Genomic DNA, 65111 nt, shown 5'->3' with positions numbered 1-65111 from the left:
AGAACCAGCACTTAGAAGACTTGCATTGGAAACCTGGCTCCAGCACAAAATGCGTAAGCCTCTGTCTTCCACAGTTCTATCAGTATAATTGTGTAGGGTACATTTAATATAGATAAGTGTACCCCTGGAGAAGCCTGGCAGGCTGTTCAAAAGGCCCCACAGAATGACAGTCACAACCCTGGTATATTAATTTTAGTCTAGAATCTGCCCTCAGCCCTGCAAGCTTGCAAATCTAATTTTGTCTGCAGAGGAAATCATTCTTTTGGGAATGGATTTCACAATAATCAAGCTCAGCAAGCTGATGCACAGGAGCAGAATGCTAGTTTTTAAATTACAACAAATGCAGGACACTTGAAGGTACTGTCAGTCTTCCGATTCAGTCAGGTTACATGGGAGATAGATCCACAACCAGAAGGCCAATATATTAATTTAAAAGAGAACTGAGTTTGTCCCCAGAACTTGCATAATGCAGTCCACATGACTCATTCTTTCCCTGTAGAAAGGCTGAGTGTGAAGCCAAGTAAGTACAATCCATTAAGTTGGAAAATGGAACAAAGTGAAAAAAATCAGCTATGCTCGTCCTCCCCTTCATTTTATTTTAATTACAATTTAAATGGCATTTTAATTTATGTTTGTTATTACAGTAGATAAAATAGCATAGTAGAAGACAAAATGTTAATTAGATACATATTTACATTAAGTATCATGGAATGACTATTGAGTCACATAGTGTCCTCTTTCTGGGCCTCAATTAAAAATGGTGAATTGATCAAATAAACTTGATGTCTATTTTCAGCTCTAAGACATCCTGTTAACAGGAATAGCTAATATTTACTGAGTGGTATCTCATTCCTTTTTATTAAACAATTAGGTTCTTTTAGTTTTCCTTTTTGATGATAGAAAATGTCAAGTCATTCTAATAGCTAAATTATTATTCATACTTTTTCCTTAAAATTTGTTCACAGAAAAGTAGTTTCTGGGTCAATAATAAGAATATTTTACAAACTTTTGCTATATATCGCATTTCAGAAAGATTATACCAAATTAAATGTCCTCTAGTAGTTATATAAGTAAATGAATACACCTTCACATATATTGACGAAAATTGTACAGGAATATATTATTATGGTTATTTCTAAGGGGTGTGCTATTTGTCTTTATTCTATGCTTGCATGTTTTATATTTGTTTATAACAAATGTATATTCTTATACATAAATGTATATTACTTATATAGTCATTGCTAATTTATATTTTCTATATGAAACATAATTTCCCAAGCACTTGTGCATTTAATTTGGATTATAACAATATAACAGACTGGTCTCCAAACTGTCTACCTAATGCTGCACAATTAGCAAGATTTAGTTATCTAAATGATAAAACTGTCCATCTTGAACTGAGGCAGCAGGCTGGCTGCATCAGGTAAAAACTGTGCACTTAGCTTGCTACATTAATTGCTACATTAATTGCCCTGGGGGTGGGGCCACCCCCAGGGTACATGCATGTGCCCTGAGGTAGGAAGAGGGTGTGAAGAACAGTGATCTCAGTTGGGTTGCAGGTTTCTTCCAAGCCTCCTGGCAATGCCACCACTGCCTCAGTTTAGTGCTGAAAAAAAAATGAGTGGTGGCCAACTGCTAGAGAAATTTCCAGCCGACACAAGCCTAACACTGAAGAAACCATGAGAGGCCCTACAGTGGAGAAAAAGAAAATATGCTCTATAGGATATGGGCAAGAGAGACAAGCCTTAACCAGGACAAAACCTGTTTCTCTTTAGGTGTCCTTCCAGTGGCCTGTATTGACAACACATAGCACGTTGCCCAAGGGCAGAGAAGAACTATTTTACAAGGCTCAGCTTCATTATTACACAGCCTGCAAAAAGGATGAATTTAGAAATGAGAGATGAAAGATAAAAAACGGACAGAGGAAACATTCAGTGTTTTACCACTAAGCATAATGTTAGCCATCAATCTTAGTAGATGCCTTTTACAGGTTGAGGAAGTGCTCCTCTATTCTGAATTTCCTGAGAGTTTTTATTGGGAACGCACATAGGTTTTTCTATTTTGTCTTGTTTATTGGGGAATTACACTGATTGACTTTCGAATGTTAAATGAATCTTACATTTCCATTATTAACCCTAGTTTATAATCATAAATGAAGGAGTGTGTGTGTGTGTGTGTGTGTAAAGGGGTTGGCAGGGGACATTGGTGTATATTTCTTTAGATAAGAGAGCTGGGGAAGGAAACAAAGCCAGAGCTCACTCCTAAGCTGTGCATGTGTGGAACAGACCCAAGGAAGTATCACAAAGGCTTTAAAAACTGAACGACAATTTGAAACACCACCCAGATCTCAGACTGACCTCTGAGTGGCAAAATCTCATACTAACTTCTGAGCAGCACATTTGAAGGACAAACACAATGCGGCATATTAAAGGCTTTGAGAACTGAACTGACATTGGAAACATTGCCCATGGAAGGCAAGAGGAACTACTTGTCTGATGCTCTGGATTAACAATGTGTTAAACAAACAAAGAAGCAAACAAAAATCAATATTCTCCAGGGAATTTTAACAGGATCTAGAGTCTAAATAGCATAACATGAAAAGTGTCCAGAATGAAATCTGAAATTATTTAGCGTACAAAAAATCAAGAAAATGTAACCAATTCTCAACAGAAGAGATGATCAACAAATACCAACCCTGAGATCACCCAGACATTAGAATTATCAAAAATATTAAAGCATCTGTTATGACTGTGCTCCATAAGGTATAAATAAACAAATTTAAAATAAATGGAAGAATAGAAGTTCTCAGTAGACAAATATAAACTCTAAAAACTAAAGCAGAGAGAACTGAACCTAAAATGAAAGTTAAAAATACATACATTTAGCAAGATAATAAGAAAAATATGATGAAGGGGAGAGTATCTTAATAGTATAAGTGTAGAAGTATTCTCTGTGGTTTGAGCATTAAAGACCAGAATGAAGTGAGGGAGTAAGCTAAAAAAAATTCTTAAAAATACAAAAAATATTATAATTACCAAGTTTTTGGAGTCCCTACATTAAGTCAGATGAGTATTTTGCTTTTGTGTCATTCAATCTTTACAACAGCAATGCAAGAAAGGTATTACTATTTCCATGTTGCAAGGGAAGAAAACGAGACTCACAATGTGAGACAGTATATATATATTTATATTTATATATACATATACACACACATATATATATGAATTTCTTCTTACTAAGCTCGCTGCTTATTAAGGGTGCTTAGTAAGCAATGATGACTTAAAGTTCTCTTAATGAAGATTTCCTCACCCCAACAACTTATTTTCTTTTGGGCCAAACTTTTAAGTAACTAGGAGAAGGAAGGATTAAACAGAGGGTCTTGATATCCTCAGTATCTATTGAATGTGTGCATTCGTTCACTTACTACATTTTGGTCTTTGGTGCTCTATTTTCCTGCCTTCCTCTCTGTTTTGTGCTTTGCCTAAATGACAGCTCCATAAATATTTTTTGAACAAATACACAATATGACTACCATCATGTTTCCTCATTTGATAAAAGCTCTTTAAAAGACAAGGACTGTGACTATCACTGAAGTTTTTCCCCAAAAGCTAGAAGAAGAATATGCTATCAGTACTCTGGAGATGCTTTGTGGGTACACAAAAACTGACAGATATGAGAAGACTGAAACTCTGCTTCACTAACCACAACAAAAAAATCATCTGGGATTCAGACCTACATTTGCTCAACAAATGAGCTGTTACTTCTGTATTGTCCATCCCCAACTGGCCCTTTTTTGTCCTCACCCTCCCTGAACCTACCTGACTTTTGCTTTTGGAAAATGCTTGGCCAAAACATATTCTGACACAATGGAGTGATGACATTGTCAAGTCTGATTCAAAACATAGAAAAGTGAGGACTCTGACCCTGCTTGAGATAAAGTTTTTGCATGGTAAATGGTATTTGAACTGGGCGTTGAATGTTGAGAATGAGTTTGTCCAGCTGAAGACTTGAAAGAGCACTGCAGGTGGAGAGAATAAAAGGCACGGAGCTTAAGAAAAGTGAGCAGGAAAAAGTGCGCTCCCTTCAAAAGCATGGATCTGCTCACCACCCTCATATGAGGTCCAAACAAATGTTGTATCTGATTCAATCTAGCAGATTCCTTGACTGAACTCAGCAGATTCCTTGACTGACCTCAGATCCTGAAGAGAGTCAAAAGGAAGGGAGACTTGCCTCTGCCTTTCCCTCCTCGGCACCCCCTTTTCTTCCCATAGTCCCCTTCTTTCCCATCACCATCTTCTCACTGCTCTTCTTCCCATCAAATTGCGGTCTGAATTGTAATAGCACATTTCTTATGTTAAGCTCACTAGGAAGAACAAAGACATATAGGTGGGAGAAAACTAAAGTCAAAGCCTTTGTGTAAACTGCGTATCCAAAACTATAAAACAGCAGCTTGGACTTTGCAATGCCCCATGTCTGTGCTGGGGATTACACAGCCAAACTCAAATTTTCTAATACTAAAAAACAACAGAACAAGTTACCCCTCACAGACTCTTTTTTATCTACCCTCTCCACATTGTCTTTCATCTACTGTTTCAGCACCAGGCCAAGACTTGCTTATAGGTCTAAGACCAACAGACAGGCTTTATAGGTGACAGAGTGCACTAGTGCCTTGGATTCATCCATAAGAGACCTGCCTTACATCCCATCCAGAAGTTCTTTTATTTTATACAACTTCTTTATGCTTGAGAAGTTGCAGGATACCACCTCCATGTAGTTGAACCTCTTCCATTTTTCTGCAACTTCTAGACTATCAAAGGAGGGTTTATTTAATCAGTGCTGACATTTAATGGGTCAATTAGAAAAAACATGCCAGTGAAGACGAGTGCTAGAGTAAGGAGAAAGAGGAGAGAAGGAGAAGATGTAAGGGCAGAAAAATAGAAGAGACAATTGAAGAGAAGGTCCAGAATAACTTGCCAAGCAGGAAGAGATAATTTTTCCCAGACAGGATAATTTATTAGTTACCTCACCTTGAGTCATTCACTTTATGTCTTCAAGTCTTCACTTTTTCACCTGTAAAAGGGGGCTGTGGTAATATCTGTGCTCCTTATTGCACAAAAGGAAATACCTTTTGTAACTATTGTGGTGTTATTAGTGTTAAGCTACGGATCCTTCTCTATCACCTCCCAGGAAGGAAAGCTACTGGCTGCAGAACCTTTCTCAGAGAATATTTAACTTCCTTATTTCTCAGACTATAGATCAAAGGATTCAGCATGGGGGTGACCAAGTTATTCAGGATTTGAACTGTTGCATTAAGCCAGGGATTGAGGGTGGGCTGCAGGTAGATGAGAACCACTGGCATAAAGGAGAGAAGGATGGCAGTGAGGTGGGCGCTGCAGGTGGAGAAGGCACAGCGTCGGCCCTCAGCAGAGCGGATCTGCAGGATGGAGCAAATAATGCAGCTGTAGGAGGTGAGGATGAGAAGGAAACAGCTGAGGGGCATGAGGCCCACACTGATGAACCCCACCATCTCCAGGGCTGAGGTATCTGCACAAGCCAGCTTCAGCATGACTGGGATATCACAGAAATAATAGTCCACCTCATTGGGGCCACAGTAAGGCAATTGGAAGGTGAGAGTGGTCAGAAAGATGGCCTGAATGCAGCCAAAGAATGAGGTCCCCATGGCTAGGATGATACACGCTCTGTGGCTCATGATTATGGTGTAGCGTAGAGGGTGACAAATGGCAACAAAGCGGTCGTAGGCCATCACCGTGTACAGGAAACATTCAGTGCAGCCCAGGAAATGGTAGAAGAAGAGCTGGGATGCACAGCCTGCATAGGAGATGGCTCGGCTGTTCCCTGAAAGATAGCACAGCATCTTAGGGGAACTCACAGAAGGGAAAAATATGTCAAAAACAGACAGCTTGCACAGGAAGAAGTACATGGGTGTGTGAAGCTGAGCAGAGGAGACAATAGCCAGCAAGATGAGCAGGTTCCCCATAAGGGTGAAGATGTAGAAGGACAAAAACAGGACCAAGAGCATAGTCTCCAGACCCTCCGTGTGAGGGATGCCCAGCAGGATGAATTCAGTCACCACAGAGAGATTCCTCATCTTTGTCAGAGTGTTGGACTTCAAAAAAGAACACAGGTCTGCAAAGTATGAATACTGACATCAAATCAAGAAGCTGTCTGATAGATGTGCTGGCTTCGTGTTTTAACATTCCACAATCAACCTTCTTACGTAGGGGCAGATCTACATAAAAACATAAGGATGATAAAAATTCTTGACTGTAGTCTTTAACTTTTGGTTTTGGCCAAGCTGGACTGAGGTCACCATAGCCTCTTTCTCACAGAATACAATTAAAACTCTATTTAAAATCACAAAAGTTATTTGCCTAAGAACTCTGAAAAGCAAACAGAAGAGGCAGATGGGCAAGAGGAGACAAAACCTAGAGGAGAAACCCCTACAAATATGAATTTCTACTACATTTCTCCTCTAATCTTGTAGTTTTGAACGGAGGGTGGCCAAAGTTACAGAACTGAGTAGGGGCTGCTCAGGATGCTGAAACCCCAATAGATGACCCATGTTTTTCACTAGGAAGCCTGATAAAAGAGGCCTCTGTGATCAAAGCATGTGAGGGAATTCCTGCATTGTCTCTCTCTCTTTTTAATTCCAGCTGTGTCACAAGTCTTCTCAATTTTGAAACTATGAGGCAATAGCATGAGAAACAAAAACTTGGAGATAAACTCCACTTTCTGAATAGAAGATGCCTGCATGGAGGAGTGTGTGTGTGTGTGTGTGTGTGTGTGTGTGTGTGTGTGTGTGTAAAGGGATCGACAGGGGAGACTGGTGCATATTTCTTTAGATAAGAGAGCTGGGGAAGGAAACAAAGCCAGAGCTCACTCCTAAGCTGTGCATGTGTGGAACAGACCCAAGGAAGTATCACAAAGGCTTTAAAAACTGAATGACAATTTGAAACACCACCCAGGTCTTAGACTGACCTCTGCGTGGCAAAATCTCATACTAACTTCTGAGCGGTACATTTGAAAGACAAACACGATGCGGCATATTAAAGGCTTTGAAAATTGTACTGACATTGGAAACATTGCCCATGGAAGGCAAGAGGAGCTACCTGTCTGATGCTATGGATTGACAATGTGTTAAAACAAACAAAGAAGCAAACAAAAATCAATATTCTCCAGAGAATTTTAACAGGATCTGGAGTCTAAATAGCATAACATGAAAAGTGTCCAGAATGAAATCTGAAATTATTTAGCATACAAAAAATCAAGAAAATGTAACCAATTCTCAACAGAAGAGATGATCAACAAATATCAACCCTGCAATTACCCAGATATTAGAATTATCAAAAATATTAAAGCATCTGTTATGACTGTGTTCCATAAGGTATAAATAAACAAATTTAAAATATATGCAGGAATAGAAGTCCTCAGCAGACAAATGTAAACTATAAAAAAAGGAACAAAGAAACCATTTAGAACTGAAATATAGAATTAATGCTTAAGAAATTAGAAATATTTAACATCATACTGGGAGTTCTAACTAGTGTGACATAAGAGAAAAAAGGCAAGAGGATACAAAGTAAAAAATGAAACTTTTTCTATCTACATACAATATGTTTATCTCCATAATAAATCCCAAGGAATCTACAATAAAAGCTTCTAGAACTAATAAGGGAATTTAGCAAAGTCACTGTATGCAAAGTCAATATACAAAAATATGTTATGTTTCCATATATTGGCAATTAAAAATAGTAAAGCAAAAGTAAAATGAATAGTATCATTTATAACATCACCAAAGTACACAGTTTTGAGTCTAGTAAAATATGTGCAGGATCAGTATATTGAAAATAAAACATTAATGGAAGCAATCAAAGAAGACACATATAAATGGAGAAACAAACTGTGTTTATGGATTGGAAGACTCAGTATCGTTAAGAAATCAATTCTACCTAAACTGTATCATCAATGCACTCTCGATCTGAATTCCAACAGAATATTTTTTTTAGATATTAAGAAGACAATTCTGAAGTTTATATGTAAAGAATAATTATAATAGACAGACGCTTTTGAAAAACAACAAAGTTTGAGGGCTCATACTACTAGATTTTAAAACTTACTATAATGCATAATGCTATGTTAAATCAAGACCATGTGGTATTGATGGTATTGATGAAGGGACTCATAGCTCAATAGAACAGAACAGAGATCCTGAGAACAGAACCACACATATATGGTCAATTGATTTTTGAAAAATTGTGCAAAGGCAAGTAAATAGAGAAAAATGGTCTTTTCAACAAATACCAAATAATTCTGAAACAATTAGCCATTCATATAGTAAAACAAAACAAAACAAAACAAAAACCAGTGATCCCAGACCCATGCCTAACACCTCATACAAAAATACACTTAAATGAATCATACATTTAAATACAAAATCTGAAACTTTAATACCTTTGAACACTCGTGCAGTCCACATAGACCATTGTGGAATTTTCTGCAGTATTGTAAAAGAGAAACCAAGTCACATTCTCTGGTTTCCAGAAGAGTGTGGTATCTCAGCCTCAGGAACTCAAATTTGGTGTTTATAGAAGGAGGTCCCAAGGGGGTATACTATCAAGACGTGAACACACTCATTCTCCCTGGATTATTTTCTTCACATACCGTTGGGCATTTCTCATGATGTAGTCATTGGTAGCTATGAGGGAGCAATTAAAGTTAACCACATTTGCCACCCAAAATAAAATAGCAATAGTGAGATGCTTTGAAAGAGAAAATATATACACCTCTTCCCAGTGTGTTTGCCTAGAGAATGGACTCCAATCCTGACCTCAAGGGTTCATGGTTCTTTTTGTGCCTGTCTCTTACATGTTTATGTCTTTGCCTGTGGTGACATTTAAACACCTGTAATTTAATTGCATCAAAATTTCTGGGAATTTGTAGATATCTACAATTAGCATCACCATTTAAGACAGAATTTAATAAATAATTAACAATTGTTTAGTTGTTATGTATGTGTTCTTCCAGCAAATGCATCTTAAAAGTAATATTAATAAACTAAATACATTCAAAGAAAGATTATAAATTGATAAAGTGGCTCATCGCATATGAAAATGATTTAAAATACCTAACAGTTAATATTGATTGAATATTTCTAAGTACTGTGATTTTTTTTTCAAGTTTAGTGTTTTTTTCTTATTTAAGTCACAAAACAAACTTATTAAGTAGGAGAGAAAGACTAAAGCACAGAGAGATTTAATACCTTGATCACACAGCTGGAAAGTGATTGAGCTAAGAATTAAACCCAGATCTGATTCCAAAGCCAACACTTCTCCCCTTCTACTGTGAGAGCTCCCAAGGGATATTTTGTTTAGAGAAGTAGAGACATGACACTTGACTTCAAATACTTACAAAAACTGCTATGTAGATTTGTCGTGTGGTTTTCCATGGTGAAAAGCCAGTAAAAAGATGTGAAACTAATAAAAACTTAGATTTCATTTCGGTATAAGGAGAAAAACAATGGTGAGATATGTTGCCTTGTGAAGGAGTGAGTTTACTACCACTGTAAAGAGTGTAAGCATGGATCAAAAAGCATTCTTTCAGAGAGGTGATAAGGGACATTCCTAATCAGAATGCAAGATTATCCTACATGTGCCCTTTATATTGCTTATAATTTTGAGATCATTTGATTTTATTACATAGTCCATCTTTTCATATATATGTATATTTATACATACATATCATATATGTATATGTGTATATATACATATCATATATGTATATATAGATACATATTATGTATATGTATATATAGATACATATTATGTATATGTATCTATAGATACATATTATATATATGCATCTATAGATACATATTACATAATATGTATATATACATATTATATATGTGTATCTATACATATTATATAATATGTATCTATAGATACATATTATATATATATGTATCTGAGTAGGCACAATAAAGCTTAACAAATGGTTCTCTTTGTAAGCAGGTGATTTTCATTCAAATGTGATAGATCTATTCACCTTTAAAACATTACCCTTAGCAAACTAATGCAGGAACAGAAAACAAAATACTGCATGTTCTCTCTTGTAAGTGGGAGCTAAATGATAAGAACTTATGAACACAAAGAAGGAAATGGTCACTGGGGTCTACTTGAGGGTTGAAGGTGGAAGGGGGAAGAGAAGCAGAAAAGAAACCTGTTGGATACTGGGCTTAAGTACCTGAGTGATTAAATAATCCATACAACAAACCCCCATGACATGAGTTTACCTAGGTAACAAACCTTCACATGTACTCCTGGACACTAAAAGTTTAAAACCCCCCAAAACAACAAACAGAAAAACCAATAAGAACTATGAATATATGTATAGCAGTTACCATGGTAACAAATTAACACCATTTTTAATGCATCTTAGAAGAAAAGAAGCACATGCCATGGGGAAAGCCAGAATTCCACTGAAGAAGAGTCCCTTGGGATGGTAGATGCTCATTGGGATACTTTTGTGTATGGTATGTAGCTTAAAAAAAACCCAAAAAATTTCAATTATGTTAAAAATGAATACATACAAGCATTGTACTGATTATTTTATGCATACTAACTCTCTTAGTCTTTACCAAAACTCTGTAAAACAGGTAGTGTTAATTCCCATTTTACATCAGAAAGCCGAGGCACAAAGAATGTAAGTGAATTGAACAAGTATCTACATCTATTGGTGGGTAGATTTGGGTCTCACACGCAGAACAGTAGGAATGCTTTGCTGAGTAGTTACTAATTCTGACTTCCTAATACTCACTCAAAGACAATAATTCTAAATAATCTTATTTCGTATTCCTTTATTTTTACAATGTAATTTTATTTTCTCTTAATTAATTCTCAGAAAAGCCTTGCAAGATTGTTGTAATTTCCAGATAAGGACATTGAAATTCAGAGACTTAAAAACTTTTCTGAAACTAAAAAGTGAAGAGTAACTTATACCCAAATCTTCGACTCCATGTTTAGTCTTATTTCTATTACACCTTCACTGTCTCCAAAAATACTTGATGCGGAGAGAAATTGCCCCTGTGTAAGGGAAAAAATATCACTCACAGATTCATGCTTCCAAGTTTGGAGAAGTTTTCCTGGCACCCTTGCAGCCATTAACTATCTTTATATATTATTATTTTAATAGTTTATGGCACCAGCTTATAGCTCAGGAGAGGAACACGAGTCTTTCAAGATTATATTATACTAAGTTAATAGGTTGTAGAGCTACAGAGAAGTTTTAGTGCCTAATGATAATCCCCAAGAACATACTTCAGATTATGGTGTAACAAAGATAAATTTGCATCATATTCATTTCATTCAGAAATAACAGCCTATCTCCTTGTTTTACTTCTACTTATGAGTTCAAATATTCAGTAAGCTTGAAGACTTTTTCCCGGACATAAGTGAAATGACCTCACCCACAGAGGTAGATCCCATCCTTTAAATGAAAGGTTTTACCGTTTTTTGTTCATGTATTTATAGTAACCCCCAATTACTCTAATAAAAATAACTATTCACATACTATCTGTCCATTTGTTGGTGGCGGCGGGATACTGTCTCAAAGAAACCAAAGTGGAAATAATCAAGCATGGTTCCTTGGATCCTAATACCCCAAAGATTGGTGAATTGAATTGAAGTCAGGAGAGAAAAGAACTTTTATGTGATTCAGGATATACATATGGAAACATGTCCAACAAGGGTTTGGAAAGGAAGATTTAGGGTTTACTCTAGATATCATGGCTAAGTCATCCTGCAAAAAGGTAAGTCCTCAACCTCTGAAAGAGCATAATGTTCACTTATACCATAGTTCTCCTTCACTTGGGTTTATGGATATGAAGAATTCCTAAGTAACAAAAAGGCAGCTGACACTGATCTGGCTTGATCCTCTTAAGAGATATTATTTTATTATGATTCAAACCAGCACCATAAAGCAGTTAAGTGTAGTGTTTACTGCATGATTCAGAAAAATATTTAACAAAACTTTAAGTGTAAAACTCTATTACTTATTACAATATCCATCTTTCTTAACCCATTTACACCTGAAGTTGCAATTTTTTGAATTTTTGCAATCAGACCTTGGCGATGACCTTCAGCAGTAGGATATAAATAACTCCCACATGCTTAGTGTTCCAATAATGGAACACTGGGCATAAGTGGCTAAATGCCTCCCATTTTGTCATAACAACAAATATGTATCTAATAATAATCTAATTTTGTTGACAAAAAGGGATTCAGAGAAAACTGCTGGTGTTTACCCCTTGAAAACCGTCTTCTAGAGTACCTCAAATTTACCAACACCTGCAATAATTTCAGACATATCAGAGTTCCATAATAATTTGTCTTAGGATGCTGATCTAATAGTACAACTTTTTTTAAACAAATATCATAAATTATATTAGTTTTATATATCAATTAGAGAGCAATCAGTTGTGTTTTTTTGTTGTTGTTGTTTTTGTTTGTTTTTTTAGACAAAGTCACACTCTGTCGCCTAGGCTGGAGTGCAGTGGCACAATCCCGGCTCACTAGAACCTCTGCCTCCCAGGTTCAAGCGATTCTTGGGCCTCAGCCTCCCAAGTAGCTAGGATGACCGGTGCCTGCCACCACGCCTGGCTAATATTTGTATTTTTAGTAGAGATGGGGTTTCACCATGTTGGTCTCAAACTCCTGACCTCAGGTGATCTACCCGCCTTGGCCTCCCAAAGTGCTGGGATTACAAGCATGAGCCACCATGCCTGGCTGCAATTAGATTATTTTCAAGAGGCTATTAATATGTATTCTAAACAACTTTGACCATCACGGAATAAAGATTTGAGAAGGAATATGATTGACCTAACACACAAACTTCTTCCTAGACTATGAGAAAGCTGGAAGAAATGTTCAAAGCCTTCTGCTCCCCAACACATTTCAGTCCAATTATATCAGAATATTAAGTCTTGGTCTGGGTCATATTAAATCTCTAGAACCCCTTCAGTGGTTTTGGATACCCTTGAGTTTTTCGTGTGTTAGCTTTCAAATTCTTGACTTACTGGAACCCATGATGATTTATGCATCGTAAGAACAGGAAATAAACACCTCACACCAAGCATCAAGAAATAAACTTTCACAAATAATTTATTCTAGTTAAACCTGTTCATGTATCAAAACAACATTCAAAATTCTGTTGCAGTTCAGTTATTTCTCATTAATATAAATAACTGACCGTGAAAAGCAATTGGCAACTTCTGGTTTCTGGTCCAGCATGTAAGAGCTTCAGGGTAACCCTTTATCCTACCAACAGGTAAAAAGCTGAAGCTCGCTAAACTAAAAAATCATCAACTCTTCTTTGCTCTATCAGAGGAGTGAGGCCACAGGAAAAACCACTGTCCCAAAAATTGGAGAAAGAGGTGAATACAGAGAATCATATCTTACTGGAACAGAAACCCATGAATGGAAACCTCCATCAGAACCAGTGCCTGGGGTAGAAAAACCTAAACAGTAATTGATGAATGGTTGCAGACTCAGTGTGGACAAGTATGAGATTCGAAAACTTAGCGGTATCCAGTTATAGGATACTCTCCACCCTTTTGCTTCCAGAAGTTTGGCCAGGTTTTCTTTTTTTTTTTTTATTATTATACTTTAAGTTTTGGGGTACATGTGCACAACGTAGTGAATATTGGAGAAAAGTTCCTTAACGCTTCTGGCAGGGGGAGTGGAAAAGGAACCACTTTAAAGCATTCTGAAGAATTCTGTTTTTCTTAGTCTGACCTCAGGAGAAACTATTAAATCAGCACCTAACCTGCTGGAGTTTTATCAGCGCCTAAATGACCTGGGGGAAAGAAAACACCCAACTCCAACCAGCTCTGGCCTTCTATGTGGCAGAAAAACAATCTCACCTCTAACCCACTCTAGCCATTCTGTCCCAATTCAGGACAGGGGAGGAATTGAGAAGCACTTGTGAACTTCAAAATCTAAAGGCAGAATCTCACTAAAGACTGAGACCCAACCATAGGAATATAGAAAGCTTTTCCTTCCCCCACACATTACCACCACACGACTAAAGTCCTATTTCTAATAGTTTCTTTTACTCAGTACCTCATGTCCAGCTATCAAGAAAAAAACTGCCAGACATACCAAAAGGCAAAAAGCACAGATGAAGAGACAGAGTAAGTGTATGAACCACATTCAGATATGGCAGGGATCCTGGATAATTAGACTGAGAATTTAAAATGTGCTTTTATGCTAGGGGCTCTAAGTGGATAAAGTAGACAGCATGCAATAACAGACGAGCAATGATAGCGAAGAGAGTGACATTTGAAGAAAGAACCCCTCCCTCAGTAAAAGCCAGAGATCAAAAATACTGTAACAAAAATGAAGAATGCCTTTGATGGACTTAGTAGTAGTTTGGACAAAACATAATTTAAACCAACAAAGATAAAAAAACACAAAGAAGAATATTACATAATGGCGAAGGGCCCAATTCACAAGAAGACCTAACTATTCTAAATATATACATACTCAGCACAGGAGCAACCAGATTCATACAGCAATTCTTAAAGACCTACAAAGGGATTAGATAACCACACAATAATAGTGGAAGACTTCAACACCCCACTAGGTATTAGACAGATCATTGTGACAGAAAATTAACAAAGATATTTGGGACCTGAACTCAACACTTGATGAAATAAACTTAATAGACATCTACAAAATTCTCCACCCCAAAACAACAGAATATACATTCTTCTCATCTGTACATGACACATATTCTAAAATTGGTTCAACATACAGAAATCAATAAATGTGGTTCATCACACAAATAGAACTAAAGACAAGAACCACATGATCACCTCAATAAATGCAGAAAAGGCTTTTGATAAAATTCAACATCACTTAATGTGAAAACCCTCAACAAACTAGGCATTGAAGGAACATACTACAAAATAATAAGAGCCATTTATGAAAAACCCACAGCCAACATCATGCTGAACGGGCAAAAGCTAGAAGCATTCCTGTTAAAGACTGGAACAAGACAAGGATGCCCTCTCTTGCCACTCGTATTCAACATAGTACTGTAATTCCTAGCCAGAGCAATCAGGAAGAAGAAAGAAATAAAATGAAGAGAGCTAGTCAACTTATCCCTGTTTGCAGATTACATAATTCTATATCTGGAAAACTCCATAGTCTGTGTGCAACAGATCCTAGATATGATAAACAACCTCAGCAAAGTTTCAAGATACAAAATCAATGCACAAAAATCAGTAGCATTTCTCTACTGCAACAACGTCCAAGCTGAGGGCCAACTCAAGAATGCAATCCCATTCACAATAGCCACAAAAAGAATAAAATACCTAGGAATACAGCTAACCAGAGAGGAAAAAGATCTCTACAATGAGATTTACAAAACACTACACAAAGACACAAATGAATGGAAAAACATTCCATGCTCATGGATAGGGAGAATCAATATTGTTAAGGTGGACATAATGTCCAAAGCAGTTTAGGGATTCAATTCTATTCCTATCAAACTACCAATGACATTCCACGCAGAATTATAAAAAGGTATTTAAAAATTCATATGGAACCAATAACAGCCTGAATAGCCAAGATAATCCTAAACAAAAAGAACAAAGCTAAAGGCATCACATTACCCAACTTCAAACTATACTACAAAGCTGCAGTAACCAAAATAGCATGGTACTGGTACAAAAACAGACAAATAGACCACAGGAACAGAATACAGAGTCCAGAAATAATTCCATACATCTAAAACCATCTGATCTTCAACAAAAATTGACAAAAACAAACAATGGGGGAAAGGACTCCCTATTCAATAAATGGTGCTGGGATAACTGAACCCCTTCCTTATGCCATACACAAAAATAAACTCAAAATGGATTAAATACAATGTAAAACCGAAACTCTAAAAACCCTGTAAGATAACCTAGGAAATACTATTTTGGACACAGGACCTGGAAAAGATTTCTTGATGAAGATGCCAAAAGCAAATGCAACAAAAACAAAAATCAACAAATGGGGCCTAATTAAACAATAGAGCTTCTGCATGGAAAACAAACACAACAACAACAACAAAAAACAACGAATAAACAGACAAATTACAAAATCAGAGAAGATATTTGCAAACTATGCATCCAACAAAGGTATAATATCCAGAATCTATAAGGAACTTAAACAAATTTAATTTACAAGCAAAAAACAAACCCATTAAAAAGTGGGCAAAAGACATAAACAGACACTTTTCAAAATAAGACATACAAGTGGCTCAAAAGCATATGAGAAAATGCTCAACATCACTAATCACTAGAGAAATGCAAATTAAAACCACGACAAGATACCATTTCACACCAGTCGTAATGACTACTATTAGAAAGTCAAAAAGTAACAGATCCTGGTGAAGTTGTAGAGAAAAGGGAATGTTTTATACACTGCTGGTGGGAATAAAAATTCGTTCAGTCATTGTGGAAAGCAGTGTGTCAATTTCTCAAAAAACTTATAACAGAATTACCATTTGACCCAGTAAACCCATTATTGGGTATATACCCAAAGGGATAAAAATTGTTCTACCATAAAGGCACATATATGCATATGTTTATCATAGTGCTATTCACAATAGGAAAGACATGGTATCAACCTAAATATCCATCAACAGTAGGTTGGGTAAAGAAAATATAGTATAGATACACATCATGGAATACTATGCAGCCACAAAAAGAATGAGATCATGTCCTTTGTAGCAACATGGATAGAGCTGGAGGTCATTATCCTTAGGAAACTAGCACAGGAACAGAAAAAAAAACCACACATTCTCACTTGTAAGTGGGAGCTAAACACTGAGTACATATTGACACAAAGAAGGGAACAACAGACACTGAGGCCTACTACAGGGTGCAGGGTAGGGGAAGGGTGATAATTGAAAAACTACCTATCAGATACTATGCTTATTACTTGGATGACGAAATAATTTGTACACCAAACCCTGCAGCACACAATTTATACACATAGCAAATCTGCACACATACCCCTGAACCTAAGATAAAAGTTAAAAAAAGAAGTAATTATAACAAGTACCTAAAAATATTAATATGTGAAGAAATTTAATTGTAAATACTCCCTGAAATAGCATATTTGCTATAATAAATAATTTCAACAGCAACAAAAAAGAAAGGTAGCTGGAAAATTCTAAAATATTGGAGATTAAACAACCTACTTCTAAACAATACAAGAAAGGGTCAAAGAAGGAAACACAAGAAAAATTTTAAAATAATATAACTAAATGAAAATGAAACATTAACTTATCAAAATTTTGGGGAAACAGCAAAAGCAGTACTTAGAGGACAATTTGTAGCATTAAATACACATATTAGAAAAGAAGAAAAATCTGATATCATTCGTTTAAGCATCAATCTTAGGAAACTAGAAAAGAAAGAGCAAATTAAATCCAAATCATGAAGAATAAAATAGATAATAAGGCCAAATATAGTGGTTCATACCTGTAATCACAGCACTTTGGAAGGCTGAGGCAGGATTGCTTGAGTCCAGTTTGAGACCATCCTGGGGAACACAGTGCGATCTTGTTTCTACAAATTAAAAAAAAACAGAGAGATTGCTGGGCATGCTGGTATGTGCCTGTGGTCCCAGCTATTCAGAAGGCTAAGGTGGAAGGATCACTTGAGCCTGGAAGCTCAAGGCCACAGTGAGCCATGATCACTCCACTGCATGCCAGCCTAGGAAACAGAGTGAGATCCCCTCACAAAAAGAAAGAAAAGGAAAGAGAGGCGAGGAGAGGAAAGGAAAAAAAAGAAAAGAAAGAAAAGAAAAGAAGAAAAGAAACAATAAAAATTAGAGCAGAAATTCATGAAATTGAAAATAGGGAATCAACAAAACCAAAAGCTTGTTCTTTAAAAATATCAATATGATTTATGTCTGTAGCCTAGCAGGCTAATAAAAAAGAGAGAAGATACAAATTACTTATATTAGAAATAAATGTGGGAACATCACTACAGAGTCCATGCACATTTAACAGGATAATAAATTATATGCCCACAAATTTCATAACCTAGATGAAATGGACCAGTCAGTTCCTTGAACAACACATCTGCCAAAACTCATTCAAGAAGAAATGGACAATCTTAATAGGCCTGTATCTATTAAAGAAATTAAGTAAATAATTAATATCTTCCCAAACTAGAAAGTATCAGGCCCAAATGGGCTCAGTGATAAATTCTACCCAACATTTCAGGACGAAATTATAACAATTCTGTACAATTTCATCTAGGAGATAGACACAGAATACTTTCAAACTAATTTTATGAGGCCAGCCTTAAACTAATACCAAAAGTAGACAAAGTTGTTACTAGAAAATAAAACTACAGATCAAAATGTCTCAAGTGTATAGGTAAAAGAATCCTCAACAAAATATTAGTAAATTGAATCCAACAATGTATAAAAAATATGCACTATGATCAAGTGGAATTTATTCCAGGTATACCAGGCTGGTTAAGCACTTAAAAATCAATTCATGTAATTTATTACATCAACAGGCTAAAGAAGAAAATTCACATGATCATACAATATATACAGAAAAAGCATTTGACAAAGTCCAATGTCCATTCATGCCAAAAACTCTCAGCAAACTAGGAATAAAGAGCAGCTTCCTCAACTTGACAATACATATATATGAAAAAGGAAAAACCCAACCTTACAGTTAACATCATGCTTAATAAGGAGAAACAAGCAGCTTTCCCACTAAGATCAGGAATAAGGCACTATGTCCCCTCTCACCACTCATTTTTATCATTGTACTGGAAATGCAATGTTTCTTGTCTTATTGAATTAGCTAAGATCTAAGATTTTCTAAGAAGAAATCTTAGATTTTCTAAGAAGAAATCTTAGATTTTCTAAGAAGAAATCTTAGATCTAGCCAAGATTTTCTTGGCTAATACAATAAGACAAGAAAAGGAAATAAAAGATACATTCATTGGGAAGGAAGAAGTGTAACTGTCTTTATTCACAGATAATATGGTTGTCTATGTGGAAAATCTATAAGAATTGACAGAAAAAGAAAATCAGCAACAACAATAAAAAATTCTTGAACTAAATAGTAATTATAGAAAAGTTGCAAGATAAAAGGTTAACATACCAAAGCCAATTGTTTCCCTATACTGATAAAATTGTTTCCCTGTAATGAAAAGTGGAATTTGAAATTAAAAGCATAATAACATTTACATGAACACTTCATCAAAGAAAAAAATACTTAGGTATCAATCTAACAAAGACCTATATGAGCAAAACTGCAGTCTCTGGTGGAAGAAATCCAGTAAATAAGTAAATGGAGAGATAGTCCATGTTTGTGGAGAAGAAACAGTATTGTCAAAATGTCAGTTCCTCCCAATTTGATCTATAAATTCAATGCAACCCCAGTAAAAATTCCAACATGTTATTTTGTGAATATTTAAAAATTGATTTTTTTCTTCATTGAGAAGGGATCTCACTCTGTTGCCCAAGCTGGAGGAGAGTGGCACAATCTTGGCTCACTGCAGCCTTGAACTTCTGGGCTCAAGTGATCCTCCCACCTTGGCCTCCCTAATAGCTGGGAATACAGATGTGCACCACCATGCCTGACTACAAACTGATTATTAAAGTTTATGCTGAGAGGTGAAAGATCCAGAATAGCCAACACGATGTTAAGGAAAATAATGAAGTTGAAGGACTGACACTACCTAACTTCAAGGCTTACTTTAAAGCTACAGTCATCAAGACAGTTTGTAATTCATAAAAGTAACAGACATATAGATTAACACAACAGAATATATTGTCCAGAAATAGACCCACATAAATATAGCCAACTGATATTTGACAGAAGAACAAAGACAACATAAAATGGCAAAAAGAAAGCCTTTTAAACAAATTGTGCTATAGCTGGTTATTCGCATATAAAAAAACAAAATCTAGACAAAATTCAAACTCTTCACAAAAATTAACCCCAAATGGATTCCAGACCTAAATATATTAAATGCAAAACTATAAAATACCTATAAAAACACAGGAGAAAATCTAGATAACCTTGGATTTAGTGATGGCTTTCTAGATAAAACATGAAATTCATGATTCATAAAAAAAAAAAAGAATTGCTAATCTGCACTTCCTTAAAACTAAAAATTTCAGGTCTGCAAAAGACATTGTCAAGAGAATAAAAATACAAGCCACAGATTGAAAGCAAATATTGGTAAAAGACACATATAATAAATGACTGTTATTATTCAAAATATACAAAGAAGTCTTAAAACTCAATAATATATTTTTTTAAAACCCTGATTTTAAAATGGCCCAAATACCTTAGCAGATACCCCACCAAAGAAAATATACAGACAACAAATAGGCATTTGAAAAATGTTCCACATCATATGTCATCAGAGAGATGCAAATAAAAACAACAATGAAATACACTATACATCTACTAGAATGGCAAAAATCCAGAACACTGACAACACCAAATGCTGGGGAGGATATGAGGCAACATGAATGCTCATTCATTGCTTGTGGGAATGCAAAATAGTACAGCCAGTTTGGAAGACAGTTTGGCAGCTGCTGACAAAACTAAACATATTCATCATATGATCCAGGAAAAACACTCCTTGGTGTTTACCGAAAGGAGTTGAAAACTTATGTCCACACCAAAACCTGCTAATGTATGTTTATAGAGGCTTTTCCATAATTGCCAAAACTTGGAAGCAATCAAGATGTTCTTCAGCAGATGACTGGATAAATAAAATTGTGAGTGTGTGTGTCTTTATGGTAGAACAATTTATATTCCTTTGGGCATATATCCAGTGCTGGGTCAAATGGTAATAACTAAATTGCATTCCCACCAACAGGGTACAAACATTTCCTTTTCTCCATAGTCTTGCCGGCATCTTTTGTTGTCTGACTCTATTGATAGTCTTGCTGACTGGTATGAGATAGTATCTCATTGTGGTTTTGATTTGCATTTCTCTCATGATTAGTGATGCTGAACATTTTTTCATGTTTGTTGGTGGCTTAAATGTTTTCTTTTGAGAGGACTTTGTTCATGTCTTTTGCCTATTTTTAATGGGGTTATTTATTTTTTGCTTGTCAATTTATTTAAATTACCTATAGATTCTGGATATTCAGACTTTGGTGGAGGATTAATTTGCAAATTATCTTCTCCCATCCTTTTTCTTTGAGTCCCTGAGTGTCCCACTCATAGTGTCCCACTTGTCTATTTTTGTTTTTGTTGCAATTGCTTTTGGGGACTTAGCCAAACACTCTTTGCCATGGCTGATGTTGAGAAGAGTGTTTTCTAGGTTGTCTTTCAAGATTTTTATACTTTGAGGTCCTACCTTTAAATCTTTTGTCCATTTTGAGTTAATTTTTGTATAATGTATATTGTATATACTGTATATTTTTGAGACACAGCGAGACTCCATCTCAAAAAAAATAAAAAAAATCGATTGATTTTGTATTCCATAACTTTACTGAAGTTGTTTATCAGTTCTAGGAGCCTTTTGGGAGATTCTTTAGGATTTTCTAGGTATAGAATCACATCATCAGCAAAGAGAGATATTTTGACTTCTTCATTTCCTATTTTATGCCTTTTATTTCTTTCTCTTGCCTGATTGCTTTGGCTCAGACTTTCAGTACCATATTGAATAGGAGTGGTGACAGTAGGCAACTTTGTCCTATTCTAGTGCTCATGGGGAATGGGTTCAGCCTTTGTCCATTCAGTATGATGTTGGCTGTGGGTTTGTCATAGAAGGCTCTTATTATTTAGGTATGTTCTTTCAATGCTGAATATGTTGAGGGTTTTTATTATGAAGAGATGTTGCATTTTATTGAAAGCTTTTTCTGTGTCTATTGTGGTTTTTAATTCTGTTTATGTGATGAAAAACATTTATTGACTTGCATTTTGAACCAGGCTTGCGTCCTGGTGTATTAACTTTTTGATGTGCTGCTAGATTCTGTTGCTAATATGTTGTTAAGGATTTTTGCATCTGTGTTCCTGAGGAATATTGGCCTGAAGTTTACTTTTTTCATTGTATCTGTGCCAGATTTTGATATGTGCCAGGCTGATGCTGGCTTCATAGAATGAGTTAGGGAGGAGTCTCATTTCCTTGGTATTTTGGAATAGTTTCAGTAGGATTTGTTTCAGTTCTTCTTTGTACATTTGGTAGAATTTGGCTGTGAATCTATCTGGTCCAGGGTTTTTGTTTTGCTTTGTTTTGTTTTGTTTTGTTTTCTTACTTAGTAGGTTCTTGATTATTCATTTAATTTTAGAATTTGATTTTGTCTATTCATGGTGTCAATCTTTTTTTGATTCAATCTTGGAAAACTGTGTGCTTCCAGGAATTTATCCATTTCCTCTAGATTTTCTAATTTTTTTGCATATAGCTGTTCATAGTTGTCTCTGAGGATCTTTTCATTTTTGTGAGATCAGTTGTAATAGTGCCTTTATCATTTCTGATTATGCTTATTTGGATCTTCTCTTTATCTTTCTTAATCTAGCTGGCAGTCTATTAATCTTATTTTTTTGAAAAACCAACTCCTGGTTTAATTGATTTATTATTATTATTATTATTATTATTATTGTTATACTTTAAGTTCTGGGATACATGTGCAGAACGTGCAGGTTTGTTACATAGGTATATACGTGCCATGGTGGTTTTCTATATCCGTCATCTACATTAGGTATTTCTCCTAATGCTATCCCTCCCCTAGCCCCTCACCCCCGACAGGCCTCAGTGTGTAACGTTCCTCTCCCTGTGTCCATGTGTTCTCATTGTTAAACTCCCACTTATGAGTAAGAATATGTGGTGTTTGGTTTTCTGTTCCTGTGATCGTTTGCTGAAAATGATGGTTTCCACCTTCATCCACGTCCCTGCAAAAGACATGAACTCATCCTTTTTTATGGCTGCATAGTATTCCATGGTGTCTATATGCCACATTTTCTTTATCCAGTCTATCACTGATGGGCATTTGGGTTGGTTTCAAGTCTTTGCTGTTGTGAACAGTGCTACAATAAACATTCATGTGCATATGCTTTTATAGTAGAATGATTTATAATCCTTTGGGTATATACCCAGTAATGGGATTGCTGGGTCAAATGGTATTTCTGGTTCTATATCCTTGAGGAATTGCCACACTCTTCCACAATGGTTGAACTAATTTAGACTCCCACCAACAATGTAAAAGTGTCCTATTTCTCCACATCCTCTCCAGCATGTTTCTTCCTGACTTTTTAATCATAGCCCTTCTAACTGGTGTGAGATGGTATCTCATTATGGTTTTGAGTTTTGATTTGCATTTCTCTAATGACCAGTGATGATGAACATTTTTTCATATGTTTGTTGGCCACATAAGTGTCTTCTTTTGAGAAGTGTCTGTTCATATGCTTCACCCACTTTTTTTTTTTTTTTTGAGATGGAGTTTCGCTCTATCACCCAAACTGGAGTGCAGTGGTGCAATCTCGGCTCACTGCAACCTCTGCCTCCCAGGCTCAAGAGATTCTCCTGCCTCAACCTCCCAAGTAGCTTGGATTACAGGTGCACAGGCGCGCGCACACACACACACACACACACACACACCACTGTGCCCAGCTAATTTTTGTATTTTTAGTAGAGATGGGGTTTCACCATGTTGTGCAGGCTAGTCTTGAACTCCTGACCTCAGATGATCCACCTTCCTTGGTCTCCCAAATTGCTGGGATTACAGGAGTGAGCCACCATGCCCAGCCTTGCTTGTTTTTTTCTTGTAAAATTTTTTAAGCTCCTTGTAGATTCTGGATATTAGCCTTTTGTCAGATGGATAGATTGCAAAAATTTTCTCCCATTCTGTAGGTTGTCTATTCACTCTGATGATAGTTTCTTTTGCTATGCAGAAGCTCTTAAGTTTAATTAGATCCCATTTGTCAATTTCGGCTTTAGTTGCCATTGCTTTTGGTGTTTTAGTAATTGATCTTTTGTATGGATTTTTGCATGTCACTTTTATTAAGTTCTCTACTTTTGGTTATTTCTGCTTTCCTAGCTTTGGGTTTTTTTTTTTTCCTAGCTCCCTAGGTGCATAGATTGCTAATTTGAGATCTTTCTGATTTCTTAGTGAAGGTGTTTAGGGTTATAATCTTTCTTCTTAACACTATTTTGGTTGCATCCCCCAGACTTTGATAAGCTGTGTCCCTATTTTTATTAATTTCAAAGAATTTTTTTATTTCTTCTTTAATTTTGTTGTTCACCCAGGAGTTATTCAGAAGTAAGATTTTTAATTTCCATGTGGTTGTGTAGTTTTCTTTTTCTTTAAATTTTCCATAGGTTATTGGGGTACAGATGGTGTTTGATTATATGAGTAAGTTCTTTAGTGGTGATTTGTGAGATTTTGGTGCACCCATCACCCGAGCAGTATACACTGCACCTTATTTGTAGTCTTTTATCCCTCACCCCTCTCCCACCCTTCCTGCCAAGTCCCCAAAGTCCACTGTATCATTCTTATGCCTTCTTATGCTCATAGTTTAGCTCCCACAAACCAGTGAGAACATACAATGTTTGGTTTTCCATTCATGAGTTACTTCACTTAGAATAATCATCTCCAATCTCATCCAAGTCACTGCAAATGCTGTTGTTAATTCATTCCTTTTTATGGCTGAGTAGTATTCCATTGCATATATATACCACAGTTTCTTTATCCACTTGTTGATTGATTGGCATTTGGGTTGCTTCCATGACTTTGCAATTGTGAATTGTGCTGCTATAAACATGTGTGTGCAGGTATCTTTTTCTTATAATGACTTTTTTTTTTTCCTTTGGGTAGATACCCAGTAGTGGGATTGCTGGATCAAATGGTAGTTCTACTTTTAGTTCTTTAAGGAATCTCCACACTCACACTGTTTTCCATAAAGGTTGTACTAGTTTACGTTCCCACCAGCAATGCAGAAGTGTTCTCTGATCACCACATCCATAACAACATCTACTGTTATCTTTTGATTATGGCCATTCTTGCAAGAATAAGGTCGTATGACATTGTGGTTTTGATTTTCATTTATCTGATAATTAGTGATGCTGAGCATATTTTTTCATATGTTTTTTGGCCATTTGTATATCTTCTTTTGAGAACTGTCTATTCACGTCCCACTTTTTGATGGGATTGTTTTTTTCTTGCTGATTTGTATGAACTCATTGTAGATTCTGGATATTAGTCCTTTGTCAGGTGTATAGTTTGCAAAGATTTCCTCCCACTCTGTGGGTTTTGTGTTTACTCTGCTGACTTTTCCTTTTGCAGTGCAAAAGATCTTTAGTTTAATTAAGCCCCAGCTTTTTATCTTTGTTTTTATTGCATTTGCTTTTGGGTTCTTGGTCATGAAATCCTTGCCTAAGCCCATGTCTAGAAGGGCTTTTCCAATGCTATCTTCTAGAATTTTTACAGTTTCAGATCTTATATTTAAGTCCTTAATTGATCTTGAGTTGATTTTTGTGTAAGGTGAGAGATGAGGGTCCAGTTTCATTCTCTCTGGCTAGCCAATTTTCCCAGCACCATTTGTTGAAAAGGATGTCATTTCCCCACTTTAGGTTTTTGTTTGCTTTCTTGAAGATCAGTTGGCCTGTAAATATTTGGTCTTACTTTTTGGTTTTCTTTTCTGTTCCATTGGTCTATATGCCTACTTTTATATCAGTACCATGCTGTTTTGGTGACTATGGCCTTATAGTATAGTTTGAAATCAGGTAGTGTGATGTCTCCAGATTTGTTCCTTTTGATTAGTCTTGCTTTGACTATGTGGGCTCTTTTTTGGTTCAATATGAATTTAGAACTGTTTTTTCTAATTCTGTAAAGAATGATGGTGGTATTTTGATGGGGATTGTGTTGAATTTGTAGATTACTTTTGGCATTATGGCCATTTTCACAATATTGATTCTACCCATCAATGAGTACAGGTTGTGTTTCCATTTGTTTGTGTCATCTATGATTTCTTTCAGCAGTGTTTTGTAGTTTTCCTTGCAGAGGTCTTTTGCCTCCTTGGTTAGGTATAATCCTAAGTATTTTATCTTTTTTGTAGTACTCTTACCACTCCTCCTCAACATAGCACTTGAAGTCCTAGCCAGAGCCATCAGACAAGAGAAAGAAATAAAGCGCATACAAATTGGGAAAGAAGAAGTCAAACTGTCATTGTTTGCTGACGATATGATCGTTTACCTCAAAAATCCTAAAGACTCCTCCAGAAAGCTCCAGAACTGATAAAAGAATTCAGCAAAGTTTCTGGATACAAGATTAATATACACAAATCAGTAGCTCTTCTGTACACCAACAGCAACCAAGCGAAGAATCAAATCAAGAACTCAACCCATTTTACAATGGTTGTGTAGTTTTGAGAGATCTTGTTATTGATTTCCATTTTTTATTGCACTGTGGTCTGAGAGTGTGCTTGGTATGAGTTCAATTTTTCTAAAAAAAATTATTTAGTCTTGCTTTATAAGAAAGCATGTGGTCAATCTTAGAATATGTTCTGTGTGCAGATAAGAAGAATGTATATTCTGTGGTTGTAGATCGGGGCGTTCTGTAGATTTCTATTATATCCAGTGGGCCAAGTGTTGAGTTTAAGTCCAGAGTTTCTTTTTTAGTTTTCTGCATCAACAATCTGTCTAATGCTGTCAGTGTGGTGTTAAAGTTTCCCACTATTATTGTGTGGTTGTCTAAGTCTTTTTGTAGGCCAGGAGGAATTTGTTTTATGAGTCTAGGTGCTTCAATATTGGATGCATATATATTTAGGATAGTTAGGGCCTCTTGTTGGATTGTACCCTTTATCATTATGTAATGCCCTTTATCGTCCTTCTAAATTTTTATTGGTTTCAAGTCTGTTTTATCCGATATAAAAATAGCCACTCCTGCTCTGTTTTCCATTTGCATGGTAGATCTCACTCCACCCTTTTACTTTGAACCTGTGGGTGTTGTTATATATGGGATGGGCTTCTTGAAGGCAACAGATGGTTGGGTTTTGTCTTTTTATGCAGCCTGCCATTCTGTGTCTTTTGAGTGGAACATTTAGCCTATTTACATTGATGTAGTTAGTACTGATATGTGTGATTTTGATCCTGTCACTGTGTTGTTAGCTAGCCGTTATGTAGACTTGATTGGATAGTTACTTTATAGTGCCTGTGGGCTATTGCTTAAGTGTACTTTTGCGGTAGAAGGTGTGGTTCTTTTGAATCCATGTGTATCTTTCCCTTAAGGACCTCTTGTAAGTCTGGTCTAGTTGAAACCTATTCCCTCAGCATTTGCTTGTCAGTGAAGGATTTTATTACTCCTTTATCTATGAAGCTTAGTTTGGCAGGATATGCAGTTCTTGGTGAGAGTTTATTTTCTTCAAGGTTGATGAAATAGGCCCCCAGACTCTTCTGGGTAAGGTTTGTGCTGTGAGGTCTGCTACTAGACTGATGAGAGTCCCTCTGTAGGTGACTTGCCCCTTTTCTCTAGTTGTCTTTATATTTTTTTATAAAATATATGTCTTTATATTTTTTTTCCTTTGGCTGGGCGCAGTGGCTCATGCCTGTAATCCCAGGCCAAGGTGGGTGGATTACTTGAGGTCAGGAGTTCAAGACCAGCCTGACAAACGTGGTGAAACCCCGTTTCTACTAAAAATTCAAAATTAGTCAGACGTGGTGGCGGTTGCCTGTAATTCCAGGTACTTGGGGGGCTGAGGCAGGAGAATCACTTGAACCCAGGAGGCAGAGCTTGCAGTGAGCTGACATCATGTCATTGCACTCCAGCCTGGGCAACAAGAGTGAAACTCTGTCTCAAAAAAAAACAAAAAACAAAAAAACATCGTTGTCTTTTTTTTTTCTTTTTTTACCTTTGTATTGACCTTGGTGAATCTGATGACTATGAGCCTTGGGGATGGTTGTCTTGTATAGTATCTGGCTGGGGTTCTCTGTATTTCTTGGATTTACATATAAACCTCTAGTGATATTAGGGAAAATTTCATGGACTATATCCTCAAATACATTTTCCAAGTTCCTTATTCTCTCTCAGGAATGCTGGTGAGCCATAGATTTGGTCTCTTTACCCATATTTCTCATAGGTTTTGTTTATTTTTCTTAATTCCTTTTTTCTTCATTTTTATCTGACTGACTTGATTCAAAGGACTGGTCTTCAGGCACTGAGAATTTTTCCTCAGCTTGGTCTATTCTGTTGTTATTACTTCTGATTGTATTATGAAACTCTTGTAGTGAATGTTCCAACTCAGGAGGTTCAGTTTGCATCATTCTAACAATGGATATTTTACTGACAATCTTACAATGGATTGTTTTCCTGGGTGTTTGGGATTCTTGGATTGAGTTTCAACTTTCTCCTGGATCTCAATAAGCTTCCTTACCATCCAGATTCTGAATTCCATGACTGTCATTTCAGACAACCCAGACTGGTTAAGAACCATTGCCGGGTAGCCAATGGGCTCATTTGGAGGTGAGGGGACACTCTGACTTTTTGAATTGCCAGAGTTCTTGTGCTACTTCTTTCTCATCTGGAAAGGTGGATATTCCTTTAACTGTGGTGTAAGTTGAGTGTAGTCAGTTGGCCTCATTTCTGGAAGTTTTCAGAGGGTAAGGCTGTGGACAGGGTCTTTGTAGTTGAATTCTTGTCCTTGGTTTCACAGTCCCTGGAGAATTAGTTGTTTTTTGTTGTTATACTTTGGGCTGTGATCCAGTAGATGGCACATAAGAGCAACAGAGGGTAGATCAGCTCTTACTGGAGGCTGGGTTCCTTTGTGTATCCTTGCATTTGCAGCTGTATTCTATAGTGCCAAGGAGAGAGAGGTGACCCCATCCTTCTTTCGGTCCAATTCTGGGCCCAGGTCCACTCCTGGGCCTTTGGGGAGCCACCTCCGATCACTGGCACTATGATTTTGTTGTTGTTGTTAGGTCTTTCAGCCTGTGGGGCACCCTTGGGGAGAGGTGTGGTACAGAGATAGACCATACCCTTAACGAACCAGCCCTGTTGGGGGAGGCCTACCTAGGTCCCATACCAGCCCATCAAACTGTGCGACTTACCTCCTCTGTTTTCTGAGAGTGTGGGCTACTCCCTCGTTAGCCCAGATCCCAGCTCTGTACTCCTGAGCCATGGGCTGCGGCTCTGGGGCCCATGACCTTCTTGTGGCTCCCTCTTCTGGACCCTTGGGGTTGAATTCCCGGTGTGCTGGGGGACTCAAAGGATTGCTAGGTTGCCAGAATGCACTTAGGTAGAGCAAAGCACCCAAGCTGGGCAGCAGAGACTGCACTGTATACACACTCCTAGGGGGCAGCCAGGCAGGAGCACTGGAAGGAGTTGATGGGCAGGTGGGCCTGCAGGACAGATGTGCTCCAGTCCCATAGGGAAGCAGGACTTGCTTTCTCTCTGGGGCCAGAGCCTCTCAGAGAGAGATGGGCAGCCCTAGAAGGTAGGTGCTTATGGCTGGGCTCTGTCGGAGCTGACCCACACTCAAAGGTTCCCAGCTGTGTGCCTGTTGCAGCTCTGTCTCCGTCTCTGTGTAATCTTCAGGGAGACCCTTTGCCAGCTCACATGTCCCTAGGGCTGTGGGATCCCCTGCAGATAAGACCCCAGAGGTCCACAGCGAGAGCAAGAAGCCCCCGAGTCCCTTCACTCACTCCTTTCCCAGGCACCGTTCATGGCCAGGAACCAGCCCTAGCATTCAGGCACCCCAATCAGGGTTCCCAGTTTACCCTCGCTTCAGCCTTAGTGACTGCATCTTTTCTCCATTCACATTCAGCATTTTCTCTCCCAATAAGTGTTCAAGTTATGTTGGTGTAGTTGAAATCATGTTCTCTCTATGCGAGCCAAACTTCTTGGCTGCATCTAGTCTGTCATCATGCCACTCTAGGGTCATTTTCATTCACTTAAAAAAGTGCCACTTAGGAAAACAAAATAGGGGAGATGAGCACAAAGTATGGTTTGTAATATTCTCTGATGACACAATTTTACCCTCTTAATTGGCACTCCACATATCTCATTTTGATTTCATATTTTAATCATTTTTTAAAAAGTTTCAGAAAAAATGATATACTTGAAAGAATGATTAAAGATTCAAACTGAGAGGTGGTTTGGAGGAAGAGGAGGAGGAGACAGCCTAGCAGATGGAGAATGTTTGAGCAGAGAAGTAAATGGCAAATTGCATAAGATTGTGTTATGAAGTCTAGGCAGGAAAAGAGACTGCTTACACATTTATATTTGGATTTTGGAGGTCCCTAGGAGAACATGTTACTAACATTATCATAAATCAGGAAATAAATGTCTATACAGATGGTAAACCACTAGCTGGAAAAAGTTGATGGTTGAAAGGAGGTCAGTGATAATGATCACTTGGGTCTATAAACAGATGACATTGAGGTTCTCAGTGTTCTACTTATCATGAGTCCAGTGGTCCTGCGGTTTATGTGCATGAGTGTTACTCACATCCTGCTAACCATGAAGTTTCCCATTCATTAAGATAAAATATCACTTAATCTGTTCTTACAGGTTATAGTTGTTTGGGGCCTACCATTCACTCAGACTAGAAATCCTTTTGTAAAGGAGGTTCTTTGTTTCTCCTGAAGCTTACCTCTTTACCTTTTTCTCTTTCTGACTTTCACGTAGATTAACATGCACAAGGACTTGTTCAACAGTTTAACCTTAGAAAATTAAGGAACTCTAGAGGTGCATCGGTCAACATGGTAATATATAACAAAATAGAAGATAATTCTGACTGAGGGAAAACACAGTGATATATTGGAAAGATAACAAAGAAACAGGCTGGGCACAGTGGCTCACACCTATAATCCTAGCACTTTGGGAGGCCGAGGCGGGAGGATCAACTGAGGTCAGGAGTTCAAGACCAGCCTGGCCAAGATGTTGAAACCCCATCTCTACTAAAAATGCAAAATTAGCCTGGCGTGGTGGCACATGCCTGTAATCCCAGCTACCTGGGAGGCTGAGGCAGGAGAATCGCTTGAACCTGGGAGGCAGAGTTTGCAGTGAGCCAAGATCATGCCACTGCACTTCGGCCTGGGTGACAGAGTGAAACTTCATCCCCCTGCCACCTCTACAAAAAAAAAAAGAATAACAAAGAAACCAGAAATCTTATGATTTTTCCATAGCTTCATTACATGATTGCTGCATGAGATCAGCAAAGAGAAGGAAAAGGATCCAGGAGGTAAATTGCAGAGCAGAGGAGGCCTCTGAGGATGACTGATCCGGGCCCAAATACAAATCCCAGTGGATATGAAATATGAAGTGGTGTACAAGAGTAGAGCTGTCTCTATTTTGCTAATGCAATGTACAATGTAATCTTTGGCCTGACAGGTATTTTCAGTGCAAACTAATCTCACCTGACATTTCTCTGCTTTAACACCTTGAATTCATCCCCATCATCCACAGCCTATATGCTACATTTAAGACTCCTTAACTTTCCATAGTGTTCTTTGGTCATGAAATTTAAGTCGCTTGTCTAGTGTTCCTTCCACCAATCCTTCCTTCCTTTTTTTTTTTTTTACATCTTAAATACATACAATTTTTATTTTTTAATTATACCAAAGTAAAGCTGGAAACAATAATTTAGACCCTATGTGTCTGGTTTACACACATATAGGGTCACTTAATAGTTTTATAAATTGTCAACTTTTTCTTTTTTGTCTTTTTTTTTTTTGAAACGGAGTCTCGCCCTGTTGCACCCAGGCTGGAGTGCAATGGCATGATCTCGGCTCACTGCAACCTCTGCCTCCTGGGTTCAAGCGATTCTCCTGTCTCAGCCTCCCGACTAGCTGGGATTACAGGCACCCGCCACCATGCCCGGCTAAATTTTTGTATTTTTAGTAGAGACGGGGTTTCACCATGTTGGTCAGGCTGGTCTCAAACTCCTGACCTCAGGTGATCTGCTTGCCTCAGCCTCCCAAAGTGATGGGATTACAGGCGTGAGCCACCGCACCCGGCCCAACTTTTTCTTAATGATACAAAGAAACAATTAAAGCAAAATATCAAGTCTTTAGTCATTTCCTTAGAGAAAATTACCAACTGCTCATCTCCCTTTTGCAACACAAGAAGCTATAAGAAAATTCATAAAATTATCCTTGGTTTACTTATTAATAATTATCAAGTATTTTAGTGGCTCAGAGTTCAGGCAAAATAGCCATAAACAAAGACCACCACCACCAGGAGGAGGATGACATTGATGTTTACTGCAGTCCTCCACAAGGGCCTCTCAGATGACAGCTTCTTTCTCGGGGCTTCATCCTCCTTGGGCAGCTTGAGCCCTGTCTTCCGCAAACCACAGAATAAGTCATAAGCTTTCTTGAGATATCCATGAGATTGCTCAAGATAATATGTACATTAGGAATAGGTTTTGTTAAGAGGGGGATTCCTAAGACTGCCAGTATAGACTGCCCCCCACCCACCACCAAAAAGAGAGAGAGAAAAAAAGGAATGATGGAAAAGTACAGACAGTGCTCTTAACAGATAATCTTGGGACAGTCACTGGAAGATAAGCAACTCCCTGTTCCAAAGGTGAACTCTGCAATCATATCCGTAAGGCCCATTACAAGTCCAACCAGAATGCTCCCTGTTCACTGACTCTTTTATAGAAGATGGCAAGCAGGAAAACAGCTGCAATTAGAGGCCCAAGATAACTAGCAATTGATTGTGCATAATAATCAGTTGCTGATTTTGAGATACTTGTACCAATGGGACCTATATGATGCTGATGACAGTCGCTAGAAAGACAAATAGCCTGATAAGAAAACCAAATGATTTAAATATTAAACAAAAGCATTTAAGCACCCCTGTTGTGCATTCATTATTGAATTGATTCTTGCTGCCACTTGTCGGTTTTCTAACTCAAATCAAGCTCTTTGACATTACATGAACACATGCCATGATTAACGATTATGTTAGCAAAATGTCAGTCCCTTCTTTCTCCCTTTTACTCATGACTATGTCAAATTGTCCACTTCTTTTTGAAGTGCTTCATATCACCCATTTGCTTTATATTCCTTCATTCTTTCATTTCTTTTTTTCCATGACAAATTTTGTTCATCATTAAAAATCTGACTCTCATGTAACCTTCCCTGCAAAGCCTTCTTAGAGCCCCATAAACAGAATTCATAACTCATGGCTTTGTGCTTTTATCACATGTGTGCTAAGCTAATTGCAGTAGACTGTAGGGTGAAATAATTAAAGGAACGTTTGCTGAAGTCAGATTGCCTGGGTTCTAACCCTGGCTTTGTCTTTTCCTAACTTTGTAACATTTGAGAAGTTATTTAACTTCTCCATGCCTCAGTTTCCTCATTTGTAAAATGCAGATAATAGACATATCTACTATATAGTATAGTTATGAGGTTTAAATGAGTTAATAAATATGTGTGATTCCATTAATGTCTGGTACATAGACATGCTATTATTATTATCACATTTTATTATGGGTTATTATGCCTGGTTCTTCCATTGGTTGGTGAACTCATACATCTCAAAGATCACAGCTAAAATGTCTTTGTAAAATTAACAATAATAATTATGCTTGACACAACACAGGTAGCCAGTAAACTGACTTCAAGAAGATGGCTTCTTTCATAAATGGTTTGAACACATTGGGTGGGTCTTTGAAATTGAAATAGAGGAAAATTTATCTTCTCCCCTGCCTTCCTGGTACCCCCTTCCCTACATTGTGAGCAGAGACTTCTTTTTCTTAGGCAATTATCTCAGTTCTTTAATTTCTAGAATAATCTGCATTTGTAAGGATATTTTTAGAGTCTGCAGACACATTAATTTGTAAAGGCAGAATTCAGACGTGCACCTGTAAGGAGGGCTTTGAACTACCCAGTTTTCTCCGCTCCTCTAATCTAATATATTGGGAAGAACTGAGATTAGCACCAGTGATAGAGTGACCATGAGTAAGCTTCTAGACTGCGCTTCCTGATTTGCACTGTCTGTTCTTAGGTCTTCCTCTCAGGAGTGTCATGAGGCCGTGTCTTCCACTCAGCAAGCATCAGTTAATGCGGATGTACTATAAGAATGAACTAAATAATTAGGCCTTATTATCTGTTCTGTTGTGGAAGAAAATCTTAAGTATTTATAAGATTAAAAAGTTTGACCTTTTTGAAAATTTTCAGACTAGAATTAGATTGGAATGTTTGTGGTCAACTCCTGTGAATTTACTTCAATATTTACATATTTAAAATACACAACTTGGTAAGTGTTATCTATCTTGCTACACACATATATATACAAATTTATATACATATATACAATATAAAAACATCACCACTTACATATGTGTGTATATATATATGTATGTATGTATGTAATATATGTAAAATTATCACCACCAAGCTAAGGAACATACCTGCTATCCACAGATGTTTTCTTCCTGCCCCTTTGTAATGCCCTACTCCTGTCCTCACACAAAGAATCATCTGCTTTCTGTCTATATAGATTAATTTGCATTTGCTAGAATTTTACAAAGATGAAATTATATAGACGTATTTTTTTCTGGGGGGGTGGGGTGCAGATTTGGCTCCTTCTGCTTAGCATGATTATTTTGAGATTTATCCATGTTGCCGTGTGTATCAATTGTTCAATGTTTTTACTACTGAGTGGTATGGATTTGGATGAATAAACCACAAAGCATTTTCAATTAAGGAATACTTGCATCATTTCCAGTATTGGACTATGACAAATAAAGCTAATGTGAATATTAATGTACAAGTCTTTGTATAAACATATGTTTAATTTCTCCTGAGTAACTACTTAGTATGGAAAGGGTGAGTAATATAGTGGATATATGTTTAATTTTTTAGTAACTGGAAAATTGTTTTTTTAAGTGGCTGTATCATTTTAGATTCATACTACCAGATTGTGATAGTTCCAGTCAATGCACAGCCTCAGCTTATACTTTTAATGTCGGTCATTCTAATTAATAGGTGTACTGTGGTATCTTAACATGTGTTTATTTGCCATCATTATAACAACGGTGATGAATTCGAATATTTGTTCATTTTATGGGTTGTTTTCTTATGATTGAGTTTTGAGAATTTTTGCATATTCTGAATACAAGACTTTAGTCGATGCCTGATCTGCAAATATGTTCTGAGATTTATGTTTTTAATCTCTTAACAATGTCTTACGAGGAGCAAAAATTTTTAATTTTGATAAAATCTACAGTATCAATTTGATTTTTTATAAATCATGCTTTTTGAAATCCTTTCTTAAAATGTTTCTATCTACTTGTTCTATCAGTGATTGAGAGAGTGGCATAAGTATCTCCAAAAATACTTGTGGATTTGTCTACTTTTTCTTGCAAGTCTGTCAAATTTAGACATCATATGGAATTTTGATTGCCTTAGAATATCTAAAGCTATCTTGACAAAGAACAAAGGTATATGATATAAACTAAAATGTTTTGAGAAATACTATGACACAGATTAGTGTTGACACACCACACCACCTGGCAGGTACCCCAAGTCCAGCGGAGACAGAAGAATAGAAAGAGACAGAATAATAATTTAAAAGGCGGGTCCAGGGGACCATAGCTTCCGAGGCTTGCTCAGGGCCCTGAGCTCTCGGCCTCCACCCAATTTATTGGTTTACAAGCTCTTTGTTCTTAGGGCAGATGGAAGGGGGAGGAAGGGATGAGGAAAATGATTAATCAGTGAAGGAGAACTCCTGAGTCATTCAATAAGATGCATAGCAGTGGCGGTTTCTGTGAATTTCCTTGAGCAAAGGCGTGTGTCTAAACTACTTAAGATCTTTAACTTCTAGGGACTGAAATGGGTGGGAGCAGGTTTCAGGAGGAGCCAAGATGTTTGATTATACTCCACTGCTTCAAGGGAGTGTTAATTCCCCGAGCAACCTGTGGCATGCCACAGAGCTGTTATGCTCTTGGGGCATAAAGACATTAAGGCAATAAGGAGACTTTTCTCCTCATAGTCTGCCCGTGGCTCCCCATGGGTGTCTCACACAGGGGAGACCAACTCATCTGGCATCCCAGAAACTCCCTTTCCCACAGATTAGGTTGTGTGTTATAGGTGATTGTAGAGAAAAAAAACAGAACAATAGAGAGTGCAAAAGTAGACCTAGACATATTTGGTAATTTTGTGAATGAGGTGCGATAGGAGCCTATATTTTATTCTATTGCTAACAAGATTTTCCTTTCATTATTGTTAGCAATAGGAGAAATAAGTGATTCGAAAACTAGGCAGGAAGTATGCAAGATAAACCTGGGGCATAGTACGGTGCTAGAAGTAGGGGAGGTATCATAAAGCAAACAAAAAACACTACGTTGATGATTGATGCAAGTTTGTCAAAGGGATTCAGGAATCAACTAAAGGAACTCCGATGACAATGTTAGAACAATTTGAGCAGCAAATAAAGTATTATTGAATTATAACCCAATATATATAGTAATATCCATGAGTCCACACTGGTAACATAAATACATGATTGGACAAATAAATAAATGAGAAAAGAGAAAAATCTCACAAAGAAGAATTCTGAATAATTTATGAAGATACTTCACCCTAAATAAAGTGAAACATAACCATCCACTCTTTAAGTGTAAGCCATGCATACTGACTTTCTTCCAGAGAGTATAGAAAATATGAAAAAAAGTGTAACTTTTTAGTGAAGAAACCAGACCAACACTACCTCAACCACAAAATCAAGGTTGGCATCAACAGTAATAAGTGTGTTTAAAGTTGATAGTTGTACCTTTGATATAATATGGTGAAAATGAAACTTCATAAATCCACTCATTTGTGGTTAAATGATTTTTGACAAAGGTGTCAAGAACACACAATATTGGAAGGACAGAAACTTCAAAAATCTGTTGGAAAAACTGGATATCCACAAGTAAAAGAATAAAAATTGGCCTTATTTCACACTATGTACAAAAGTAAAGAACTCAAAATGGATTAAAAACATAAAGTATAAGATTTGAAAATATAAAACTACTAGAGAAAAACATTAGGGAAATCTTCTTGATATTGGTTTGAGCAAAGACCTTTTAGATTGAACTCCAAAAGCACAGGAAAGAAAAGCAAAAATAGATAGATGAGGGTACATCAAACTAAGAAGCTTATGCACAGAAAAGGAAATAATTAACAGTGTGAAGAGATAACCTATGGCATAAAAGAAAATATTTGCAGCCATACATCTGATAAGGGATTGATATCCAAAGTATATTAAAAAGTCAACTCAATAGCAAGAAAAAAATAAACCAACCTAAAAATAGGCCCAAATAGACATTTTTCCAAAGAAGACCTACAAATGGCCAACAGGTAAATGAAGATAGTTGACATCACTATTCATCAGAAAAACACAAATTAAAACCACAATGAGGTATCACCTCATAGCTATTAGGATAGGTATTATCAAGAAGACAAGATATAACATGGGTTGGCTAGGATGTGAACAGAAAGCCCTTGCACACTGGTGGCGGGAATACAAATTCACACAGCTATTATTTAAAACAGTATGGTTTCCTCAAAAATTAAAAAATAGAACTTCCATGTGATCCAACAATCCCAATACTGGTTATATATCTCAAGGAAATGAAATCAGTATGTTGATGAGATATCTGTACTCCCATGTTTATTGTAGCATTACTCACAGTAGCCAAGTTATGTAATCAATATAAGTGTCCATCAACACATTAATGGATAAAGAAAATGAGGTGTATATTCATAATGGAATACTACTCAGACTTAAAAAAAAATCTTGTCATCTGCTAAAACATGGATGAATCTGGAGGATATTTTGTTAAATGAAATAAGCCAAGCACAGAAAAACAAACACTGCATGATCTCACTTATGTGTGGAATCTAAAAAGTAGATCAAAGCAGCGCGTAAAATGGTGGTTACCAGGGTTTGCGGGAGGGGATGGCAACTGGGGAGATGTTGGTCAAAAGATACAAAATTTCAGTTAGGAGGAATAAGTTCAGTAGACTTATTGTACAACAAAGGCAAGTATATCTAATAACAGTATATCGTATACTTGAAAATTGCTAAGAGAGTAGATTTTAAATGTTCTCACCACAAAAAAATAATAAATTTGTGAGGCAATGGATATGTTAATTAGCTTGATTTAGTCATTCCACGATGTATGCATATATCAAAGCATCAGTGTTGTACACCACAAATAATATATTTGTTCCAATTAAACAAGTAAATAAACAAAAGAATATAGATGCTATTTAATAATGTTTCAATGACTCATTCATTGTAACTAATGTAGCATATTAATATATGATGTTAGTAATAGGAAAAATTATACAGGGCAAGGGAACTCTGTATTATCCTAAAAAGTTTTTGATAAATTTAAAACTGTCCTAAAAATAACATTAATTTTAAAATATGAAAAAAGTTTCATCGTGGATATTTAAAGTGGAATTCTGTTAATGCAAGTTGAGTTTGAGCTTGCACAGAACTAACAGATGTGTACGAGACGGAAATGAGAGGTAGGCAGAGGATCCGACATGGGATGTCTGAGGTGTCTGGTACTATTTTCAATCAATATTATTTGAGTGTCTACTCTATGTCTTATTAGAGCTTAAGTCAACTCAACAGAGAAAGATTAAAAGAATAAGCATTTAAGTATCATATTATTATCATAAGCCATACGTGCTGAGAAGAAAAGTAGCCAGCATCTGAGAGCAAGAAGAGAGGGATAGTGTATAATTTAGCTGCAGTTTCAAAGATGAGTTCTCTGAAGAAATGACATTTCTAGCCTTTACAAGTATATTTTTGTAGGTCTGATTCTGGCATACGTTTATGTTGTGTTGATTACCCTGAGGTACACAGGCAATACCAAATAAGCCAATAGTTTGGTTTAGCTTAGAGAAATCAGCCATAAGTGGAAGAAATACATTCACGCTAGCATTTGTGTTGGCTCAAAACAATAGAGTCCATGACTGACGGAGACCCTGACCAGCTCTATTTGATATGATTAGTGTAATGTGTTTTTAGATTTTCCAGGAAACAGCCCTTTACAGCTGTAGCTTACTCTCCTACCTTCCCTCCAGCTAAAGGCTTAGATGAATTACAAACTGTATAAGCAGAGGGCTATAAATAATTTTATGCATAAAGCAGCCTACATGAGCTGACCGTCAAGCAGAGAAACAACCAAAACAAAACAAAAAAAAAAGAAGAAAAGAAAATGAAAAACAAAGGGTGACTAAAATGGATCAACTGGAAACAGTAACCAAGACTTCTATGCTTAAATATTTAATGCCATTTCTCTGTAAGTCTAAACAGCAGAATAATTCCCCCTACGCCAGCATGGGTGAAGTTATTTTCTGTCCTGGGAATGATGGTCTAGACTGTGTTATTTGGGCCCCAGACATCACTCTACCACGTAATTTGTCATGTTGTCGTATTAGATTTCAAATCTGTTTTAAAATACTTGAGTTTCTTATGCTGCCTACTTAAATTTAAGAATAAATTAGATTTGTTTCAGGGACTCCTTGGTTGTCAACAGGATTTAAAGACTTACAAAATCAGGTACATGCAAGTTATCATATCTGTGTGCGATTTACCACATAAGGAAGTCAAGGCTAATAGTTCAAACTCCTTGTATAGAAACAGCTAAAGATGTTACAAGGTATCTTACAGATCCTTAAAGAATTCTTCAAACTTAAACATAACCAATTTGAACAAAAAACAAACAAACAAATGCTGTATGTAGTACTTGAAGTGGTTAATGAGTGACAACTGTGTTGGATATGTACTTGTTTTCATATAAATATCTTATGGGGAGGAAATAAATATTAAAAATTTATTGGTCGGGTGTGGTGGCTCACGCCTGTAATCCCAGCACTTGGGGAGGCTAAGGCGGGCAGACCGCGAGGTCAAGAGATCGAGACCAGCCTGGCCAACATGGTGAAACCCCATCTCTACTAAAAATACAAAAATTAGCTGGGCGTGATGGTGTGCTCCTGTAGTCCCAGCTACTTGGGAGGCTGAGGCAGGAGAATTGCTTGAACCCGGAAGGCAGAGGTTGCAGTGAGCTAAGATTGTGCCACTGCACTCCAACCTAGTGAGAAAGCGAGACTCCATCTCAAAAAAAAAAAAAAATTCAAAGGCCTAATATGTAGCAGGCACTCAACTATGAATTGGAGATGTAGCAGTGAACCATATGTCCAAGGGATTTCTTTCATGGAGGTTACTGTCCAGTACAGGATTTAAAAACGAGTAGGCAATTAAAAACTAGAATAATAGATGGCATAGCAAGGGTATACTAGATTGGGAACAATTAACTGCATGTACATGGATCTGTGATTCAGATTTTAAAGTTCTGATTAGATTTTGCCTTTAAGCAGGAGAGAGAGGAAATAACCCCGAAGAAACATATATGGGATGGGATAATGTGTAATAGGCTTTTCTAGGCTAAACATGTGCAAACACTAAAGATTACAGGCCTACCATTGCTATGGCTTATGCTGTTTTTGAGTGGATAGAAAAAAAACAGATTGCTAGTCATCACCACATGATAGTATTTTATCACCAGAAGATAGTGTTTTTATTATGTTGAGGAGTATGTTTTAATCAATTACATGAAAGAAAAGGGGGAAGAAAATGGAATTGGCATTATCGGGTTATGCCACTATTTCACTATGTCAACCTTATTATTTCTTCTAAGAAAATATCATGTCTTCGTAATCCTTATGAGAGAAAAAATGAGAGGGAAATGGCATGAAATAGACCATGTGCGTAAAACATAACGTCAGTAAAATCCCCCCAAATTAGAAAGAATGTTGACAGATGCACTAAAGTGAAAGACATCATTTCATACAATATAATAGCCAAAAACTTAGATCTAATGCAATCTTTTTCATTGTACTTCTGTTCATAAGAATGTTCTTTTCCCTAGCGTTTTCTTCAGGGCAACGTGGACATCTTTATTCCTCAGGCTGTAGATCAGGGGGTTCAGCATGGGCACAACAATAGTATAAAACACAGAGGACACTTTCCCCTGGTCCATGGAGCTGATAGATGATGGCTGCAGGTACAAGAATGCTGCAGACCCAAAGAAAACAGAAACAGCCAAGATGTGGGAGCTGCAAGTGCTGAAGGCTTTGGACCTGCCCTCAGTGGAGCGAATGCGGAGGATGCTGGCAATGATGAAGATGTAAGAGCTGAGGATGGTCAGGCTGGGGACAAGGATGTTAATTCCACTAAAGATTAAAATCAGTAACTCATTAATGTAAGTACTAGAACAGGAGAGCTTCAAGATAGAAATAAGATCACAGAAATAATGGTTGATCACATCAAATTTGCAGAATTGAACCCTAAACATACAGCCTATATGAGCTGACGCACAAATCAGGCCTATTACATACACCCCTAAAATCAGAGAAAAGCAAGCCTTATTGGATATGATGATGCTGTACAGCAAGGGGCTACAGATGGCCACGTAGCGGTCATATGCCATTGCAGCCAACATGTGACACTCTGCAATAGCAAAAACGAGGAAGAAGTAGAGCTGAGTCATGCATTCAGGGTAGGAGATGATGTTCTTCTCTGTCACAAAGTTCACCAGCATCTTAGGGGTAATGACAGTGGAATGGCAGAAGTCAATGAAGGACAGACTGCTGAGGAAATAGTACATAGGGGTGTGCAGGTGAGAACTGAGCCCAATCAGTGTGGTCATGCCCAGGTTGCCCACCACTGTGACCACATAGATTCCTAAGAACAGGAGGAAGAGGGGCAGCTGAAGCTCTGACTTCTCTGTTAGCCCAACCAGAATAAACTTAGTCACAAAAGAATGGTTTTCTGCTGCCATTCTTTGATGAGTTTCTGCAGGGGAGAGAAAAAACATGGTATTTAGGTGAATTGTATTGTTATTCTCCCTTTGTAGGAAAGTGATCCCTTGTTTATATATGATCATTTAACTCCAGTTCAATTAACTGAATCATAATTTATCCCAATTTAGCATGTAGTAATCTTTATTTTCTAGTAACTGGTATTCTATATGATAATATTTTACCTATGTTTATAATAATTAAAAACTTTGTCTATTTTGTATTTTGAATATTTCAATGATCTTCAAGTCAATATTTTTAAGCTAATACTTGCAAACTTAAATTCTTAGAGAACCCAGTGTAAATAAGTAAAAATGGCTGAGTGACAACTCGGGGAGAACAATCCCTGTCTACTGACAGTAACCTCTAATAACCTGAAACTAATTTCTGTCAGGGATGAACAGAAATCTTATTATTGTCAGACTTCAATGTTTTATGTAATTATCAAGAAATCTAGATTTGTACATCAAACATTCATATTTTCAGACATTATTGAAATGAAACAACATTTACAATGATCGTTGTGAATATCTATCAGCTGCAGTGGCCATAATTCTACGGTTTGTCATCTCTGAGCTACAGGGAAGTATCTCTGACATCCCTTGAGGGAAACAGAATGAGTAGTTGTTGAATGGACAGGCTCTAAAGTCAAAGTGCTTGTATTCAAATTCTGACCCCGTCATTTACTAGCCAATACCCTTGAGCATGTAAAATAGCCTCTTTGTGTCATGACTTTCAAATCTGTAAAAGAGAACATTATTACCTATTAATAATAACATTTTCAGACTCATAAATCAGTAAGTGAAGAAGGTCAATCTTATGTTGTTAATGTCTATTAAGAGTGTAAAAATGGGAAGATAGTAAGAAATTACTGATTTCAATGTACAGAAACAGCAATCTTACTACCTCAGTATTTCCTTTGATTTTCTTCAACTTTTGTGAATTAGAAGGGAGTAAAAAGTAGAGACACACAATTAAAAAACAGAATTACAAGTGTGATCCCCTTTCTGTTAAACAGTGAATAGATGATGTAGCTATTCCATTCACTAAAGTTACATTTCAAATGAATGAGTCAAATTATTTAAAAAAATACAAAATTTAGAAAATCTAGATATACAGGGGGGAGGAGCCAAGATGGCCGAATAGGAACAGCTCCGGTCTACAGCTCCCAGCGTGAGCGACGCAGAAGACGGTGATTTCTGCATTTCCATCTGAGGTACCGGGTTCATCTCACTAGGGAGTGCCAGACAGTGGGCGCAGGCCAGTGGGTGTGCGCACCGTGCGCGAGCCGAAGCAGGGCGAGGCATTGCCTCACCTGGGAAGCGCAAGGGGTCAGGGAGTTCCCTTTCCGAGTCAAAGAAAGGGGTGACGGACGGACGCACCTGGAAAACTCGGGTCACTCCCACCCGAATATTGCGCGTTACAGACCAGCTTAAAAAACGGCGCACCACGAGACTATATCCCACACCTGGCTCGGAGGGTCCTACGCCCTTGGAATCTCGCTGATTGCTAGCACAGCAGTCTGAGATCAAACTGCAGGGCGGCAGCGAGGCTGGGGGAGGGGCGTCCGCCATTGCCCAGGCTTGCTGAGGTAAACAAAGCAGCCGGGAAGCTCGAACTGGGTGGAGCCCACCACAGCTCAAGGAGGCCTGCCTGCCTCTGTAGGCTCCACCTCTGGGGGCAGGGCACAGACAAACAAAAAGACAGCAGTAACCTCTGCAGACTTAAATGTCCCTGTCTGACAGCTTTGAAGAGAGCAGTGGTTCTCCCAGCATGCAGCTGGAGATCTGAGAACGGGCAGACTGCCTCCTCAAGTGGGTCCCTGACCCCTGACCCCCGAGCAGCCTAACTGGGAGGCACCCCCCAGCAGGGGCACACTGACACCTCACACGGCAGGGTATTCCAACAGACCTGCAGCTGAGGGTCCTGTCTGTTAGAAGGAAAACTAACAAACAGAAAGGACATCCACACCGAAAACCCATCTGTACATCACCATCATCAAAGACCAAAAGTAGATAAAACCACAAAGATGGGGAAAAAACAGAACAGAAAAACTGGAAACTCTAAAATGCAGAGCGCCTCTCCTCCTCCAAAGGAACGCAGTTCCTCACCAGCAACGGAACAAAGCTGGATGGAGAATGATTTTGACGAGCTGAGAGAAGAAGGCTTCAGACGATCAAATTACTCTGAGCTACGGGAGGACATTCAAACCAAAGGCAAAGAAGTTGAAAACTTTGAAAAAAATTTAGAAGAATGTATAACTAGAATAACCAATACAGAGAAGTGCTTAAAGGAGCTGATGGAGCTGAAAACCAAGGCTCGAGAACTACGTGAAGAATGCAGAAGCCTCAGGAGCCGATGCGATTAACTGGAAGAAAGGGTATCAGCAATGGAAGATGAAATGAATGAAACGAAGCGAGAAGGGAAGTCTAGAGAAAAAAGAATAAAAAGAAATGAGCAAAGCCTCCAAGAAATATGGGACTATGTGAAAAGACCAAATCTACGTCTGATTGGTGTACCTGAAAGTGATGCGGAGAATGAAACCAAGTTGGAAAACACTCTGCAGGATATTATCCAGGAGAACTTCCCCAATCTAGCAAGGCAGGCCAACGTTCAGATTCAGGAAATACAGAGAACGCCACAAAGATACTCCTCGAGAAGAGCAACTCCAAGACACATAATTGTCAGATTCACCAAAGTTGAAATGAAGGAAAAAATGTTAAGGGCAGCCAGACAGAAAGGTCGGGTTACCCTCAAAGGGAAGCCCATCAGACTAACAGCGGATCTCTCGGCAGAAACCCTACAAGCCAGAAGAGAGTGGGGGCCAATATTCAACATTCTTAAAGAAAAGAATTTTCAACCCAGAATTTCATATCCAGCCAAACTAAGCTTCGTAAGTGAAGGAGAAATAAAATACTTTACAGACAAGCAAATGCTGACCGATTTTGTCACCACCAGGCCTGCCCTAAAAGAGCTCCTGAAGGAAGCGCTAAACATGGAAAGGAACAACCGGTACCAGCCGCTGCAAAATCATGCCAAAATGTAAAGACCATCAAGACTAGGAAGAAACTGCATCAACTAACGAGCAAAATCACCAGCTAACATCATAATGACAGGATCAAATTCACACATAACAATATTAACTTTAAATGTAAATGGACTAAATTCTCCAATTAAAAGACACACACTGGCAAGTTGGATAAAGAGTCAAGACCCATCAGTGTGCTGTATTCAGGAAACCCATCTCACGTGCAGAGACACACATAGGCTCAAAATAAAAGGATGGAGGAAGATCTACCAAGCAAATGGAAAACAAAAAAAGGCAGGGGTTGCAATCCTAGTCTCTGATAAAACAGACTTTAAACCAACAAAGATCAAAAGAGACAAAGAAGGCCATTACATAATGGTAAAGGGATCAATTCAACAAGAGGAGCTAACTATCCTAAATATTTATGCACCCAATACAGGAGCACCCAGATTCATAAAGCAAGTCCTGAGTGACCTACAAAGAGACTTAGACTCCCACACATTAATAATGGGAGACTTTAACACCCCACTGTCAACATTAGACAGATCAACGAGACAGAAAGTCAACAAGTATACCCAGGAATTGAACTCAGCTCTGCACCAAGCAGACCTAATAGACATCTACAGAACTCTCCACCCCAAATCAACAGAATATACATTTTTTTCAGCACCACACCACACCTATTCCAAAATTGACCACATACTGGGAAGTAAAGCTCTCCTCAGCAAATGTAAAAGAACAGAAATTATAACAAACTATCTCTCAGACCACAGTGCAATCAAACTAGAACTCAGGATTAAGAATCTCACTCAAAGCCGCTCAACTACATGGAAACTGAACAACCTGCTCCTGAATGACTGCTGGGTACATAACGAAATGAAGGCAGAAATAAAGATGTTCTTTGAAACCAACGAGAACAAAGACACAACATACCAGAATCTCTGGGACGCATTCAAAGCAGTGTGCAGAGGGAAATTTATAGCACTAAATGCCCACAAGAGAAAGCAGGAAAGATCCAAAATTGACACCCTAACATCACAATTAAAAGAACTAGAAAAGCAAGAGCAAACACATTAAAAAGCTAGCAGAAGGCAAGAAATAACTAAAATCAGAGCAGAACTGAAGGAAATAGAGACACAAAAAACCCTTCAAAAAATTAATGAATCCAGGAGCTGGTTTTTTGAAAAGATCAACAAAATTGATAGACCGCTAGCAAGACTAATAAAGAAAAAAATAGAGAAGAATCAAATAGACGCAATAAAAAATGATAAAGGGGATATCACCACCGATCCCACAGAAATACAAACTACCATCAGAGAATACTACAAACACCTCTACGCAAATAAACTAGAAAATCTAGAAGAAATGGATAAATTCCTGGACACATACACTCTCCCAAGATTAAACCAGGAAGAAGTTGAATCTCTGAATAGACCAATAACAGGAGCTGAAATTGTGGCAATAATCAATAGTTTACCAACCAAAAAGAGTCCAGGACCAGATGGATTCACAGCCGAATTCTACCAGAGGTACAAGGAGGAACTGGTACCATTCCTTCTGAAACTATTCCAATCAATAGAAAAAGAGGGAATCCTCCCTAACTCATTTTATGAGGCCAGCATCATTCTGATACCAAAGCCTGGCAGAGACACAACCAAAAAAGAGAATTTTAGACCAATATCCTTGATGAACATTGATGCAAAAATCCTCAATAAAATACTGGCAAACCGAATCCAGCAGCACATCAAAAAGCTTATCCACCATGATCAAGTGGGCTTCATCCCTGGGATGCAAGGCTGGTTCAACATACGCAAATCAATAAATGTAATCCAGCATATAAACAGAGCCAAAGACAAAAACCACATGATTATCTCAATAGATGCAGAAAAAGCCTTTGACAAAATTCAACAACCCTTCATGCTAAAAACTCTCAATAAATTAGGTATTGATGGGACATATCTCAAAATAATAAGAGCTATCTATGACAAACCCACAGCCAATATCATACTGAATGGGCAAAAACTGGAAGCATTCCCTGTGAAAACTGGCACAAGACAGGGATGCCCTCTCTCACCACTCCTATTCAACATAGTGTTGGAAGTTCTGGCCAGGGCAATCAGGCAGGAGAAGGAAATAAAGGGTATTCAATTAGGAAAAGAGGAAGTCAAATTGTCCCTGTTTGCAGACGACATGATTGTACATCTAGAAAACCCCATCGTCTCAGCCCAAAATCTCCTTAAGCTGATAAGCAACTTCAGCAAAGTCTCAGGATACAAAATCAATGTACAAAAATCACAAGCATTCTTATACACCAACAACAGACAAACAGAGAGCCAAATCATGAGTGAACTCCCATTCACAATTGCTTCAAAGAGAATAAAATACCTAGGAATCCAACTTACAAGGGATGTGAAGCACCTCTTCAAGGAGAACTACAAACCACTGCTCAAGGAAATAAAAGAGGATACAAACAAATGGAAGAACATTCCTTGCTCATGGATAGGAAGAATCAATATCGTGAAAATGGCCATACTGCCCAAGGTAATTTACAGATTCAATGCCATCCCCATCAAGCTACCAATGACTTTCTTCTCAGAATTGGAAAAAACTACTTTAAAGTTCATATGGAACCAAAAGAGAGCCCGCAACGCCAAGTCAATCCTAAGCCAAAAGAACAAAGCTGGAGGCATCACACTACCTGACTTCAAACTATACTACAAGGCTACAGTAACCAAAACAGCATGGTACTGGTACCAAAACAGAAATATAGATCAATGGAACAGAACAGAGCCCTCAGAAATAACGCCGCTTACCTACAACTATCTGATCTTTGACAAACCTGAGAAAAACAAGCAATGGGGAAAGGATTCCCTATTTAATAAATGGTGCTGGGAAAACTGGCTAGCCATATGTAGAAAGCTGAAACTGGATCCCTTCCTTACACCTTATACAAAAATCAATTCAAGATGGATTAAAGATTTAAACGTTAGACCTAAAACCATAAAAACCCTAGAAGAAAACCTAGGCATTACCATTCAGGACCTAGGCGTGGGCAAGGACTTCATGTCTAAAACACCAAAAGCAATGGCAACAAAAGCCAAAATTGACAAATGGGATCTAATTAAACTAAAGAGCTTCTGCACAGCAAAAGAAACTACCATCAGAGTGAATAGGCAACCTACAACATGGGAGAAAATTTTCGCAACCTACTCATCTGACAAAGGGCTAATATCCAGAATCTACAGTGAACTCAAACAAATTTACAAGAAAAAAACAAACAACCCCATCAAAAAGTGGGCGAAGGACATGAACAGGCACTTCTCAAAAGAAGACATTTATGCAGCCAAAAAACACATGAAAAAATGCTCATCATCACTGGCCATCAGAGAAATGCAAATCAAAACCACTATGAGATATCATCTCACACCAGTTAGAATGGCAATCATTCAAAAGTCAGGAAACAACAGGTGCTGGAGAGGATGTGGAGAAATAGGAACACTTTTACACTGTTGGTGGGACTGTAAACTAGTTCAACCATTGTGGAAGTCAGTGTGGCGATTCCTCAGGGATCTAGAACTAGAAATACCATTTGATCCAGCCATCCCATTACTGGGTATATACCCAAATGACTATAAATCATGCTGCTATAAAGACACATGCACACGTATGTTTATTGCGGCATTATTCACAATAGCAAAGACTTGGAACCAACCCAAATGTCCAACAATGATAGACTGGATTAAGAAAATGTGGCACATATACACCATGGAATACTATGCAGCCATAAAAAATGATGAGTTCATATCCTTTGTAGGGACATGGATGAAATTGGAAACCATCATTCTCAGTAAACTATCGCAAGAACAAAAAACCAAACACCGCATATTCTCACTCATAGGTGGGAATTGAACAATGAGATCACATGGACACAGGAAGGGGACTATCATACTCTGGGGACTGTGGTGGGGAGGGGGGAGGGGGGAGGGATAGCATTGGGAGATATACCTAATGCTGGATGACGAGTTGGTGGGTGCAGCGCACCAGCATGGCACTTGTATACATATGTAACTAACCTGCACAATGTGCACATGTACCCTAAAACTTAAAGTATAATAAAAAAAAAAAAGAGAAAAAAAAAAAAAAAAAAAAAAGAAAATCTATACATTTCTTAACACATTTCTACACCAAAATAAATCTGAAATAAATCAGACCTGAGCATAAAACTAACTATAAAACTTCTGGAAAAACAACTGATAAAATCCTTGATATCTTGGAAAAGTTTATGATTTCTTAGAACATGGATGAAGCTGGAAACCATCATTCTCAGCAAACTATCGCAAGGACAAAAAAACCAAACACCGCATGTTCTCACTCATAGGTGGGAACTGAACAATGAGAACACATGGACACAGGAAGGGAAACATCACACACCAGGGCCTGTTGTGGGGTGGGGGGAGGGGGGAGGGATAGCATTAGGAGATATACCTAATGTTAAATGACAAGTTAATGGGTGCAGCACACCAACATGGCACATGTATACATATGTAACAAACCTGCACACTGTGCACACGTACCCTAAAGCTTAAAGTATAATAAAAAATAAAATAAAATATTTTAAAAAAAGCAAAAGAACCAAAAACTAACAATGTTTCGATTATATTTCATCAAAATGAAAACAAAATTAATGACATTAAGAAAATGAAATGGCAAGCTCAAGGTAACACATATGCCTGACAGAGGACTTTTATCTAAAATATGTAAATAACATATGCAAATAATAGTACACAGACAACCAAATATTAACTACTAATGAAATATCAGAAGAGCTATCTCACAGAAGAGATATATGACTGGTCAGTAAGTTTATGAAAATATATCCAATGTTTTTAGTAATCAAGGAAATGAAAATTAACACCATAATGAGACACTACAAACCATGATAGAATAGAAAAAACAAAACAAAAACACCTGAATGTATCAAGTGTCAGGAGCATCTCTACTTGTCATACAAAGCTGGCAGGGAGTGTGAAATTGTTCAACTGTTTTGGAAAAGAGTTTGCCAATTTCTTATAAACTTAAACAGACATTAAATAAATCCAGAATTCTGCCTCTTAGTATTTACCCAAGAAAAATGTAAACATTTGTCTACATAAAGATATGTACAAAAATGTACATGGCAGCCTTATTCAAAACAACCAAAAGTTAGAAACAACCTCAAATGTTCATCAACAGATGAGTAGATGCATGAGTTGTGGTGTGTGTGTGTGTGTGTGTGTGTGTGTGTATGTATGTACATATACATAAAACTGAAAACTATTGAGAATTTAAAAAGTAAATATAAATCACAAATACGTTTAACATGGATCTCAAAAACATTACGTTTCTTTGCAATAGACTTTCCACCAGAAACCCCAAATGTATAGAAGTATTCACCAGTGTAGCTCTCTAGACCTACAGGTTTTTTGTGTGTAAGAAATTTCAGTAATGGAATGAATTTATTTAATAGATATCATATATTCAGATTTTATCTTTCTTTTTAGTTTTCTTAAATTGAATTTTCAATTCAGTTGCTTACTTTACAAATTATGAAACATTTTACATTATGTTTTTCATAATAATTAACATTTAAAAAATATTTGTAGGCTATGCAAAATTTTTTGCTTCTTCATTCCTGAATCCGATAAATTAAGGTTGTCTTTTTGTCTTGATCATTCATGCTAGAAGTCTGTCAATTTTAGTAATCAATTTAAATAAGCTAACTTTTTACTCTGTTGATTTTGTTAACATTTATTTTTATTTAAATTATTTCTAATAATTTATTTTATTTTTATTCATTTCTTTAGCGTGATTTCCTGTCCTTTTCCTAGATTTTTGAACTGAACCTTAATCAACATCTTCCATTTATAGTCTTTTGTAATATGTGCATATAAGGTATAAATTTCCCTCTCAGCCCTACTTTAGCTACTTGTCACAAGTTTTGATATATCAAACTTATGATATTATACAGTTTAAGACACTTTATAATTTCTTTTTTATATTTGTGTTGTTCCGTGGATTATAGAAAGTAAACTGTTAACTTTACAGAAGTCAGGCTTTTTAAAATATCTGTCTTAATTTCATTGTAGCTAACAAACATACTCTGAATCATTGAAGTTATTTCAAATTGCTGAGATTTTCTTTATAATACAACGTATCATCAGTTTTCATAAATATTCCAAATGCATCTTAAAAGGATACATTGCCTGATATTGAGGTCCCTTAATACATACATTTCAATGATGTTCAATTCACTAATTATGTTGTTGAGACATTGAATATGCACAGTGATATTTCTGTCTGATGTTCTAACGGTTAGTAGCTAAGTATGTCCATGTCTCTCACTAAAATTTCTGATTTTTAAATTTCTTCCTTTAGTAGTTGAATCTTTACCAAAATCTTTATTGCTATGGAATGCAGAACTTTATATTTAGTAATGTGTCTTGCTTAAATCTTCCTTCGTCTCTTGTTAGCATTTTTAGCATTGTTAGGCTATCACAATATTTTTTTGGTTAATGTTTGCACAGCATACTATTTTTCACTCCCTTTCATTAGATTTTCTGTTTCCTTATATTAAAATTTATTTTTGAAAGAAGCACAAAAATAATATCATGTGAAATAGCAACAAATTAGCACCAAATACCTCAAAATATAAAGCAAAACATATACAATGACTATAGGTTAAAACTTTTAAGTAATCTTAAGATAAATTAGACAAACTTACGTCTCCATCAGTGGATGGATGGATGGATAAAGGAAATGTGGTATACATACACAATGGAATACTATGAAGCCATAAAATGAACGAAATCCTGTAATTTGGTGGTTAAGTGAAATAAGCCAGGCACAGAAAGACAAATATTTTATATTCTTACTCATATGTGGAAGCTAAAAAAAGCTGATCTCATGGAGATACAGAGTAGAATGACAGTCACTGGTGGCTGGAAAGACTGGCTGGGTGTGGAAGTATGAAGAGATATGGATTAATGGGTACATGACATACAGTTAGATAGAAGGAATAGTTCCTAATGTTCAGTAACACAGTAGGGTGATTATAGTTAACAACAATATATAGTGTATTTTTAAATAGGTAGAAGGTTTAAAATGTTTCCAACACAAACAAATGATAAATGTTTGAGGTGATGAGTATCCTAAATACCCTGATCTGATCATTACACATTGTATGCATCTATCAAAATACCACAGGTACCTCACAAATATGTACAATTATGTATCAATTAATTTTTTAAAAACCCTAATAAGAGATTTACCATATCTGTGGATAATAAGACTCACTATTATAAAGATATTAAGTCTCTCAAACTTATGTATAGATTTAACATAATTCAATTGCTGGATATAACATCTAAACAGATGATCGATATGTTTAAAATATATATCAATATGTAATTTTTTTTAACTTTTAAGTTCAGGGTACATGTTTAGGTTTGTCATATAGGTAAACTTGTGTCATGGGGGTTTGTTGTACAAATTATTTACTCACCCAGGTATTAAGCATTGTACCTATTAGTTATTTTTTTCTGATCCTCTTCCTCCACACATAGCTTAGCTGTCACTTATAAATGAGAACACATTACATTTGGGTTTCCATTCATGAACTACTTCACTTAGAATAATGACCTCCAGCTTCATCCAAGTGGCTGCAAAAGTCATTATTTTGTTCCTTTTTAGGGCTCAGTGGTATTCTATGGTGTATACTGAAATTTTAAAAAATTATTTAAAGATAAAAAAATGCATTACTATGAAAAATATATCAACAAATTCCTGAAGAGAATATTTAGCTACTGCTGTTTATGTCTGAGGATTTATGGAAAATATCATCTCAGTGCAATATCAAAGGGGAGTCAAGATATTGATTCTCAAAAGTTAACAATTATTGTACTCTAAAAACTCAAGATGGATATTATAGCCATTATTCTCTATATCCCTTTCTCAACATCTGTATATAAGATCAGTAAATGCCTTGCTTTCTAGAATACAGCTCGTCTCCATCAGATAATTTTATATTAACACTAATATTTCAATTGCTCAGTGTGAATGTGCTGTAGACACAGTTCATCTTCAATTTATACAGGCAGGTGGCACAGGCTTTCAGAATATATGCTGGATAAGATAGATTTATGGGAGGCTTGTTGCTTTACAGTCAGATGTAGAAGAAAATATTTGAACACAGAGAGTGTTTGTTGATTCAGGTATTTCCCAATATGATTGATCATCACAGTCATCTAGGGAGATTGAAGTGTTTACAAAAAAGGATTAATGTAAAAATGTAAACATGATTATAATGAAAAACAAACGTTCCAGAATCACCTCCCTATATACTCTATCCTGTTCCCCAGACACTACTTAATGTCTGTAGAATAGTTCCAACAGTGTCTGCTTCTAGTTCTTCTGAAGTTTACTGCTATAGTTCTAATTTGTTCATATTGCTATTTGTAGAATAACTTTGAGCATTATAAACTTCCAAACTGCATGTGGTTTTACTTTAGTTAAACTAGTATTGCTACCCCCTCTCTAATTCTGATAATTGATAGTTGTATTCTAGTTCAGATATCTTTTAGTAGCTTCTGAAACTTTGAAAATATTTTCAAATCTCTTTGTCAAATTTCGAATTTTTTTCAACTCATGTGTAAATATCCTGTTTGTGTTGTTTAATATAGATTTGCTACCACCCTACCAGATTTAGTGAATCAGAATCTTTGATGTTGAGGTTTAGAGATCTGACCTCTCTGAAAAATAAAATAAAAATAAAACACACAAATGACACTTCTAAATCAATGATGATGATCATCCAGGTTTGAGAACAGAGTTGAAACAAATTAAAATGTAGCAGGGAAAATATTTATTAACTTCTAAGCTTAGTTTAAAAATTAATTCTTCCCATAAAAGATATCTGGTTTGAGTGTAGTTTATATAAATGCATAAAGGCATTTTAAAAAATAATCCAATGGAGTCCATAGAATAATAGATGATAAAGCAATTGAAAATTCATAGCTTATTTATTAAAAAACAATTTCTAGAGTATGATGAGCCATAATCTCAATAAGATCTACGACATAGCTTCCCAACTCATGTGCCATGGACTTAGAATGTGTTACAATGGTGCTGAAGTGCTGGTGTTTAGTCCTTGGGGCAATGAAGAGAAGCCTGTGGCATCCAGAGCCTCTTAGAGGTCAGCATTTGCCACAAGCTGGGGTAAATTTCTTACCCCAGATGCTATGCAAATATCACCATCTTCTATGGGCACTATGAGGTTAGCAAGTACTAGTCTATGCCTATCATATTAAATTTTGAACTTTGTTTAATTATGAATGTCTTTTTTATTATTTATTTATTTATTTATTTATTTGAGATGGAGTCTCGCTCGCTCTTGTTGCCCAAGTTGGAGTGCAGTGGTGTGGTCTCGGCTCACTGCAACCTTCACCTCCTGGGTTCAAGCAATTCTCCTGCCTCAGCCTCCTGAGTAGCTGGGATTATAGGCGCCCGCCACCATGCTCAGCTAATTTTTGTATTTTTTAGTAGAGACAGGGTTTCGCTATGTTGGTCAGGCTAGTCTCGAACTCCTGACCTCAGGCGATCCGCCCACCTCGACCTCCCAAAGTGCTGGGATTACAGGCGTGAGCCACAGAGCCCGGCCATGAATGTCTTTTTTAAGGAGGAACACTGACAAGATGAAAGGTATATAGAAGCTGTGAAGAGCTTGGAAAATATTTAAAGGTAATGAAATAATTAGCAGACACTTTTATACATTGAAAGAGAAACAAAAGAGAAGAGGTGTTTATTTTGTGTATGGTGTTTGACAGACTTAAGAATACACCCTTTAGATGTTGAAGATGCTAGCCAGAGAGGAGATAATTCAGTGGGGAAAAGTCTCAGAGAAGAAGAAAATAATGGGATATGGAGTACGTGTACAAGAGCTAGATTTAGAAAGGAAGGACTCTTTTTCCTAAGAGAGAAGAGAGGTGATGTTGGGGTGCAGAAGATGATTCCCCAAAATATGGCACTCTGGCATGCTGAGTGCTTTAAAAGGCCTTGGAAATAAGCTTCAGAACCAAGGGCTGTTTCTGACCTTCTCCCACCTCCTTGTCTCTCAGATCCTCTTCCCCAAAGTACTGGGTGGGACTCTTTGGAATTTCCTTATCTAACTAAGCTTCTTTCCCAAAGAAATGCAGTTGTCTTAAGACCCCCTTCTTTGGAATCCAGGAAAGATAACCAGGAAAGATTAACCACCAGAGAAGAGACTGGGAGTCATCACCATGCACAGACAGACTTTTCATCTGTTATTCTGAAGGCAGCTCCAAGAGATTACCTGGGGAACTTTATCTGCATAATAAGACAACCTGTGTCCCCATGCATTTCCACCCCTCACCTTCCATAACTTGTCCGTCTCATCCAGCTTCCAAAGATAATCATTTACAAAATAATGTCTACCTCTTGCGTCCACACATCTCTCTTCCATGAAGAGAGTATTTAAGCCTCAACCACCTGGTCCTTCTTGAGTTTCATACTTAGTGTATGACTTCCATGTATATACACATTAAATAAATTTTGTATGCCTTTTTCTCCTATTAAAAAAGAATACACCCTTTAATCAATATAAAAATATTCTAATAACTTGAGATCTTAAAAAAGGAAGAGGCTATTTATTTCTGGCCATTAAATATATTTAACCACAGCATGACGATCCATCTTCAGAAAAATTAGGGAAAAGATTTTCTTAATTTATCTTATGATTAAAAACAAATATCCACTATCTCTCATCTCTTTCTACTCTTAGGTCTTGTATCTTCCTCCTTTGTGAGAGAAATATTTGGCTTCATTCAGTTCCTGGAATTTGTCACATTCACTTAGCTGTCTGACTTTTTGTTTACTGTTCCTTCTACATTAAATAGTCTTACCAATTACATTTTCTGTTGTCTGGCAAACATTTGTTTTCTTTCATATCTCATTCAAAACTATAATAATCATAGAACCATTCTCCAATTCCTTGTAATTGATTGGACCTTTCTACTGCATGCTCAGAAAATTCTAATTTCTAAACAGCACATTTTTAGACTGAACTGTACTGTAAGCCAGGCTGTGGATCAGACCTCCTCTCTTCTGTATTCCCAGTATTAGCCCATATCTGGCAAATCACTGAAAGTTTAAAAAGTACTTTTAAGAATAAATGATTGATTAAATGAACGAAAGTATTCACAAATATTTCCTACAGTTTTTACAGTGATTACTTCTAGACCTAATAGCATCAAATCATAAGTGTGAGATGAACACACTCACCTTTCTTTTGCCTGAAACCTCAGTTCCAAATTTTATTTGCAACTTGCTGTCTTTGACTTGGAGAATGGCACTAATGCTGGTGTTGGAAGTCATAGGTACCAAGCCAGCGTTCTGTAGTCTTTGGTCCTGAGACTGCAAAGCACAAGACATCTCTCACTCACTTTTGAAATCAATCTGCACCGCTGATCAGCATCTCCAGTTGTCACTTTTCAGTTGTGTTTCTCTAGCTCTAGCACACATCCTCCCCTTTTACAGTGGCCTGAGTAGTTTTGATTGCTGTGCTGTGAACATTTGTCCTGGGTTTAGATACGCCAGGTACCAAATATCATGCAGACAAACATTCTCCAAGGATTTCCATTTCTCTGGGAACACAAGCTCCTGAGAAAAGAAGCAATTACTGTTGGCATTTACCCAATTGTCTAATTTTTCTTCAGGGGAATTTTTGTCAATTCTAAACTTGTCGATTAGCAATAAAGATTTGTGCCTACTGGCAATAAAGGATTTTGTGAAAAGGTATATTCTGATCCAGCAAATCTGAGTGCGGTTTGAGATTCTGCATTTCTTAGAAACTCCAAGCCAGTACTATTCGTTCACAGCCCAGACTATTATTAGCTGATTTTAGAGGACCAAGACACTTCCTGAAAAGTTATACCTTACTCATATTAGTGTTAGAAATTTTAAAATAATAAATCAAATCACTGCTTGACAGGTCTCATGCTTATATTTCAACAGCTTCTCCAAAACCAATGAACTATCTTCCTTTGTTGCTAAATTGAATATTTGCAGGAAAGCAATAAAACAGCCTAAATATAATTCATGTAATCCTCCATTGTGGCCGGGGAGCAGTGGACTGTGATTGATCTACACTATTGTACTTCATGGTTGAGGTGGTGAAAGTCAAATTCAATACTGGTCAACAGTATAATGTGACTTTTAAAAAAGACTCAATATATCTTTAGTCTTCATTTGCAAAAAAAAAAAAAAGGTCCTAGAAAATGGAATTGCTTAGTCTTATTTAACACTCAATAATAGTTGGACTACTGTTTAGTTTGGAGTACCATAATTTTGTGGGGTATAGAAAAACTGGAAAATTTCAGGAGAAAAATGTTCTGGAAATTTTGTCATTTGAAGATTGTCAGAGAGAACTGAAGATATTTAGCTAGCACAGTAATACTCTGTTTGACACGATAGCTATCTTCAAATATTCAGCATATTCCTATATTTAGGAGATGTTGAATTCATTTTCTTCATGTCTAAGAAATTGCTGTAATACTAACTGCTAGAAACTATGGTAAGACACATTTTGTTTCACAACAAAGAAGAGCATACAAATACATCCAGAAATGGAAGCAGTTACCTTAATGTGCAGGACTTACAACCAGAAATGTTAGAGCATAGCCTGTGTAACCACTGAGCAGATATTTTTCAAGTACACAGTACAATATGAGTAATTGGGTTAAATCATTTTTAACATCTCTTCCAGTTCCAATATTTCATGACTTGATATAAAAATTCCAGTATATCCTGATATTCGGTTGGACAGTCCTAGGTTCAAATCTCAGCTTAACTCCATACTTGCTGTGTGACTTTAAGAAAATCACTTCCACCAGGAAAAGCTGGCCATAACTGGGCATTAGGAAGAGGCATGAAATTTTCCTCAGAGCTTTCAGGAGGAACCACCTATGCTGACATCTTGATTTTTTTACTTCTAATTCCCAGAACTATGAGACAATACATTTCAGTTGTTTAAAGCTGCCCAGAGTATGATACTTTGTTACAGCTATTCTAGAAAATGAATGCACTGTAAGACATGGAAGTTTTTATTTTCATTGACCTCTACTAACTGTATTAAATATTGTAATGTACTCATAAAACACCAATGCTTGGATAATTTTAGTTTGAGGGCTAAATGAAAGCTTCTGGTAGATGTTGGTGTAAACACAAGAGGTGTTCCTAGGGAACTGCACAAAGGAGAAATGATAAGGTTTTCTTCTAAAAATAAAAATGTTGAGGAACAAAAGAAACACATGCACTGTACAGGTTATTTTCGTTCTATATGTAGACTAATTAACTTGTTTGGAAATAAAAATTATTAAACTTTTTACTCAAAATATTTATTAGTATTATATCATTTTGAGATAATAATTTACAATAGATTTTCTTAATCAAATTTGCTTTGAAAGAAAATATTTGCAAACCATACATCTCACAAGCGATTGATATCCTACATATATAAGAAATGCAAACATCTCAACGGTAAGAAAACAATTAAACAGATTTAAAAATAGGCAAAGCATCTAAATAGACATTTCTCAAAAGAAGACATAAAAATGGTCAACAGGCATATGAAAAAGTGTTCAAAATTACAAATCATCAAATTGCAGAGAAACTACAGTGAGATATCACCTCATACTTGTTAGGACAGTTACTATCAAAAAGAGAAGGGATAACTGTTGGAGAGGATGTGGAGGAAAGTGAACCATTACATGCTGTTTATGGGAATGTAAATTAGTACAGTCATTATGGAAAACAGTGTAAAGCTTCCTCAAAAAATTAAAAATTGAACTACCATATGACCCAGCAATACCACTATCGGGTATATATTCAAAAAATACAATCAGCACATCAAAGAAATATCTGCACTCCCATGTTTATTGTAGCATTATTCACAATAGCCAAGATATAGATTAACCTAGGTGTCCATTGCTTAGGAAGAATGGATAAAGAAAATGTGGTATATGTGCACAATGGAATAATATTTAGATTTAAAAATTTGCAACAATACAGATGAAGCTGTAGGACATTATATTACATGAAATAAGCCAGGCACAGAAAGACAAATACTACATGATCTCACATACATGTGGAATCTAAAAATGCTGAACTCACAGAGGTAGACAGTAGAATTGTGTTTATCTGCAGCTGGGCGTGTGGGAGGAGATGTTGGTCAAAGGATATAATATCTTAATTAGATAGAAGGAATAAGTTAAAAACAATCTATTGTATAAATGGTAACTATAGTAATAAAAATCTATTGGATTAGTGTTCTCACCACACACACAAATAAATATGTTAGGTAATATATATGTTAACTAGCTCAATTTAGGCATTTCGCTATACACACACACACACATTCAAAATAACTTGTACACAATAATACATACAATATTTTTTGACCATTAAAAGTTGTCAAAGTTTTTGTTTGTTTGTTCATTGGTGGTGGTGGTAGTTTGGGGGACAATCTCTGTCACCCAGGCTGACGTACAGTGGCACAATCAAGGCTCACTGCAGCCCCAACCTCCTGGACCCAAGCAATACTCCTGCCTCAGCCTCCCAAGTAGCTGGAACTTCAGGCACACACCACCATGCCCAGCTAATTTTTGTATTTTCTGCAGAAATGAGGCTTCTCCTTGTTGTCCAGGCTGGTCTCAAACTCCTGAACAGAAGTGATTCACCCACCTCAGCTCCCCAAAGTGCTGGGATTACAGGCATGAGCCACTGCACTCAGCAAACATAAATAGTTTTCTAAAGGACTTTATTGTTTTATCTTCATTTAAGCTGTTAATTTTTTAGTAACGTTTACAAATTTGAGTCAAAATGCGAAGAAGGAAAAGCTAATATTGGAGTATGTTATTGAAAAGCTGGTATGAGCAATGGTGGTTCAATTTTACCAGCACTTCCTCAGAAGTGCATATGATGTTTCCCAAGATGGCTGTCCTGTGTGACAGGATGATGTCGCATTACACACAATTTTCACTGTTACTTGGTAAAGGTGACCCCAAGAGCAAGAATTCTTTGAGCTGACTGTACATAAGCCAAATGAGCATCTGAAATTGTGGAGAAGTTTCCAGAGTGAAGGTGCAAAGCACTTGCTGGAAATTTGAAGTGTAACACCTTCAATGCAAGTTGACTCTCAGCTTGCACACAGCTAATAAATGTGCCTCAAGTCTGCTGAAATGAGAAACAGGAGGTAGTCTGAAAGAATGTGGCATGAGAAACCAAGGGTGTTTGGTATAATCATTAATAAATATTTGAGTGTGTATTCTCTACTCGAGTTTATAGTCCATTGAAGCAAGGGAAATGTACAGAGTAGACGTTCAAATGATCATAAAATTACCACAAGCAATGCAAGCTAAGAAGAAAAAGAGATAGTTTTTCTGAAAGAGAACATAAGGATGATATGGAAAATTAATGCAGATTGAGTTTCAGAGATGAGTTTTCTGAGGAAATAATTTTAAGTCCCCTTAGCTTTTAGAAATATATTTTTTTCTAAGTCGGATCCTGGCAATTTTTTCACTAGTTATACTTAGATACACTAGTAATAGCAAATAAGTAATAAGTAAATAAGCTTAAAGAAATCATTTAACTTGGCTCCACATGGAAGAAACAGATTAACAGTTGAATCTCCCAGACTCAGGTTAATAGAGTCCATGATTGATTGAGAATTTTCTCAGGCAAGAAGATCCAAATCTACTTGGTATGCTCAATTTTATACATGCCATGTTTTTAGAGTTCCCGGGAAATAGTCCTATTAACCTATGGCTCATTCACCTACACTCCCTTCAACTAAAAGGATGGACAAACTATAGTTTCGATATCCAGGAGCCTGTTATTAAATATATATAAACAGAGTAAGCTGCATTACCTGGAATCTGATCAAAGAAACTTAACCAGCCCCATCCAAAAATAGACAAGTGAAATATTTCTTCTGGTTATAGAAACATAGCTTATTGTATTTGATCACGTAGCACCCTCACTTTTATTTTAAAGCAATTTTATTGAAGTATATTTTATATATCATAAAATTCACTAAATATCTACATAGCAAGGAATTTTCTCATTACCAGCACAGGTAAAATTATGTTCTGCTCTAGGCATAGAGAATTAAGGGTAGTTTAGACCATGCTATTCAGGTTCCAACTCTATCACCAGATTTGCTACGTTTACCCATCAGGCATCAAACATATTTTTTAACCTTCCTGTGCCACATGTTTGAAAAGAAAGAAAAAATAAGTATTGCTTTAGGGACTCCTTGGTTGTTGAGAGGGTTTAATGACTTAAAAAATCAGGTGTTAACAAGTTATCATATCTGCATTGGGATTTTTCACAGAACAAATACACATACATCTTAGCATAGAATAGGTCAGAATGTTACCAGTTATATTATAGATTCTTGAAGAACCTTCTAAAGTAAATTTTAATCAACTTGAAATATAAATTAAATTAGATTAGATTTAAAAACATATGTAGCTCTTCGAGAGATAAATAGATAAAGTAAGTATGACATACATATGGCTTTCCTATACTTAGCTTAAATGAGGAAATAATAAAAAAGCTTTCAAGGACCTAAGGTGGCAAGAACTATGATAGACGCTGGAGACGTGGCAATAAACCACATGTACGGGGGAATCTTCATGAAGTCTGAAGTCCAGTGTAGGTTGAAGGCAAGTACAAACTAGAATAGGAAAATGCAAAGCAGATGATATATTGGATTGCACAATTATAACATATACACGGATATGTAACTTATATTCTGAAATTTTGATTATGTTGCTAAAGTAAAAGAAGAAATACAGCAGACAAATGAGGTAAATAGATGAATAAGGCAGAAAAGAGATTGCTGCAGGCTAAAATTACAGCTATCATATTGCAATAATTTATGTTGTTATTGAAAAGACAGAATAAGGGAGATTGGTATCACTTTTGGAAGATGGTATTTTCATTATGGTTGAGAACTGAGCTGAATTTTATCAATTGTGTAGAAGAAAAGAGGTAAGAATATGGGGCTGGCATTAATGAGTCTATGTACTCATGTCGATTTTAGTATTTATATTAATTTGTGTCTCACTGATACATATCAGTTAAAACCCTACATGGGAAATGACATCAAAGGGTCATGAAATGAAAAAATAATGGTAACATAATCTCACCAAATGGTAAAAATTATTGACAGATGCATTAAAGTGAAAGACATCCATTCATACAATGTAATAGTCCACTACTTAGGATTAATATGTCATCTTCTTATTATTACTGTTTACAGTAATGTTCTTCTCTGTAGCATTTTCTTCAGGGAAACATGGACATCTTTATTCCTCAGGCTATAAATCAGAGGGTTCAACATGGCACAATAATAGTATAAAACACAGAGGATACTTTCCCCTGGTCCATGGAGCTGACAGATGATGGCTGAAAGTACATGAATGCTGCAGATCCAAAAAAGATTACAACCACCAACATGTGGGAGCTATAAGTGCTGAAGGCTTTGGACCTGCCCTCAGTGGAGCGAATGTGGAGGATGCTGGCAATAATAAAGATGTAAGAGCAAAGGATGGTCAGGCTGGGGACAAGGATGTTAAATGCACCAACACATAGAATCAGTAGTTTGTTGACATAGATACTAGAGCAAGAGAGCTTTAGGAGGGGAAGAAGATCACAGAAATAATGGTTAATCACATCAAATTTGCAGAACTGAACCCTAAACATACAGCCTGTATGAACTGATGCACAAACCAGGCCTATTATATACACCTCTAAAATGAGAGAAAAGCAAGCCTTATTGGATATGATGACACTGTACAGCAAGGGGCTACAGATGGCCATGTAACAGTCATACGCCATTGCAGCCAACATGTGACACTCTGCAATAGCAAAAACGAGGAAGAAGTAGAGCTGAGTCATGCATTCAGGGTAGGAGATGATGTTCTTCTCTGTCACAAAGTTCACCAGCATCTTAGGGGTAATGACAGTGGAATGGCAGAAGTCAATGAAGGACAGACTGCTGAGGAAATAGTACATAGGGGTGTGCAGGTGAGAACTGAGCCCAATCAGTGTGGTCATGCCCAGGTTGCCCACCACTGTGACCACATAGATTCCTAAGAACAGGAGGAAGAGGCGCAGCTGGAGCTCTGGCTGTTCTGAGAGCCCAGCCAGAATGAACTCAGTCACTGAGGAATTATTTTCTCCTGACATCTCCTCCAGTCAGTTTCTGCAGGAAGAGAAAAAACAAAACAAAAAAACCCCATGGTTGTGGGAGGGACTTTATTATTCTTCATTTAGAAAAGGTTCCCAGATATTCATGCTTTAGGTATCCCCTTTGAGTAAGTAAAGTTTACCTCAAATAATATTTATTTAATCTTATTTTCAAATATAATAAATGTGTTTCATGTAAAATATTTTAGCCATTTTTATCACTGAGCACTTTCTAAGTATCCCTTTCTTCTTTTAAATATTTCAGTGATTTTAAGCCAATATTTCTAAGTTTAGACTCACTAACTTAAATATTAATATAAGCCAATATAAATGAGTTGAACTCATGACAACTTGGAGAGAACAAACCCTGCCTAAGGATGGTAAACTTTAATTACCTGAAACTAATTTCTGGGAGGGGTGAACAGAGATATTACTGTCAGATTTTTCCATTTTTAATGTAATTATCAAGAAATCTCGATTTATACATAAAATTTTCATATTTTAAAATTACTATGAAACAATCTCTATAACAATAATTGTATAAATTTAACACGAGCTGGACTGGCCCACAGTTATCTGGTTTATGGTCTCTGGACCAAGCACTTCTGCCATTATTTGAGGGAAGCTGTGTTAGTAGTGGTTAAATGGACAGGCCTTAAACTCAAAGTGCCTAAGTTTGCTTTCTGACTCTATCATTTACTAATGATACCCGTGGATAAGTTAAATAACTAATGATACCCGTGGATAAGTTAAAGACTCCAAATCTGTAAAAGATAAATAAAAATATTACCTACCTATTAATAAAATTGGCAGACTTATTAATCAGAAAGTAAGCAAGATCATCATTGTATTGTTACCTATTCATATCCTGTCAATTGGAAAATAAGCCATTTTACTCATTCAAATTACAGAAACAGATATAAATGTCTCCATTTTTTCCTCTTCTAACTTTGGTGAATTAGGAAGAAGTACAAAAAACAGGCATACATTTAGAATATATGGAATTAAAAATATAGTTATTTATTCTGTTAAACTATAATCATGCAAATTACTCATTGCATGCACCAAAGTAAAATTCCAAATGGCTTAGAGTTAAATTACAAAGAATATTATATATGGAAAACCTAAAAATGTATATCTTACTTCTATAAAAAAACTAAAATACAGATATAAACAGAAAGGCTAAACTATAAAATATCTGGAAGAAAATGCTAGAGAAATTCTTTGAGATTTTAAAATTTAAGCTTTCTTAGAAAGGATACACACACACACACAGACACACATAAATAAAACCCAAAGCAAACAAACAAAAAACCATACAAATACTTAATTTGTATGTCATCAAAATTAAAAGCTGTTCTTCAAAAGATAGTATTAAGAAAATGAGAAGGCAATTCTATGGAAATACATATATCTGAAAAAGGGCTTTTATTCAAAATACATAAATAATATTTACAATTAATATGAAGGCAAGAAAATTTTAAAAACAGGAAAATATCCGAACAAATTCCTTACAAAAATATGTATGAATAGTCCTTAAGTATATGAAAATATGCTCAATGTCAGTCATCAAAGAAACGAAAGTTAAAACCATAGTGATACAGATCTGCACACCTGTATTGGAATGGGTTAAATGAAACAACTCCAACAATACCAAATGTTGGTGTCAAGTAACTGGACTTATAAAATTTGGGGGAGGTGTAAAATTGTCCAACCACTTTGGAAAAGATGTTGGCAATTTAGTATAAATTTAAACAGACATTGTGCAATATAATAATTCTGCTCCTCAGTATTTACCCAAGAAAAATGTAAACATTTGTCTACATGAAGATTTATACAAAAATGTTCATGACAGCCTTATTCATAAGAGCCCCAAACTGGAAACAACCAAAACATTATCAA

At 36.7% G+C, this 65111-nt stretch overlaps 3 protein-coding genes across 3 annotated transcripts; all 3 read right to left on the bottom strand.

Annotated features, from left to right (window-relative positions):
- Positions 1 to 5176: 5176 nt before the first annotated feature.
- LOC100974904 (olfactory receptor 10D1B-like) lies at positions 5177 to 6109 on the bottom strand. Its single transcript, XM_003820109.1, has one exon. It carries the CDS (start codon positions 6107 to 6109, stop codon positions 5177 to 5179), a length of 933 nt encoding a protein of 310 aa, XP_003820157.1.
- Positions 6110 to 40563: 34454 nt separating this feature from the next.
- Positions 40564 to 56498, bottom strand: LOC100995418 (olfactory receptor 8G5). The gene is made up of 2 exons (XM_003819944.7): positions 56238 to 56498; positions 40564 to 41870 (listed from the first exon to the last, which is right to left on the bottom strand). Exon 2 carries the CDS (start codon positions 41854 to 41856, stop codon positions 40921 to 40923), a length of 936 nt encoding a protein of 311 aa, XP_003819992.3. The 5' UTR covers positions 41857 to 41870; positions 56238 to 56498; the 3' UTR covers positions 40564 to 40920.
- Positions 56499 to 62345: 5847 nt separating this feature from the next.
- Positions 62346 to 63410, bottom strand: LOC100975221 (olfactory receptor 8G1). The gene has a single exon (XM_008973360.6). It carries the CDS (start codon positions 63207 to 63209, stop codon positions 62355 to 62357), a length of 855 nt encoding a protein of 284 aa, XP_008971608.4. The 5' UTR covers positions 63210 to 63410; the 3' UTR covers positions 62346 to 62354.
- Between the last annotated feature and the right edge of the window lie 1701 nt (positions 63411 to 65111).

Source organism: Pan paniscus, chromosome 9 (genome assembly GCF_029289425.2).
Source record: "Pan paniscus chromosome 9, NHGRI_mPanPan1-v2.0_pri, whole genome shotgun sequence".
NCBI lineage: Eukaryota > Metazoa > Chordata > Mammalia > Primates > Hominidae > Pan > Pan paniscus.
The sequence above is the reverse complement of the archived record's forward strand: the minus strand, read 5'-3'. Positions and strand labels throughout refer to the sequence as shown.

What these genes read in the sequence shown, in the direction of transcription:
- LOC100974904 (XM_003820109.1), bottom strand. Translation starts at nt 6,109, where the DNA reads ATGAGGAATCTCTCTGTGGTGACTGAATTCATCCTGCTGGGCATCCCT.
- LOC100995418 (XM_003819944.7), bottom strand. Translation starts at nt 41,856, where the DNA reads ATGGCAGCAGAAAACCATTCTTTTGTGACTAAGTTTATTCTGGTTGGG.
- LOC100975221 (XM_008973360.6), bottom strand. Translation starts at nt 63,209, where the DNA reads ATGTCAGGAGAAAATAATTCCTCAGTGACTGAGTTCATTCTGGCTGGG.